Here is a 60,948-nt window from a genome sequence, read left to right on the forward strand (position 1 = left end):
ACTCAGGAAGAAGTTAAAAACAAAGATAACGATACCTGTAAAACAGGAGAACTATTTCCAAAGCTCTGTCTTGAAGGATCTCTTTCTGAATTCAGGTCATAACCATCATATCCAGTTTCATCAAATTAATTAGATAAAATTACTCATCATTACAAATTGCATTAGATTTAGTGAAAAGCATCACAATATATACTAAATTCTGTACATGATGTATACATCATGTACATGAAAATTGAATGATAATATATAAACCTGGATTGGTGATGTATTCCGAATGATTCATGATGTAGTATCATTGTATATACAGAGGCGTGGATCATATATCGTTTTGCCCACCCCCTCCTCCCCCAATAATTCCGCATGTACAAAAATAAAATAAGATGGTAATGTTACACATAAATCAGCAAGCAAGATTGAGCTACACAACTCGTTCTTTGTTTAAAATCGTGCTCAAATTGTCCGCTTTTCAGATTGCAATATAAAAATTTTCAGCTCGCGCTTCGCGCTCGCACCATTTCTGTAGCAAAACCCCATACTTTTCATGATTACATAGGTGAATAGAATGTCCCGTTCTCAGTTCTAAACCTCAAAAGAAGTCCCGCTTCGATTTGCAATAATCTTTTGTTGGATATAATCTTGTTCTTTTTTAAAAACGTCCATTAAACTCATTTTTTTCAGATCGAAATATTAAAATTTTAAGCTCGCGCTTCGCGCTCGCATCTATTGTCTTTTTTAGGTACCCATCTTAATCATTGGTACCAAAATGCATAGAATATCAAGCTTTCTGGTCAGAATATAAAGAAATTTCAGCTCGCCCTCGGCACTCGCATTATCTGTGTAGTGAGATATGTATTCTCCTCATGAGTTACTACAAACAGTCTTTAAAAGGCACCTTTTTCCTGTTTCAGGTCAGTATACAAAAAAATTTTAACCCGCGCTCAAATATATATATATATATATATACATATGAGTGTGTGTGAGTTTGTTTTGTGTGATCGAGCGCCTTTGGAAAGTTGATTCATGATTTTGCCCCCCCCCCCCAATCTGAAAAAAGGATCGACGCCCCTTTGTATATATAGTAAAAAAAACACCTTGTATCTCAATTAATATACACAAGTATTTGCCTCATCGCAATAAAAGGGTTAGTACACGAGATTTTGAAATCGCACATAACATGCATAATTTGTTTGTTTCTTTCTTTAATAAGTTTTTCAATCTCTCTCTATATATGTCTTAGAAAGATTATATGTTTATATTCATGTATATTTTCTGTTATAATGATATATGTTTAAGTGGACTTCAGGGAATGTTCGTACGCAGCAAGGGGGAAGGGGGAGGGGGGCAAATTCCCGATCAGTTGTTGTGAAAACACATTTTTTCCCTTAACATTTCATGAAAACTATGAAAAATGTGCAAATGTGAGATGTGCACCAAATACTTTTATTACACTTGTAAAAAAAATAATCGCCCCATTGAGCAGCTCGGTCCGTTTACTCTATCGTTTTTATTTTTTATTTTTTCAAAAATATGTTCGAGTTTCCCCCCCCCCCCCGGAAATATTATCTGCGTGTGGTCATGTAAAATGGCATGACTGAAAATCCTACATTTTGAAAAGAGCATTTGACAGGGTCAGACTTTACCCCTTTTTCAACATTTTCTTTTATGGCGCCGGTGAAGTGCAAAAATAATTATGTGCGCCGCTCGGCAGTGTGCCCCCCCCCTTTCGCCAAAAGCTGGATCCGCCTATGCAAACTACATGTAAAACTTACACTGCAATGGAATAGTTACTAGCAATTTAATTAACTGGCAAGTTACATGTAGATCTGAACACAATGCTCTTTCATAATGGCTGCAAAAATATATTTCATAAATACTGTACTTCAAATGTAATGAGAAAAGGTGCCTTTATTTATCGAAGAGGCTTCATGTACATCATTGGCAATATCATTTCCTGGCTACATGTAGCTAGATTATAATGTAGCTGAACAACAAAAATAATTGTACGCATTATCTAGATGTTCATGTAAAGTAAATAAATAAACTAAAAGTTCCAAGGACAACTGCAAAGATTTTCTTCCAAAATCTGATGTACTGCACGCATCAAAATCCGCATACAAAATTTTTGTGAGCCTGAGATTAATCTACTTTTAAAAATCATTAATGATTTTTATTCTGTTTTCCTTATCCCTTTCACAGCTCTGTACTAATCTGTACAAAGTACATGTACTTCTCAACCCTTTTTGTCATACTCTCTGACAGTGAAATATGTGAAGAAGACATTGAAAATGATATATTTACAAGTGCCCACAGTAAAATATGTACCGTGATGTGATCCATTCACAAGAATGAGAGTTTACATTTATGAGTCTTAATTTTCAATACCCATACTAAGACAAATTACCTCTATGTAATTACATGTGTAGATGAAGAAGAATATAAAATATATCATTCAAACTTGTATATTAATTATTCCATCTGAATAAAGTGGAAAAACTAGTCTGTATTGTTTTGAAGTTTGAAATTTGGTACATTATTAGCACCTTCTTTCATATATCATGATGGTAACATCATACCCACATATTTAACCAAAATATGCACATTGAGTGAAATAACTATAGGCCTATGCATGTTACAGTAATTTCCCAACAATGAAATGTCTATTTGTAGCCTTAAAAATAATGAACTATCTCAAACTTTCGTATGATACGTGTACATGTATTCATATCACATAGATCTACTGAGTATTACATCAATCCCATGTGTACAATGCATGCACACAGCTGATAACACGTGCAAAACGTAAACAACGTTGCACTGTTGTTCGGCGCGGCGAGATTGACAAGTACTATAACTCATGCATATTTATGAAGCACTCGTCCGTTGACCTTTGACCTCTGACGTCACCGCAGAGCAACTGGTCTAGACGATTTTTCCTCGGAGTACAGGTTCTCGGTTTTGCGCGCACACTCGGCTGGGCGTACGCACGGAATAGAACGTATTATATCGTGGTGCAATTAGATTCGTTTAAAATCGTCTAGAACTAGACTAGGCCTCCGCCGCGGGTGCGCTCTCGCTTAGGCGATGGTCGAAAAGCGCTATATGGCCGCTTTTCACCAAATTGCAGCTCCTTAATTGTAGCAAATCAATGCGACCGGAACGGCCTAACGAAAAATATGCGAAGCTTCGGAACGGATTTCTTTCTTCTTTTTTCTCGATAAGAAGGAAATGCTATGCCTTGGAGCGGCTTTCTTTGTTCTTTTTCTCAAAAAGACAAAAATGCTATGCCTTGGAACGGAAATTTGAGTGTAAAAATGGGGTTCCCCTCCGTGGCACATATACCCACTATGCATTATATACTGAGTGCCCCCCGGGAGTAAAATAGCCCTAATTCTTCCGCCAGTCAAAAAATAGTTCCAAAGTCATTGATATATCTTCCCAATTAATTTGGGCAAAGGAAGTTCAGTAGTTACCATTTCTAGAATCAGTGTTAGATTTTCAATTATAATATACACTTGTCAATCAGCAATATCAAATTGAAAAAAATTCGAATGGGTTGGGTCGAACGAATATCTTTTGCCTTAATTGGAATTAGGCTCATGGCACCTGTATGACCTATGAATTTTCTTTTAAAAAATAGCTACCTTGCTATTCTTTCACACTATCACAAAGAAATGCATTGAAAATGCCTATTTCATATGCAATGATCCATTTTAATGTGTTACTCATACATGTTATATTCACTATATGGATGTACACGTATCCTACCTGCATATAGCCCATGCAGTGAATGCAATATATATATGGCCGTTCTCCTAAATATAGTAATATACAGGTGTAGTTATGTAATTTTTACTGTACATATATCAGGATTCCGGATCTGCCCCCAACATAATTACCAGATATACATGAGATTGAATGAGGTAACAATGAAAGAAATGAGAACATAATAGTTTAGTACTTTTGCATATATTACCTTGCAGCTTCGAGAATGGACTGGACAGTTATATGTATTGGAGATGTGAACCAGTGAAGTTCACTGTTCGACGCTGACCCATGCACCAGGATATGATCACTGAACTGGAAATATTATTTCCAGTTCAGTGGATATGATCCGGCCAAAGAGGAAGAGGGATTTCGAACTGAATACAGAGTCATGGCTTCGTTCAGTATAATCGATCCCTAAGTATCCTAAGTACACACTAAGAAATCCCGGTGCAAATTATGGAGTGTACGATACATGTGTACACCTCGCAATATCATCGAGGTGCAAGTTAGCTCTTAGGCGAGAGTACGTGTCTTGTTGTACACCCCTGCACTCTTTGCGTGCACCCCACCAGTCTCGCTGATAGACGTATGGTATAGATCGAAATTACCCGAAATAACAATGCACTAACGCCACATTTTACCTAAGTAAAATAATTTTTAAAATATTTAATATTATTTTATGTGATAATTGTTACAAAAACATATTTGATTACGTTTGCATTTGGATCGAGAAACGATAAATAGAGCTACTTGAATCACAACTATAAGCACAATTTAGTAAAAAAAGAATCAGATCATATATCGCTAGAGACCTCATCTGGTTTCAGCGCTTCTCGCTGACATAGCGAGAAGAATCTTGACTACAGATAAAACAAGGTAAGTTCGAATCCTAACTAATTAAGGTAACTAAAAAAAAGCGATACAGAAAGTGAATGGACCGGAAGTCTCGACAATCTTTTTGTTATTTTAGGTGGGGTACATTATGCACCCTAAGGGGTAGACGTGTACACCCTCTAACATAGGCGGATCCAGGGGCGGGGGGGGGGGGGCGGCCCGAGGGTCCAGCCCCCCTATTATTGGCGGAGCATAAAAAAGAGAAAAAAGGAAAGAAAGAAAAAAAGGGGTAAAGGAGGGAAAAGAAAGGAGAAAAAAGAAGAGGAGGAAGATGAGTGAATAAAATAAGATGAGGGGAAGACTTGGAAAAAAAAAAAAGAATATTTCATGTCACTGTATACAATTTTTGCCCGCGCTTCGCGCTCGCATTGTCTGTTAGGTGATTTTCATATCTTGTTCAATAAGGACTTTAAATATCAAGTTTGGAAGTCGATATACAAAACATATTTCACCTCGGAAATCGAACTTTCATTGTTTTGTGTGATTTACAAATTGTTTTTAAAAAGTGCTTTGTAAAATGTAAGTTTTATGGTCTGAATATTAACATTTTCTGTTCGTGCTGCGCGCTCGCAAATTTTGATTTATCAGGTACCTATTATTTTTGTGTATATTCCATAAAGTTTTCAAAATGTCTTTTTTTAGGTCTGATTGTCAAAACGTATCAGCTAGCGCTGCACGCTCGCATTTTGATTGGCGAGTTATGTAAGTCTCAATATTGATTATACAACAAACAACTTAAAATCCCCTTATGACAGTTCATCAAAAATTTTGGTTCGTGATTTGCGCTCGCATTAATGGTAAAAATATATTAACTTGATGCATCCTATTTATAATGACAAAAGTGCTTGAAATGTCCAGTTTTCAGGCCATAATCATCAGATTTCGCGCCCTCAGTCATTGATGAATAAGATATTAATTTAATAATTAAATTGTCCATTTCGTTTCATCTCGCACTAGTGGCGTACCGTGGGTCACGGCATTGGGGGGGGGGGCACCAGCAAAAACTTTTGAGTCACTTAGTCGGCGCGCGAAGCGCGCCCAGTTGCCAGGTATATATACTGACATAATAGAGACATTTCAAGGACAGTGCCATTAAACGGATACGTCTCTCACTGGTCAAATAATGCGAGCGCGAAGCGTGAGCTTAAAATTTTTGATATTCAGACCTAAAAAGGGACATTGTAATCAATCTTTTTTAATCATGATACGTACCACTGGCGTAAATCCGTGTTGATGGGAGGGAGGGAGGGATGACTGAAATATTTTGACATTTTTTTTGCAATCATGTTTTTAGATATGCAAGTAATTGTCATTGATATGTCCGCAGTGAAGTACCGTGGGTCACGGCATTTTAAGGACAATGTCATTAAACAGATATGTATTTCACTTATCAAATAATGCGAGCGCGAGCTGAATTTTTTATATTGAGACCTAAAAAGGGACATCATAATCAAATTTGTGTAATCATGATAGGTACCTGTCTTGCTAAACAATGCGAGCGCGAAGCGCGAGCTGAAAATTTCGTATATTTTGACCCCAAACAGCGAGATTTTAAGGAATATATTTTAGAAATCCATTAAGAATATGCATATCTCACCATAGTCATCTGATGCGAGTGCCAAGCGCTTGCTGATTTTATTAGAATTACATCTGAACACATGAAACACTTTTTGTAGTCATTGCAATCATGATTATCATGCACATCTCACTAATCAAATATTGCGAGCGCGAAGCGCGAGCTGAAAATTTAGATAATTAAGACATGAAGTGGGGCTTCTAAGGTTTCTTTGTAGGAATTCACGAAGACCATGCGTAGTTTACTAACCAAATGATGCGAGCGCGTAGCGCGAGCTGAAATTTTTTGATATTCAGATTAGAAAAAGGGACATTCTAAGGACTGATTCTAGGAATTCATGGAGAGCAGACATATTTCACCAATCCACTACTGCGAACGTAAGCACGGACAGGAAATGTTTTATATATTTAAAATGGGGCAATCACTTTTAGTAGTCATGATAAAGAAGCATACTATTGTACATAAAACAATAATAACTCGAAGTGCGAGAAAATATATTTGGCAGTTTGGTGTATATTGACTTGAAAACGGGAGGTTTTAGTATAACAGGATTATATATCTCGGTAAACAGACAATGCGAGCACCAGGAACAATGAAGACATAGGCCCTGATCAAATTATGTTTCATAAAGTTATGAAAAAAAAAATTCTTATGTAATATAACATAACATAATTATGATATAATATAACAGTTTAATAAACAATAATGTCTTCTTTCCCACTACGTTTCTCTTCCTTTCTCCCTCTTTTTCTCCTTTTCCCCCTTTTTTTTTTTTTTTTTTTTTTTTTTTTTGTCAGCCGATTGGGGGGGGGGGGGGGCACGTGCCCCCCCATGCCCCCCCGTAGTTACGCCACTGTCTCGCACTTAGCAAGAGGAATTGGAAGACAGACATAATTTTCATATGCATGTCCTAAGGGTGTCCCGGTCCTATGTTAAAACTCAAAAGTAATAATAATTAAAATTATCAGCTCTTTATTAAGTGCGATCCATATCCACCTCACAATTTTCCTCCAAAATGCTTCAAATATTGAGCTGAAATTGACTTTTTTTCAGATCGGAATATCAAATAGTTTAAACTCGCGCTTCGCGCTCGCTTTGATTTTCATAATAAAAGAATGCCTATAGATTCTAGGTCTAAATATGAAACACGCGCGCGCATGTTTATCCAGATAGTCAACTTGTTTTCTATTTAAATCATTAACCAGTTTCAGATCACAATATCAAAACTTTTCCGCTCACGCTTAGTGCTCGCATTATTAATGTAGGTAGATCCCCTATTACTCATTATTTTCATGATTTACAAAGCATGAATATGAGAGTGTTCCGTTTTTAGGTCTAAATCTCGATTTCTCCGCTCGCGCTTCGCGCTCGCATCAATTGTTTAGTTATAAACCTATCCTGTTCACGATTACAAAAATTGATTAAAATTTTACATTCTTTTTGTAGAAAAGTCAAAATTTTGTTGAAATATGTAGCGTCTTCATGGCTATAAGTGCAAGCAATCCTTAACAGGTACATTTTCGATCAGTTCAAAACGTATATAAAAATTTTCTGCTCGCGCTCTGCACTTGCATTAATGTAAGGAAGATCCCCGCTTACTCATCCTTTTCATGATTTACAAAACCTGAATAGAGTGTCTCGTTCAGTAGGTCTAAATTTCAAATATTTCCGCTCGCACTTCGCGCTCGCATCATTACTGTTTAGTTGAATACCTATTCTGTTTAAGTAAAAAAAAAAAGTGCTTAGAATTTCCATTCCTTAGCTAAAATTGTCTAAAAATTTCAGCTCATGCTTCGCGCTCGCATTATTTGATTTTTAAAATATGTAACGACTTCATGGCTAACTGCAAGCAGTCTAACTTAACAATATATTTTTCATCAGTTCGTTTCTGCTCGCGCTTCACGTTCATAGTAATTTTTCATTTGCATAGGCCTACACATGTTTTTCAGGATAACAAACATTGCCCAGAATGTTCAAGATAAAAAAAATAGGCCTACATAAGATTTCCCAAAAAAATTAGCTCGCGCTTCGCGCTTGCATTATATAAATATAAGGATTATGGTATTATATATTTATGTTTATTTATAAGAATAAAGATAAGAAGTGACTATTAGGACTACGTACCCTTCAAAGAAACCAAAAATACCGGCAATAATCATCTTCGAGCGGCCGATCGGGGAAAATATTGCTGAAAAAAAATTCCGGGCCCCCCCCCCCCCTATTGGCGAAGGCTGGATCCGCCCCTGCTCTAAGGTGCAGATGGACACCCCAAATAGGGGTGCACACTGTACATCCCTATTCTGGGTTTACAAGTGCACCCTAGGGGTCGCGTATAGGGACAAGCCTGTGCACCCCTATAGGGGTGTAAAATTGAACCCGAATTTCTTAGTGTGTAAGTATCAAAATCACCTAATTATATATATTCCTAATTTCCTTTCTTGGGGGCATGTGGGGGAGATCTTTTTATACTTCACTTATATATAAGTAGTGCACATATAGTACACTATTATAAATGTTATTGCTTTCATCCATATTCTTATTTTTATTTTCATCATTATTTTCAAAATTATTATTATCATTATTAATATTATCATTATTATTATTATTATTAGTAGTAGTAGTAGTAGTTGTAATATTTTATTATTATCATTATTATTATCATTATTATTATTAGCACTATTATCGGGTTACACTTCGTAATTCCGAAGATTCGTTATTCCAAAGGTTCGTAGTTCCGAAACACGTAAATTGCCTAGACGGACCTCGATGTTCGTTAATCTGAAAACGAAAAAGGGTTCGTTAATCCAAACATTTGTGGCGTTATTCGGAAGGTTCCTTATTCGGAAGGCGTCAGTCCGAAAACGAAATAAGGCTCGTTATTCAGAAGGCCTCGAGAGAGATTACACCGTTGCTGTTCAATTGTTATGAGGATGGGGAGGCAAAAAGAAGGGCGCCGGCCGGAGCAAAGCCTTTTGAAGTGATTTCTGATTATGGTAAATATTTAGGCTTTATTTTTCGCGAGAGAGTGCGACGAGCGAGCGGTTTGGAAAAATGTTCAAAGCTGATGTTGTAAAACTCTTTTTTTGGTCAATTACTGTTTAAGGTCAAGTCCACCCCAGAAAAATGTTGATTTGAATGATGGCCCTCACTCACTATTTCTTTTGTTTTTTTATTGTTTGAATTATACAATATTTCATATTTTACAGATTTGACAATAATGACCAACTTGACTAAACCATAGTATTAAACAATGCTAATTGCACATGTTCAAAAGGAATTAATTGTCTCACTTGACATTGAGGAGAAAATCCGAATATTTCATATAATAAAATACAAAAGAAATAGTGAGTGAGTGATGTCATCAGTCTCCTCATTTGCATATCGACAAGGATGTGAATATAACTGTTTTATTTTTTTGTGAAATTGAGCGAAACTTTAAAATGTCATAACTTTTTTTATTTTACATCCGATTTTGATGAAATTTTCAGTGTTATGTTTGTTGGATTTTTGTCTTTTTATTCAAATCAACTTTTTGTTGAGGTGGACTTGTTCTTTAAAAGGGCATCTTTGAGAGGTGTTGCGAGCGTGAATCGCAAGCTCAAACTTTTTGACATTTCAATAATTCTGAGCAGTTTTTCCAATCATTAAACAGATGTAGGCCTACATCTAACTGAAGAATTAACACGAGCGAGAAGGGCAAGCTGAAATATATACTGACCAGAAAAGGAACCTGTGTACCAGTGACTCATGAATAGAATAGGCGGATTCAGGGGGGCCCGATCCCCCTATTGACGGAGCAAAAAAAGAAAAAAGGGGGAAATAAAGAAAAAAAAGGGAAAAAAGAGGAGAAAAAAGGGAAACATAAGAGGAGGAAGACGAGTGAATGAAATAAGATGAGGGGAAGACTTGGAAAATAATCTTTAAAAATCTTTCATGTCGCAATATAAAATTTTCGCTCGTGCTTCGCGCTCGCATTGCCTTTTAGGTGATTTACATATCTTGCTCAATATGGAGCTTAAAATATCAAACTTTGAAGTCAATATACAAAACATATTTCAGCTCGAAAATTGAAAAGTGAAATCAGACAGACACTCAAAAAGGTATTTGAAGTGCATAATTAGAAATGAAACTTAACTCTAGGAAAAATTAACTTTAAAAAACATATTTTTTTTTTTTTATAAAATAGAAGGGCCTGATGCACGTACACTGATACTTCACTCTCTCAGCTCATATGCACTTGATCCACTTCCATCGAGGATTCGGGCTAAATTCCGCCCGCCAGTTCCGGGGACCAACCATAGAGATATATACTAATACATCTCTATGGGACCAACCAACGTAGTATTTCGATGAAGAGCACTCCGTCGATTCACCGGTTGTCCCTACGATGGAAAAGGTGAAATACACGCGCGCCTATGGGGATTGTGAACTGTAGGAAAAATCGTATAAAATTACACTTTTTGATATTTCTACGAAGACGGATTATATAGAAAATGAAGAATATTACCATCAGACCATATCCCTAGAAAATTGCTTCAAGAAATGTCATTATGAAGAGGAAATGGACAAAAATTTGTGAAGAAAAATCACGAAAAAGGAGATCGCATCATGAATATTCATATCATGGGCGGTCCCACATTTGCATGTTATAGTCGAGTTTTCCATTATTTATAAATAATGGTTATTTGTATATAAATAATGATTGTTTGTATATAGTGGTAAACTGTAAACATTTTTATAAAGAATGATTATTAATAAATAATGCGATATTGAAACAAAATTGTTATTTATAAATAATGATACACGATGAATTTTCATTATTTATAAATAATGAGGTAGATATATTTCATTATTTAACAAATAATCTTTATTTATAAATAATGGAAAACTGGAACATTAAATAATGATTATTTATAAATAATGAGAATAATGGCGCACTCGAAAAAAATATTTATAAATAATGAAGTAGACGTTTTCATTATTTAACAAATAATCATTTATAAATAATGGGAAACTCAACAAATTATTTATAAATAAAGAAATGTGCACTGGCATTGTTAATAAATAATTATTATTTATAAATAATAGAAAACTTGACATACTTATTTATAAACAATGGAAAAACGAATTGCAATTATTTATAAATAATGAAGTATGTAGTGCCATTATTTATAAATAATGAAAAACAAATAATCATTATTTATAAATAATGAAAAACAAATAATGATTTTTTTATAAATAATGAAAAACAAATAATCATTATTTATAAATAATGAAAAACAAATAATCATTATTCATAAATAATGAAAAACAAATAATCATTATTTGTAAATAATGGAATGTCGAACTATTATTATTTACAAATAATAAAGTATTACTTAAAATTATATGTAAATAATTAGAAATGTTATTTTATATAATAGTAATTATTTACAAATAAAGTGTAAATAATATATAAATAATAGTTATATAACAAATAATTGTTCTATATAATATTGGTACAATCGGCGTCTCATAGAGATCGAGATGGAGAGCATTTTCTAATGTCAAATCATAGAGATGTAAATATCTCTATGTGTCAAATTCATTTCTTCATTCTTAATATCAAGAATTCATTCATTTTTTTATATCAAGAATTAATTTCTTGATATCACGAAATGAATTTTTGATATCGAGAGTCAAGAAATGAATTCTTGATATCAAGAAATGAATTATTGATATATGAAGAAATTTTAATTCTTGATATTAGAAAAATGTGAATAAACGGCTTGCCATACGACCGTAGACTATCTCCGCATTCCGTTCCCGACTCGACTAGACTCCGTCAGTTAACGTTATCATTTTTACGGTTAGATTGATACGATACCGCAATGAATATTCTTCCAAAGAAAAGGTAGGTTTTATTGATTTCCATCTAAATTGTATGGTACCAGTATAACAAAATGAAAATACGGATTTACGAGCAATTGCTGAGTGTAACGTTACTTTAGTCCGATAGTACCGGTACGTTTGTGGTGGTGTTGTGCATTGCCCGTCGTGGAAATCCGTGCCGAGCACACTCCTCAGTCTCTGAGCTCCGGCCCGCGCAGCGGGCCGGAGCCCAGGACCAGGGGCTTACCGTGTATTTGACCATACTCACGGGACTAGCGTGATTTATGGTCTAAATATTTCTCCAAATGAATTGTGAAAACAGAAATTATGCACTTACCACGATTATGGATGAAGTTCTAACGAGTGGCAGTTTCTGGAACTTCAAAAAAACGAAACTTTTCGTTTTTTTGAACGGGGGTAGAAGGAGAGAACTTTTCGTTTTTTTGAAGTTCCAGTCTGTGCCTTGATGTCAGCCCGTCTCGATCGGCCATTTTTGTTATGAATCGTAACAAAATGGCCGATCGAGACTGGGGTAGAAGGAGAGAACTTTTCGTTTTTTTGAAGCTCCAGTCTGTGCCTCGTTGTCAGGAAACTGCCACTCGTTAGACCTTCATCCTGACAACGTTCTCGCCAGTGTAGAACACACGCGTCGCATGCGACACACGTAAATTCCACAAGCTCTATATGCGTCACGTGCAAAACGCGAGCGACACGGGCAAAAAAAAATCATAAAAAGTGGGGAAAAGTCATCGGAAATAATTGTTGCATCATTCATCATCAATCCTCAAAAGTAAATGGTGTTTCAGAATCATTTCGGCAACAGACAAACTACGATCTTATTATTGATGACCGGAAGATATCCATGCATAGAAACTGGCGCATTTCCACTTCCAGCCGGCTAGCCAGCCAGCCAGCCAAGCCTGAGCAGCCACACTAGCGTTGCCAGCGCGCCTACCTGAGCCGGACATGCATGCTACAATGCTACAACGAACAACAACAACTACAATGTATGTTAGAACTGAATTGTCCGCGGTGCAACCCGGGTCCGACGTAGCCTTTCATTTTTACATGATACCGTTTTCCGATAGTTTTCAAGAAATTTTTATCATAAAATGAATTGTTCCTCATAATTTTCCCGCTAATCACTTTCTAAGTAATATTCTTAACGTTCATTCTCAATTTCTCATGTCATTCTGATCTGCTGTCATGTCACAAGTTACTCTACTCACAATAAGTGTTGGCTAGCTTGCTGGATATGGGGCTTAAGGCGACACGTGTGTGCATGATATTTTGTCAAAGGAGAAAAACGAGATCCCGGGCGCGGGAGCGAGATGTAAAGTTAATGTTATTTGTTTGACGGCTAATGGCTTGTTTTCTTATTTTTCATTCTTTCATCTAAAACAGACTATAATTTCTTGTATTGTTTTTTCACATGTGTATACAGTTTCTTCTATTGATTAATAATGTAGGGGCGGGGGGGTTGGCATGAGACCGCATGATCGACACATCGATTAGAAATATTTAAAAATATATTTTTAGGTATTTCTAATCGATATGTCATGCCAATGTGTATTTGGAAAATCTCTTTCTTATGTTGATATTTGACACTGGAAAAAAAAATCAATATGTTGAATTTATTGTAGAAGTTTTTATTCTTAATGCATATTATTATCATCATCAATGTTATTTATAATTATGTATTGGAACTTTTGGAAGATGTCTGACATTGTGTTTTATTGTAACACTTAAGGGGAAAAAAGGTGTTAAATCTATGAGTTGTCAAGGTATTTATCAATTTGTAAAGACATCAAACTTTTATGTATTTTATTTTGTATATGAACTGAAGTTGTCAAATAAAAACTACCATACAAAAAAAATCCCCTGCCCCTAGATCCTGCATCGTACAGATCAGAAATATCCCTAAGACTTTGCAACATCTTTCTATTTCTTAAGTGAATTTGAATTGCAAAATGATGAAAATGGTCAAAAACACTTTTTCGAAGTCTCAATTTTCTTAAAAAATAAACATGGTAGAAATAAACGATAAGTGATTTTGTATATTTCCAAATTTTCCCAACTGAAAACACGTTCATGATACGTAGGTGTCATTTTCAAGTGACCAAACATTAAAGGGGGAGTTCACCCTGACAAAAAGTTTATTGTAAAGATAGGAGAAAAAATAATGATAAATATTGGTGAAAGTTTGAGGAAAATCCATCAAAGATTTAAAAAGTTATTAAAATATGTATTATTATTTTTTATTTGTAAAGTCGCTGATTAAAAAAGAAATCAATGAAATGTCCATCACCACCCAAGGCAATCGCTCGCGTGGCTCATGTTTTAAAATCACCTCAGTAGGCGGTTTTAAACCGCCTCGATCACAAGAATCCCCGTTAAATTACGAGAACATTTTTAAGCTAAAAAATACCCATTAATTATTCCTGCATTCACACTGCCCCGAAACATACCCTTTCGGGATAAATAAAATAGGAGCATGCGCAGTATGGTCTAATAAGCAGGCAAGGTGCGAGATTCAAAACCACTAGCCCAGCAGCCACCCACTAGCCCGCGCCCAACGACACGCTGGGCTAAAAGTTCCCGTAAATTGCTTTCACATTGCCAAAATACCTGCGACCTTGGAAAAATCCCCGCGAAAGTTCTCGTAATTTCGCCAAGTACCTACTATTTAGCGGGTATTTTCTTTCGGGGAAATTACGCGTAGTTTGCTTTCACATTACCAAAATACCTGGTATTTTCTGATCAGGGTAAATTTCCCGATCAGAGAATACCTGGAACTGACGAACTTAGAGGCGGTCTGAAACCACCTAGTGGCTGCCCAAATGAGTCCCAAGAGAAACGATTTTTATCTCATGTTTACCTGATTTAATGGTTCAGCAAATCTAGACAGATTATCTCAATTTGTTGTCGAGTGTCTTGATGACAGACTTGCCCCAGCTGGGTCACCCAAGGTATTACGTAATGTACCTTATGTCGAAGGAGGTATCACTTGCTTTGGCTGTGAGCTTCATTTTGGTTTTCGAAGAATGATTTTATATCATAAATCATGTCGATATCACATCAAAACTCTTTACAAATATATTATGAATCTTCAACAATTTTATTAAAGACTATCATTTATGTCCCGGTTTATACCCTATCAAGCCGAGACGCTTCACAATTCAAGTGATCTGTTTAGTGATATGTTTGTGAATTCTGTTCTATTTTGTTAACATTTCCGCTGTTGACAGAATAAATGTGTCATTTATATTTCTTAGAGAGTTCATATAGCGAAAGGTATATAAATATATTTTAACTCGTTAGGACCTCAAAAACAATTCTAAAACATTCCCAGATCGATGGTTCATTAATCCGAAATGTTTGTGACTTCTATTCTGTTTTATTCTCTTTTCCGCCGTTGTAAGAAATTTAATAATAATGCGTGATTTACATTTCTTCTCGGAGAACGGGAGTCCGTAACGAAAGGTAAATCAAATATATTTTAACTTATTAACACCTCAAAACAATGTTAAAAATGTCCTGATAGATCGTTAATTAATCCGAGATGTTTGTGACTTCTATTCTGTTTTATTCTCTTTTCCGCCGTTGTAAGAAATTTAAGAATAATGCGTGATTTATATTTCTTCTCGGAGAACGGGAGTCCATAACGAAGGGTATATCAAATATATTTTAACTCATTAACACCTCAAAACAATGTTAAAAATGTCCTGATAGATCGTTAATTAATCCGAGATGTTTGTGACTTCTATTTTTGAACTGTTTTATTCTCTTTTCCGCCGTTGTAAGAAATTTAAGAATAATGCGTGATTTATATTTCTTCTCGGAGAACGGGAGTCCGTAACGAAAGGTGTATCAAATATATTTTAAGTCATTAACACCTCAAAACAATGTTAAAAATGTCCTGATAGATCGTTAATTAATCCGAGATGTTTGTGACTTCTATTTTTGAACTGTTTTATTCTCTTTTCCGCCGTTGTAAGAAATTTAATAATAATGCGTGATTTACATTTCTTCTCGGAGAACGGGAGTCCATAACGAAGGGTATATCAAATATATTTTAACTCATTAACACCTCAAAACAATGTTAAAAATGTCCTGATAGATCGTTAATTAAGGACGTTCCACAGTTAAAGTGAAATCCATGTCATTTTCACCAAACTTTGCACATAGATACTTTAGAACCTTAATATTCGAAATATGCAAAAATTAACATAGGTCCATGTGCTTGATTTTTTGCTATAGAGCCTCAAAGTTCACCCAAATTGATGTTCTTAAGAATTGCGCATTCAAAAGAATTTGGCGTTTTTAGACCGCCTAAGATTACTACAATGAGTTTGAACCTCTATTACTCAGTCAAAATACATGAAAAAGTAATAAAATTTCGCAAGAGAGTTAATAATTGTATCGTTAGAATGGAGAATCTATTTATAGTGCTATTTGTTTCCAATTTTAAGTTTAACAGCACAGTCAGTTCTTAAAAATGGCGTAAAAGATAACAAAATCCCAATCTTAAAAATGTAAAATTTCAGTAACAAACTACAAACGTACGATAAATGCTGCACTTTATTCAAAATCCATGTCATTTTCACCAAAATTTGCAGAGTTGTAGAAGAAGGTATACCTAAGAAGTACAAACATTAAAAAATAGGGGTTCATGTGCTTGTTTTTAAACTATCAGCATTTTTATCAGAGCAAATTAGTCTGGTAGGGAGGTAGGGTTCCCATGCACCCGAATGATATATTTTTTTAACCTACATTTTTGTAATCCTTAAGATGTCTAGTGAATGAATTTTGATGTTCCCAAAACGAAATATTGTCCCATGGGGTTCAAATTCAAGATGGCGTCCAAAATGGCCGCCATATTCATGGGATTTGGATTTTCGTACGTAGATTCTGACACAAACATTCATTTGCCACAAAATTAGTGTCATATGAAAGATAAATAAATTTTCTACAAGTTGATACTATTCATGGGTGATGAAATGGTAATTCGGCTGAGATTTCAATGAGAAAAGTACAATTTTGAGAATTTTTTCCAAAAAATTGAAAATTTGTGAAATACATGATTTACCATAAATCTAAGGAAAATAAAGGAATCGCCTCGAAAACTTTTAGAAAACTTTCCTAATATACAATTATTAAGTGGACGAAATTCCAAATTGATATCATTATTAGTCACAAACTTATTATGTCTCAAACGTGAAAATTCAATTTTCAGAAATTTAGCTTTTTTACTGCATATCAGAGACTTGGATATATTAATGTATATTGTCACATTTTCAACCCAGAAAATGGAAAAAGGCCTTTATAAAATGCAAAATTATATATTATTTTGTTGGTAGAATTTACTACAATCCCTTTATTCTTCGATTTCAAGTCGGTTGATATAGTTTTTAAAAGAATTAAGACTTTTGGCCAAAATTTGTATGTTTTTGGTAAAAAAAATTGCACATGCACTGTTATTGATCAGATTTATTATGAATATCAGTAATAAATGCACAATCTCAACATTCGATATGAAAGAGGATGTATCAACGAGAATATTTGCAGGCTTCATGCCACCATAAGTATCTTCATTTGCTTCAAATAGAAGGAAAATATGCTGAATGTATTGAGCGATTTTGCGCTAAAGTGAGACCAAAAAGCAACCTCGGTGTGGCAGTCACACCTCTGAAAACGATTGCAAAGTGATGAATGGTATGTCATTCAAATAATACAATAGCTCTGATCAGCCTTTCGCATCGATTGTGTTGGTATGACTAACACACCGTAATGTACAGTATAGAATGTGCATGGTAATAGAATGTATCTGATTCAGAAGGATGTAAAGGGAAAAAAGGTGTTTCTGTTACATCATAAAGAAATCTATTTATTGAAGTCTTTTGGAAACATTTATAAGATACACTAGCACTGCAGGTAATAGAGATGAAGTTCTGACATATCAATACATAACTGAAAGGAACATGTCAAAGCTACCCCCACCTTATCTGTATTTTGAATCTATGGCCTGTATTCCAAAATCAGGTTTATTTTCCAACACGTTCTAACTCTTTTCTAAATTTATGAAGAGCCAATATTCTGTTTATTGTATTGTTTATTGTGTTTACAACTCTGTTCCGTTTGCTTTCATAATGAAGGAAAAAACCTCAATTATCATTCTCAGATAACTATGAACCATTTGGGGGTCAATATTAATGGAATTTGCTCTCCACAGTAAAAATCATTAGGGGTAATTCTGTCGTCAGTCAAAAAGTGATCATAGTTGAAAACCATAACGTAGTTCAGATGACCGAAGATCTGACATGGTATGTGATGGTCGTTTACCAAAACAAAAGAAATCACGATCAAAATCAAAACGTCGAAAGAACTAACCAATCAGCGAAATGGACACATCACACGATACTATCACAGATCCTGATCATTATCAGTCTAAAGGCAGTCTATCCAACTTTGCATAAGTTGACATAATACATACCAATGGACCACACACAGTTGTAAATTCAGAAGGCACAGTAGCATTTGCTAACATTTACATATGCCCACAGAGCCGGGTAACATAAGCTCTACCTAAGAGTTGACTCAAGTGCAAGTAATAACACTATCATAGTCCGTACGCCAAGGAAATATAAGTTCAAAGTGGGAATCATTAGTGAAACAGTAAAACTTGAAGCTTATGGTGAGATTCCAATTAAATGTAAAGGTACACTACTTCGACATAAAATGTTACAGTCCAAAATGTTCAACATAGACATTCTATGTACCAGATGTCAAGGTTTCAGCTATCCTTGGGTTGTTAGGTTGCACTGACCTTGGAATTATCACAATGTACTCAATGTACAATTATGACACACCAACACCTAACCCTAAACCTGAACAAATACTTATCACAAGTGATGAGGATCTCAAACAAGCATTTCCAGAGCAGTTCGACGCTATTGGTAGTTTCAAAGGAAAAAACGATGCTTCATGTCAAGGACATCGCTAAACCTACCATAGACGCACCACGCAAGTGCAGCACTCCTTGGGTTGTTAGGTTGATCCTTGGGTTGTTAGGTTGCACTGACCTTGGAATTATCACAATTTACTCAATGTACAATTATGACACACCAACACCTAACCCTAAACCTGAACAAATACTTATCACAAGTGATGAGGATCTCGAACAAGCATTTCCAGAGCAGTTCGATGCTATTGGTAGTTTCAAAGGAAAAAACGATGCTTCATGTCAAGGACATCGCTAAACCTACCATAGACGCACAACGCAAGTGCAGCACATTAATTATTGAAGGACAAGATCAACACGACAAGAATCGGTACTTGTTCATGGAGACGGCAAAGCAAGAAGGCTCAGTGTTCAGCAGCTCCAAGTGCACAATCAAGAGACCTATCAACTTCTTTGGCTCCATGTGCACTAGATCAGATATCTACTCAGATCCTAGCCAGGTAGAAGCCAACACATTACCCAAGTACTATTACCCAAGGACGAAGAGGGTGATGTTCAGAAATGCCTAATATTGTTTAAATACCTAGCAGCATATATTCCTAATTTGTGGGAAAAGTCAGCACCACTTCGGTAACTTCTCCACAAGGAAGTACCGTTCATCTGGGACGATGATCATGAACATTCCTTGAACAGCCTGAAATATGCAGTATCATCAGGTGCATGCCTACAGTTCTATGACCCAGAGAGAGAGGCCTGTCGAGATGGATACATCAATGAAAGATCTAGGAGCATGCCTTGCTTCAGGATGGTAACCTGCTGCGGTTGCATCCAAAGTCTTTCCACTGCACAGTCCAACTACTCAAACATAGAGGGAAATCTTAGTCCTAATGTTTGGTATCAAACGCCTCCATACATATCTGTTCGGGAAGGAATTCACAGTGAAACAATCACAGACCACTGGAAATTATATGGAAAAAACTCTTACAAGTGCACTGCTGTATCTACAGCGATCGCTTATAATCAAAGTCCAAGGAAACAGGTTTCAAGTCAATTACCGACCTGGAAACAACATGATTCTTTCCGATTCATTGAGTTGACTTTGTTATCCCAAGAAAGCATGTACCGTTAGGTGTCAGAGTTAAATCCATCTGCTCTTAGGAAAAAGATTCGCATATGCGATCGACCTATTACTCTTCGGAAAACACAAGACGGCAGAACTTCAGAGAGAAACAGCTATTGATCCAATACCTAGAACATTATGGCAGATAGTTACTAAGAGTTGGCCTGAAACAATCCAAGAGTTATTGAAATCCCTTATGCAGTATTGGTCGTATAGAGATAACATCGGATTATCACATGGAATACTCTTCACGGGAAGTCAATTCATCGTACCGAAGTCACTGAGGAATGATATCCTTGGACAGCTTCACCTAGGACACATGGGAATCGAATGTACCAACTGACTTGCTCGTGAGACAGTGTTCTTGTCAAACATCAACGAGTACATCGACCAGTTGATAAAGCAGAGTGAAACATGCCAGAAACATCAAGCAAGTCAGCATAAAAAAAGAAGTGGAATATCAAGCACATTACTTCTTCTCCACACTATCCAAGATCAAACGGATTAGCTCAGAGGATGGTTCGTACAGTCAAGAATCTGTTGACAAAATGTTCTCAGACTGGCCAAGACAGTCAACTAGCAATGATGAACCTGAGAGCAACACCAGTCGAAAGTTACTTTAGATCACCAGCAGAAATGTTATTTGGTAGACCCATCAGAACCACATTATCAAGTCACTATTTCTCGAGAGATTCTACTGCCACTGATTTTCTCTTGAATAGGCAAGGCAAGGTGAAGGAAGTGCATTATCGACATGCAAGTTCTGATCTACCACCTCTGCATGTAGGACAGCCAGTGAGAGTTATACATCCAAGATAACACACTTGGATACCAGCTAAAGCATCCAAAGTCTGTGAGGAACCCAGGTCTTACGAAGTATCAAAGCCAAACGGAGGAATCTTGAGAAGGATCGGATCACACGTGAGGGAAATTCCATCCACCATCCCCACTCCAAAGCAGAAATCGAAATTAGCGGTCGCCCGGGTGACATTGGCAACCAAAACTGACATCATGGTTGCCCGGATGGCAACCAAGAAAATATCATCTTTTTTTTTCTCAAAGAGAATAACATTCTCTTGAATTTTGCAGCAAGCAAAATTGCTTTTCCAGTCCAAAGTTTACAACTTCTGGATCAAGAATATATCTTTCAAGATCACGTACATTGGCACAAAGTTTTAGCTCAAAAAGATCGCCCAAATGTGGCACATGAGCCTGCCAATGACTTCTAAGATTGACTGCCTGTTTGTCAAAGTCCTCCCTAAGAACCATAAAGCTTGCATTTTGACATGATATAAGTTAATTGTTGGAAGTTGTAAAATGCAATTTACAGGAGGCCTTTTCCGTGGTACTGATTCGTCACCACATTTTCTACTTTTGAAAATATTAAATAGAATAATAACACAGCCATACACATCTCAATGTTCCAAAAATGCCTTCCCCTTCTTTACATTGGTCAACAGAAAGAGGTTTTTGTCATTTTTGGCACTTTAATGTATCAGAATTGTTTGATTTAAATTGTAAATTAATTTCTCATACTCAATTAATTTCTCATACTCAGAACACCCTCAAAATATTTGTAAGAGTTCTTTTGTCAGAATCCAAGATGGCCGTCAAAGTGGCGGCCAAGGGACAATATTCAAGTTTTCAGAACATCAAAATGAATTCATTCAGTATACGACTCCAGGATTGAAAAGGTGAAGGTTAGACAAACTTATCAATGTGGTGAAAAGGGGTGGTAAAGATAATGACAATATAGTAATTTAAGTCTGTAAAATGCAGTAAAAAAATCAATTTCTTAATAATTGTATATTAGGAAAGTTTTCTAGAAAGTTTCAAGGTAATTCCTTTATTTTTCTTAGATACATGGTAAATCAAGTATTTTGCAAATTTTCATTTTTGGGGAAAACAATTTCAAAATGCACTTTTCTTATTAAGATCAGCCGAATTACCTTTTCATCACCTATGAATAATACCAACTTGTAGAAAATGTATTCATATTTCATATGACACTAATTTTGTGTTCGAAGATAAACCTGATTTAGGAATACAGGTCATAGATTCAAAATACAGATAAAGTGGGGGTAGCTTCGACATATTCCTTTGAGCTGTGTATTGATGTGTAAGAACTTCATCTTTATTACCTGCAGTGCTAGTGTATCTTATAACTGTTTCCAAGAGACAATATTTAATAAATTTCTTTATAATGTAACAGAAACACCTTTTTTGTCTTTGCATCCTTCTGAATCAGATACATTTCTATTACCATGCACATTACATACTGGACATTACGGTGTGTTAGTCATACCTACACAATCGATGCGAGAGGCTGATCCAAGCTATTGTATTATTTGAATGACATACCATTAATCACTTTGCAATCGTTTTCATGGATGTGACTGCCACACTAAGGTTGCTTTTTGGCCTCACTTTAGCGCAAAATCGCTCAATACATTCAGCATATTTTCCTTCTATTTGAAGCAAATGAAGATACTTATGGTAGCATGAAGCCTGCAAATATTCTCGTTGATACATCCTCTTTCATATCGAATGTTGAGATTGTGCATTTATTACTGATAATCATAATAAATCTGATCAATAACAGTGCATGTGCAATTTTTTTTACCAAAAACATACAAATTTTGGCCAAAAGTCTTAATTCTTTTAAAAACTATATCAACCGACTTGAAATCGAAGAATAAAGGGATTGTAGTAAATTCTACCAACAAAATAATATATAATTTTGCATTTTATAAAGGCCTTTTTCCATTTTCTGGGTTGAAAATGTGACAATATACATTAATATATCCAAGTCTCTGATATGCAGTAAAAAAGCTAAATTTCTGAAAATTGAATTTTCACGTTTGAGACATAATAAGTTTGTGACTAATAATGATATCAATTTGGAATTTCGTCCACTTAATAATTGTATATTAGGAAAGTTTTCTAAAAGTTTTCGAGGCGATTCCTTTATTTTCCTTAGATTTATGGTAAATCATGTATTTCACAAATTTTCAATTTTTTGGAAAAAATTCTCAAAATTGTACTTTTCTCATTGAAATCTCAGCCGAATTACCATTTCATCACCCATGAATAGTATCAACTTGTAGAAAATTTATTTATCTTTCATATGACACTAATTTTGTGGCAAATGAATGTTTGTGTCGGAATCTATGTACGAAAATCCAAATCCCATGAATATGGCGGCCATTTTGGACGCCATCTTGAATTTGAACCCCATGGGACAATATTTCGTTTTGGGAACATCAAAATTCATTTAATAGACATCTTAAGGATTACAAAAATGTAGGTTAAAAAAATATATCATTCGGGTGCATGGGAACCCTATCTCTCTCCCCTACTAAATGTGCTTTTTAAAACACCCAAAATGCGCCGAATGCTTTGTATCTATGTGAAGAAAAAATCAAAACCACTCTACCATTTATCCAAACTCGGGGTAATATTCGTGATTCTTGGCAGCACTGCAGAGTAAAGTATTTTGAAATTGTAGAGAATTTTTTTTTTAATGGTCCGTGGAATAATTCAATTTTTTAGTTTCATGAAATAACGCATCGGATCTGCAGTTAAAGTTCAGAAGATGAGAAAAATCAGCTCATACCCGCAGCTAATTAATCACATGTTCGTCCATTGTGACGTCAGCGCGCAGAGTGTAAACTATGCGCAGATCATAATGCGCACAAACATAACTGTGGAACGTCCTTAATCCGAGATGTTTGTGACTTCTATTTTTGAACTGTTTTATTCTCTTTTCCGCCGTTGTAAGAAATTTAAGAATAATGCGTGATTTATATTTCTTCTCGGAGAACGGGAGTCCGTAACGAAAGGTGTATCAAATATATTTTAAGTCATTAACACCTCAAAACAATGTTAAAAATGTCCTGATAGATCGTTAATTAATCCGAGATGTTGGTGACTTCTATTCTGTTTTATAATCCTTTCCACCGTTGTCAGAATAGTGCATTTCTTAGAGAGTTCATAGTAAAAGGTATATGAATATATTTTAACTCGTTAGGACCTCAAAAATAATTTTAAAACATTCCCAAATCGATCGTTCATTAATCTGAAATGTTTGTGACTTCTATTTTGTTTTAATTTCTTTTACGCCGTTTTAAGAAATTTAAGAATAATGCGTGATTTATATTTCTTCTCGGAGAACGGGAGTCCGTAACGAAAGGTATTTATATCAAATATATTTTAACTCATTAACACCTCAAAACAATGTTAAAAATGTCCTGATAGATCGTTAATTAATCCGAGATGTTTGTGACTTCTATTCTGTTTTATTTTCTTTTCCGCCGTTGTAAGAAATTTAAGAATAATGCGTGATTTATATTTCTTCTCGGAGAACGGGAGTCCATAACGAAAGGTATATCAAATATATTTTAACTCATTAACACCTCAAAACAATGTTAAAAATGTCCTGATAGATCGTTAATTAATCCGAGATGTTTGTGACTTCTATTCTGTTTTATTTTCTTTTCCGCCGTTGTAAGAAATTTAAGAATAATGCGTGATTTATATTTCTTCTCGGAGAACGGGAGTCCGTAACGAAAGGTGTATCAAATACATTTTAACTCATTAGCACCTCAAAACAATGTTAAAAATGTCCTGATAGAACGTTAATTATTCTGAGATGTTTGTGACTTCTATTCTGTTTTATAATCCTTTCCACCGTTGTCAGAATAGTGCATTTCTTAGAGAGTTCATAGCAAAAGGTATATGAATATATTTTAACTCGTTAGGACCTCAAAAACAATTTTAAAACATTCCCAAATCGATCGTTCATTAATCTGAGATGTTTGTGACTTCTATTTTGTTTTAATTTCTTTTACGCCGTTGTAAGAAATTTAATAATAATGGGTGATTTACATTTCTTCTCGGAGAACGGGAGTCCATAACGAAAGGTATATCAAATATATTTTAACTCATTAACACCTCAAAACAATGTTAAAAATGTCCTGATAGATCGTTAATTAATCCGAGATGTTTGTGACTTCTATTTTTTTAATTTTCTTTTCCGCCGTTGTAAGAAATTTAAGAATAATGCGTGATTTATATTTCTTCCCGGAGAACGGGAGTCCGTAACGAAAGGTATATCAAATATATTTTAACTCATTTACACTTCAAAACAATGTTAAAATGTCCTGATATATTGTTCATTAATCTGAGATGTTTGTGACTTCTATTCTGTTTTATAACCCTTCCCGCCGTTGTCAGAATAGTGCATCATTAATATTTCTTAGAGAGTTCATAGCAAAAGGTATATAAATATATTTCAAGTCGTTAGGACCTCAAAAAACAATTTTAAAACATTCCTAAATCGATCGCTCATTAATCTGAGATGTTTGTGACTTCTATTTTGTTTTATTTTTCTTTTCCGCCGTTGTAAGAAATTTACGAATAATGCGTGATTTATATTTCTTCTCGGAGAACGGGAGTCCATAACGAAAGGTATATGAAATATATTTTAACTCATTAACACCTCAAAATAGTTTAAAACGTATCCTGACAAAAAAAAGACCCCTAAATTTTGAGATAAATAACAACTTAACATTCCAATATTTTCGCCGATATCAGTTATAGGTTGGTGTTCGCCGCCGATTAAAACAGCATTACATCATCTATTGAACTTCGCGGATTGGCAATGAAACTTGACTTTGGATCGGATCAAAGCGCAGCGCATGTGAAAATCAAAACATCACATGCAAATTTGGCCACCGCCGAATCGGCGGGTTTCCGACACGCGTAAGAAAAATCCTGGCGAGAACGCTGTTCATCCATATAATCGTTGGTAAGTGCATAATTTCTGTTTTCACAATTCATTTGGAGAAATATTTAGACCATAAATCACGCTAGTCCCGTGAGTATGGTCAAATACACGGTAAGCTCCCTGGGTTACCTCGGGCGATGTTCGTGCAGGCTCCACTCCACTTCACTTAGCCTGGAGGCGTCTGGGGAGTAAAAATCATAGTACTATCGTACGCTTACTCCCCACTGACGCCCACTCACACTATTGCGAGGTTAGTATATGCTATACGATCCTCGCACAACCAACGTGTTTTTGTAGTGGATTTTAGAGTTGTCGTTAACATCGCTTCATAACGTGAATGATGTTAGCCGAAACCCATTTCGCTACTCACCAGGGCTTTTTCTGGTAGAAAGCGTTTCATTATCAATTTTTAACATGTTTTTTAAATTTAAAAAGGACACAAAAAAGAGCAAAATCGCTTACCTCTGCCTGGAAAGTGGCTTCGCACGTCTCTTCCACGGAAATAAAAGGAAGGTCGTTGGTGGCGCTAATACAGTTCGCAACCTTAATTCAGCTTGGTGGTATTTTTAAAACTAGATTCATGATTCATTGTATGGGCATTTTCACCACAGATGGACACAGAGGCAAAAAAATCAAGTTGATATTCATGTTTTTTAATAAAACACGACCTGAAGTTTCTGAGACAATTTTTTTTTTTCGACTCTGGCAGCCATTTTTTATTTCAAAATGGCTGCCAAAGTATGGATACAAATTAGTGTTGAAAGTAGTATATTGATACATATTTTGTTTTGACAGATTTTTAAAGAACAGGTTTGATCATGTTGTTTTCGCCTGTGATTTAGCTTGCTATTATAACACTTTTTAAAATCCCACAGAAAGAAACACCAGTAATTCATTCATCTGATAAAAAAACATTGATGAAGTATGTGATATGGTATGTAATGTCAGTTACCGAAAACATGAACTTTTTTTTCTCATTTCCTGGAAAAGAGGATATATTATATGAAACTTGGTAGATTTCCTCTCTAGGTAACACCCCTCCCTTCTACACCAAAATTAAAGATAACCAATTAACAATGAAGCCATAGGGTACCATTAAATATATGTAATGTCAGTTACCAAGTGGAAAATGTAATTTCAGTTACCGAGATGTAATGTCAGTTACCATGATAAAACGTTTGTTACCAATATTGAAATGCAAATATGTGGTCAATTTTATGATTAAGAAATATTGTATACTTCTTTCACTTTAAAAGTCACACCAGAAGGAGCTTGCTATTGACTTTTAAAAGGTATAGTTCACAAGGAATACTATATGAAATTATGAAGGAAGTTGCATTCCCATCGTGCAAAAAAAAATTACTATGAAATTGTTTTGTACATGCACTTACCAAGTACCTACAGTAATTGTTTGTAGTTTTGTATCAGACAATTTTTTGTTTGGTTTTCGAGGGGGGGGGGGGTAGGGGGTACTTTTCCCAACCTATTGCCTAAATCTGCAACATTTTTTAAGCTTAACATTGTGATGAAGGGGATTTCCAGGGTCCCTTTTTTAGTTTCTAGGATTCTTTTGAGCATTGCCTTGCTAAAAGTAAATTCCTGGTTTTTATACCTGTTAGTAGTGTGGATGTGTGATATAATTTTGTTTTTGGTTTACAAGTATAGATGAAAAGTGAAATTTGACGGTTCTGATCAATGTTGCATGGATCTACTAAAACTTTTTTTTTTTTCTAATTTACAAATAGTTCAGTTTCAGTTTAGAAGCTGGAGTTTATTTTTTGTTGACAGCTTAAAAAAGAAATTAGCAAAGAAAATGATTTAAAAAATTATGAAGAGAATTGAAATCCGACAGATATGAACAAGCATTGCTTGCACTGACCAGAATAAAAATCAATAAAACTACATGGCTGCATGAGATTCGGGGGAGGGGTACGTGTAGCATAGGGTAGGAGACCCTTATTCATTTTGCCTTTTTTGAGGGGAGGGGGAGTTTGGAGAAGGATAAGGTTTAAAAAGTCATTATAAAACTGATGAATATATTATGGGTGTATAGTCAGAAAAATCCATGTGTACAGTCAATGCAATATTAAATTACTATAGGAAAACAGGTAGCTGCTATGACCCCCCCCCCCCCCCGAGTAAGTAAAACATACATTTCTTATCTTTTGATAATTAAAAATGTTAAGTATTATGAAACTTTTATGATTTTAAAAAGCCTTACATATATTTAAGTACCAAGAAAATTATGCCTTTGAAAATCATATAGCACTGGTAAATGTTAATGTGTATTGTCAGTTACCGACAAGTAATGATACAAATGTTCAAATCAAAGAAAGGAATTAAGAAAAAGAAAAAGTTTTTTCATAGAAATGTTCCTAGAAACTCGGGTATACTTCCACATCAAGCTCACTTTCATGTGAAGCCCTGCACAGAAGATACAATGCAATGATTCCACACATTTGACTTCCATGTGTTATCTCTATGGCAAATTAAGTGTAATGTCAGTTACCGTAATGTCAGTTACCAGCATGGTTGTGGAAAAATTATCATAGCCCCCAAAATAAAAAAGCGAATTGTTTGATATTTTGACACATCTTAACCTAGTAACGGAGGTATATTTACATATTCAAATTATTACTCTATCTACTCAGGGACATGAGATATTTCAATTTTAATGAACACCCTGAAATTGCATGTCCTTTTGCGTAATGTCAGTTACCGACATATTTTTGCTTGCTGATGCGTAAAAAAATGTGGTTACATAGGAAAACTTAGTATCAGAGTATACAGCAAGGTTCACTTTATTAACTCTATCAAACGCAAACTCCCATTATTTCTTGTTTTAGAGATACACACAATGAAAGGTGTGAAAACATTGTGCCGTGTAATGTCAGTTACCGTGAAAATGCCCGTATGCGCAATTCCAATAATTATAATTGTTTGATAAAATAGAGACCCCAATAAATGCAATAACTTAAAAAACATACTTTTTTATTATTTTTGCTGACGATAATACTTTTTGGAAAATATTTAAAACGATGACAAATTAAACAAAAAATATAGAAAATTCTATGTACCTTGAACAAAGCCCCGCAAGTGCTACCGTTCGTTTGTCAATTAACGTTCCACCAAAGTCTTTACTGTAAAAAGATTGAACACTTTGCCGACTTCGCGTAACGCTTTGCATCGATTTACGTGTAAGATAATTTCTGTGTCTAGTCTTTCAATTGTAGTGTCTTTGATATGAAGATAAATCGCTAAAAATAACCCGAAGAGGAGGTGGGGGGGGGGGGGTTATTCAGAAGGCTATATATATACGGCAATCGTCTTCAAAAGTTCGTCACTTTTATCTTTCTTAAAGCCAGAGAAGCAGACTGGAATAAAGAGCTGCTTAATTGAGAGAAAGTTATCAGTTTAACTAGACATCATGTCTAAGATTGCTTTCATCCGAAAACAATCTTTTGAAACATGGGGCCAACTCCATAGGAGGATTCATGAATTAGATCCAGTTTTGTGTGAAACACTTCTTCCACCCAGAGTAGCATCGTACATCAAGAAACAAGCTACTGCTCTATGTAGTAGTGAAGGATATTTATGTACATCGTTGATAGCGGCTGCCGCATATCTCATCGGTGAAACATCGTGGATACAAAAACCAGTTGGAAATACGAAGAAAAAACCAAACATGTTTGTGATCATGATAGGACCACCTGGTACAGGCAAATCACAGGCAATAAATACTGGAGCAACGGAGCCCTTGATAATACTAGCTGAAGAAAGAGGAGATAAACAAATCATAATCGGGAGAAGTACATCGGCTGGACTTCTTAAACTAATTGCAGCTAATGGCAAGGCAATGATAGTATCAGGAGAGATATATGACATCTTGTTCAAGCTTATTAAGAATGACAACGATTCAGGATCTGGGGATACAACATTACTTTGTGAACTCTTTAGTGGAGAAGTTTCAAGCATGAACTATGCTACCCAAAACAATAAAACAATTCAAGCAAATACACCTTTCTGTATCTTAGGTGGATCACAACCAAGACCAGCATTTGAATTATTGAGCATGATGGCAGATAAGAGCAATGGTTTACATCATCGCTTTTTATTATATGCTCCACAATGTTTTAGACCAACTTATACCAACGTAACAAGAGCCAACGAAGAAATAAAAGAGCTTCCTACTGTAATGCAATTCGTTAAAGCAATCGAGAGGCTTCATGAAAAAGAAGTCACATATTCGTTTTCTGAAGAAAGCAAAATATGGCTGCGATCTATGCACGATGAACACGCTAAACAACTGAATGAAAATATTCGGGAAGGAAAGCCAACTTGTGAAAGTAAGATGGGGGACCATATAGAACGTGTAGCTGTCAGCCTGCACGTCTTAACTACTATCGGTGAGAAATTGCTTAATCCTGATTCAGATGGGGAACACAGTCATACCGTGCCTCAACATACTGTAGAAGCTGCTGCTAAATTTGTGGAGCATTGTGAGGCACAGAAGGAAATCATTATGAAGGTGAATATATAAACATATCATTTAATACTTTAATTCTTACGATTTATTCAAAACAGTAAAATGTAGTAATCATAATAAAACACATTATAGAAATCAAAACAATAGAATATATAGAAATGTTAAGCTTCTATACATTGAACTCATTTATCAAAATGAAAATACAAATACGTTAAGTGTATTATAATTTATATTTATTTTCGGTAAATGGTGATGATAAAAAGAATATAGTTTTTGTCTCACCTGCATAGCAGAGTGAGACTATAGGCGCCGCTTTTACGGCGGCGGCGGCGTCAACACCAAATCTTAACCTGAGGTTAAGTTTTTGAAATGACAGCATAACTTAGAAAGTGTATGGACCTAGTTTTTGAAACTCGGCCATAAGGTTAGTCAAGTATTACTGAACATCCTGCCTGAGTTTCATGTCACATGACCAAGGTCAAAGGTCATTTAGGGTCAATGAACTTAGACCATGTTGGGGGAATCAACATCAAAATCTTAACCTAAGGTTAAGTTTTTGAAATGTTTTTGAAATGTCATCATAACTTAGAAAATATATGGACCTAGTTCATGAAACTTTTACATAAGGTTAATCAAGTATCACTGAACATCCTGCATGAGTTTCACGTCACATGACCAAGGTCAAAGGTCATTTAGGGTCAATGAACTTTGGCCGAATTGGGGGTATCTGTTGAATTACCATCATAACTTTGAAAGTTTATGGATCTGATTCATGAAACTTGGACATAATAGTAATCAAGTATTACTGAACATCCTGTGCAAGTTTCAGGTCACATGATCAAGGTCAAAGGTCATTTAGGGTCAATGAACTTTGGCCAAATTGGGGTATTTGTTGAATTACAGCCATAAATTTGAAAGTGTGTTGGTCTAGTTCATAAAACTTGGACATAATAGTAATCAAGTATCACTGAAAATCCTGTGCGAGTTTCAGGTCACATGATCAAGGTCAAAGGTCATGTAAGGTCAAAGAACTTTGGCCACGTTGGGGGTATTTGTTGAATTGCCATCATATCTCTATAAGTGTATTGGTCTAGTTCATAAAACGTGGAAATAAGAGTAACCAAGTATCACTGAACATCTTGTGCGAGTTATAGTAGTTTTCAAAATCAGCACTGCTGCTATATTGAATCGCGTGATGCAGGTGAGACGGCCAGAGGCATTCCACTTGTTTGTTATTGAATATACTGCAATTAATTGAATAATGAAAACTTATATACATACTTAAAAAAAAAAATTTGGTATACATCTGTACGAACATTAAATATAATGATAATTCATATACGCCAGTGTAAAAAAAATGCTGTAATTATTTTAAAGTTATATATTACTATATTTTATTTTTCTCATGTTACAGGAGCTCGAAGAAATTCTCAAACCAATCATTGCTGGCTGTAAAGTACAACCCAAACCTGATGACTTAAAACCGGCTATCCTCCGCTTTCCAGGAAAAGCAATAACATATAGAGCATTCAGACAAAGTGGTCCTCGACGTTTCAGATCTACAATCAAAAAAGAGTTCGAAACATGTGTACAATCGCTTTCTGAATACGGAACATACGTGGAACTGAGACTTGGAGGGAAGACTAGTGTGTTCGTCAAAAAACGACCGGATAACATCAATTGGAGACAAAGCACTGAAGTGAAAGAGGAAGAATACATTCAAGCATTCTCTCATAAATTGCATAGTGCAATATCAAGGAACATTTGCGATTCGTTAGAAGAGCGTGGTGTTACTACAGTTGAATTTCTAATGAGTGACAATTAATGTTATCACAACCATATTATACAATATTGACTTCAAAGAGTTTTATTTGTGGTTAATTTACGTTACATCTGAATATTCTAAGTATTTGTTTATCTTGTATTGAGAAGAAGTTACACTTATTACGCTTATTTGAAGTATACTCTCTGCAGTATTGAATGATATTTATGAACATCGTTGATATTAACTGCCACATATCTTATTAGTGAAACATGGTGGATACAAAAACCAGTTGGAAATACGAAGAAAAAATACAAACATGTTTGTGATCATGATAGAACCACCTGGGACCGGCAAATCACAGGCAATAAATACTGGAGCAACGGAGCCCTTGATAAAACTAGCTGAAGAAAGAGGAGATAAACAAATCATAATCGGGAGAAGTACATCGGCTGGACTTCTTAAACTAATTGCAGCTAATGGCAAGGCAATGATAGTTTCAGGAGAGATATATGATATCTCGTTCAAGCTTAGTAAGAATGACAATGATTCAGGATCTGGGAATACAACATTACTTTGTGAACTCTTTAGTGGAGAAGTTTCCAAATTCTACTCAAAATAATAAAACGATTCAAGCAAATACACCTTTCTGCATCTTAGATGGATCACAACCAAGACCAGCATTTAAATTATTAAGCTTGATAAGAGCATATTACATCATCGCTTTGGCACTTAATGTTTTCAGAACCTTATACACAGTAAAAACGCTGTTTAAGATAAAAATATAACGCTGTTTCCTATGTACCTTCAATAATTGTTTAACATTTCAAACAAAAAAGTTTAATTTATTGAAAATTAAATGTTGAAAATTTAACTCTGTTCTTTAAGATTTTAAACACTTGTTTCAACTGTTTAAACAATTACTGTAAGTTATAGTAAACAGCGTTGTATAAATTTCTTAAAGAGCGTCTTTATTGTGTACAATACTGACTTTAAAAAGTTTGATTTTTGGTAAATATACGTATTCATCCGAATATTCTAAATATTTGTTAATGTTATGTTGAGAAGAAGTTATAATTATGCTTATTCAAAGTATGAAATAACGTATCGAACATTTGATGAAGGGGTCCTCGATGTTTCAGATGATCAATAAGTAAAGAGTTTGTAATATGACTACAGACGCTATCCAAAAATACACTTGAACGGAAGACTGGTGTGTCCATCCAAAACGGTCAGATAACAAATGAATAGGGCTAATTATTTGACCATTGTAAATAGTTGTATGTAATATTTATTGTTGAGTGAAAGGAATTAAATTAGGTTTATTACAGGTATGACGACATAACCTCTAGAACATTTAGAGAAATACATTACAAAACAAAATATATATGCTCTTTCGATTTTAGTAAAATATAATAAGAATTTCTATGTTAACTGGTTTTAGAATATCATAACATTTCTTGATTTTAGAAAGTGGAATAATTTAAAAGAAAAAAGAAAGCAATATGTACATTCGAATGCTTTCTCATAAATGACACAATCTGATAAACTTGATATATTTAGTTTTTCTAAGAAATTAAGTTCATTTTTATGCAGTTTCTCAGTAAATAATAGAACTTAGATTAATGATATTTTTCGAAAAAAAAAATAAAGTAATGAATATTATATGAAATAACAACCTCTCTCCATTTCTTACGTCGACTTTCTTTGACAATGTTATTAGGTTATTAAGTTTATCTCTATACCATAATGTTTATACATATTTGTATTATGTAATAGATGCAATTAATGTTTAAATGTTGTGTGATGAGGTTGTAATAAGAAAGATTGTTAATAACGTATTTGGAAAAAAATAATTAATATTTTTCGATAAATTAAAACTATGTTGAGGACGTATGTCACCATCGAAGTACGGAACAAAGAAAGATGTTCGGTAAATAGCCAGAAGACTGTTAGTCAATATCTTTTCCCTATAAGCTGAGGAAGTCAATGCATAGTTTTAATTTCTCAGAGTCAATGGTAACAGCGCTTTCTTTGTTCTTAAAGAAACATGTTTCATCTATAATAGCGGAGAGTTAGTCGTTCTCAACCGTATTATACGTTATATTAAATTAGAAATTAGTATTGTTTTATATTTTTATGTGATATGAAAACTATTAATGTAATAAATGAAATAGGTCTATCAACAAAATTATCGTATCATTGACATAATGCTCAAATGTTTTGAAATGTCATTACCAAACTGTATTAATTTCTTTTGATTTTATATATTAACATTACCCCATTCAACTTTTTAAGATGTAAAATTAGCCTTTTTGTTCAAGTTATGAAATGATAATTTTCATAGTGTGAATCCAATTGTTAACAGAATGCTTAATTGAAAGATACAATTTCCAAAGTTAACTCTGATGTAATGCATAGAATATTTTATCTGGTATAGTCGATAGTCTTCCGAAGTATACATATAGCCTGAGTTTATATGTATATTATGCAGCCTTAAAAAATGTTCATGTACAATGAAAGAATGTCTTGGCAAAAAAAAAGATATTATCAATTGATAATATTTATTATTATTGTGGATATATAATAAAATACAATGTACACGCTTTTAAATTATATTTTTGTTGTATTGATACTTTCTTTGGCTCTCCCTTTCTTTTTTTTCATAGTGTTTAATTTGCCCACCCCCAAACAAAATAATAACAAAAAACCGAGAAAAAACCAATTAAAAAACACATACATCTTAAAATAAAAAAAGATGTATAGACATAAACCAAAGAAATAAAAAGAAATAGAGAGAACAAAAGATGAAGTGAATGAAAGTGAGGAGAGTGAAAGAAATTAAATGTTAACAAATTACAATAACAAGAAAACCGTCAAGAAAAATTCATTTATCTTTTCTTTAATCCTTCCTTCTTTTTTTGTTTCTAATCTCAGTGCTCCTCCTATTTTCTCTGAGTTTCTTTTTCTCTCTCTTTTTCAATATCAAACTCCTTTTATTTTGTATTGAAATCTTATAGATCTCTGTCTGCCATTTTCCACTTTCTCTATGTTTACATATTTACATTATAAAAATGAATTACTAATTTAGCACCAAAAAAGCTTATAGGTGACAGCAAATCTGAGTATTTAATAAATTAAAATACAAATAAAAACACAGCACTTAGAAATGCAGTCATTATACAAGCTGTGCGAGTCCTAATTTAGCACTTTATTTATTTACCGAGTATAATATAAGTTAAAGTTATGATAATATATGAATAATTATATTGTAAAAAGAAAGAGGAAAGAGAGGAGAGATATAGAAAGAAAGAGAAAGAGAGAGAGAGGGAGAGAGGCAAAGAGAGAAATGGGGTGGGGGAGTATGTAAAAATCTTTAAAAAAAAAATCAAGATTACAGAAAAAGGAAAAGCTTTAGAATTGTTTGGGTTTTTAATGTTTTTTTTTTAATCCTTCTTTGATTTATATTTCCTGTTTTACTAGGTGGTTTCAGACCGCCTCGAAGTTGGTCAGTTCCAGGTATTCTCTGATCGGGAAATTTACCCCGATCAGAAAATACCAGGTATTTTGGTAATGTGAAAGCAAACTACGCGTAATTTCACCGAAAGAAAATACCCGCTAAATAGTAGGTACTTGGCGAAATTACGAGAACTTTCGCGGGGATTTTTCCAAGGTCGCAGGTATTTTGGCGATGTGAAAGCAAATTACGGGAACTTTTAGCCCAGCGTGTCGTTGGGCGCGGGCGCCGTGGGTGGCTGCTGGGCAAGTGGTTTTGAATCTCGCGCCTTGCCTGCTTATTAGACCATACTGCGCATGCTCCTAACTTCAGGAATTTATCCCGAAAGGGTATGTTTCGGGGCAGTGTGAATGCAGGAATAATTAATGGGTATTTTTTAGCCTAAAAATGTTCTCGTAATTTAACGGGGATTCTTGTGATCGAGGCGGTTCGAAACCACCTATAGTTGCTCTTTTATTTGTCTCTCCCTCATAAACCCATTTTATCTCGTAATGAAAGCTTCATTATGTCCTTTCTCCATTTTTTCTTCTCTCTTTTCACAGACATACAGTCTACAAAACGAATTAAAAATTTAGCACTCAAATTAAAGGGATGGCCCGGGCTGAAAATACTTATAGCTTAATACATAGAGTAGAATTCACTAAGAAAATGCTGAAAAAATAATCGAAATCGGATAAGAAATAATAAAGTTATTGAAGTTTAAAGTTTAGCAATATTTCGTGAAACAGTTGTCATGAATATTAATTAGGTGGGCTGATGATGTCACATCTCCACTTTCCGTTTTCTTATATTAATACATAAAATCCTTATTTCTTCATTATTTCATACTTGTGTGAATAATATGTCTCCCTTATAATTAAATAAGTTGCAGCAATAAATAACTATCGCACTATATCAGTTGTCAATCCAATTTTTCAGGTTCCTGGAGAAAAAATTTGAATAAACCTAATTTCATAAAATATACAAAAGAACAAGTGGAGATCATAACATCATCAGTCCACCTAACCCATATTCATGCAGCTGTTTTCACAAAATATTGCTTAACTTCAAAATTCAATAACTTCGTTATTTGTTATCCGATTTTGATGTAATTTTCGGCATTTTGCTCAATGAATTCTACTCTATTTATTAAGCTATTAATACTTTCAGCCTGGACCATCCCTTTAAATACATGTATAAACTGACAGCAGTTCGGATTAGGAAAGAAAAAAGGAGGGCATACATTGGAAACGAATTATTCAAATGAGAAGAGAAAAAGATTAATCAAGAAGTAAAGCATTTTTAAAGGCGTATGCAATAATTTGATCCCTATAAGGAAACCGACCTGAGTTAGGCGCCCCTGTGTCCTTTTCGAAAAAAGCGCTCCCCACCCACCCCACCCAGCAAACGAGTTTAAATCATCTTCACTCTGTCCATACCGTATATTAAACTTCATCAATCTTTCCGAATTTGTAACAAGGTGCCTATGGGCAATTCCACAGGTTGGTGGACATGAGCTTAAAAATTCAAATTCAATATTTTCTTGAATTTTTTAATACTTTAAGTCCTTCATGCATGATAGTTTCAGGAACAAGAAATAAAAAGTTTATTTTCATATGTATACTTTGGAAAAAAATGGTCAAAAGTTGTGTCTTCCATTCTGTACCAAAATACAAGAAAAATAGTGAAAATGAAATATGCCTTATTACCATTTTGTTATTGCAACAACATACCACTTTATATATTTCTGAAGTTTAGAAGAGTCAAATTACCTAAAATACACAACAGCTTTTCAAGTAAATTTGTAGTACTCATTCAAAAATAAATATTGCAACCTGCTCAGGTGATGTAACGTGAGTAACCGAAAAAACTGACTTTGTTTTCTAAGAGAAAAATTCTTCACAGTTAATTGGTGGGATTTTAAATTCTCTTCCTTCAAACAATCTTTGACACAGTGATGACTATCAAAATCATTAAAAAGTACAATTTTTTATAAAAATGATGAAGAAAAACTGTAACGTGAGTAACTTTGTAACGTGAGTAACCATCATGTAATGTGAGTAACCAGTAAAAATTATGCAGTTAGGTAACATTTTCTGTGGGATGTCGAGTTTTAAGTCTCATGGTGAGTTGTAAAGTTATTTTTGATTAATTATAAGCAAAATGAGGGTACACCTCTTTGATGTGACTCTTTGTTCATCAAAATATCAGTGGTCATACAATCACGCCGAAAATTTGCATGCAGGTTGTCTTGGACATAATCTACAATACTATACAGTAATTTATTTCATGCAAATTGGTATTAAGCAATTATGCTAATTTATGCATAATTAGTAAGCAAAATCATACTTTTCCCTCTTACTCCCTAATAAAGCTCCAATTGTTCAAATTTTTTGAATAAAATCTCTTTTTGATGTTCCTAGCAATGAATTTTACACACATTATTGAATTTTTAATGACATTTGTGTTGTTAACCATACATGGACAAAATGTAACGTGAGTAACCGTAACGTGAGTAACCATATTATCTGCACCCCAAGTAAAAACCATGTGTTCTTTATATTTTTAATTATGTACAAAGTTTGTCTCCCTAATATACTTCTTTGAAATGGATATAATCAACTTTCATAAAAGCCTTGTATGAGGAGACTTTTCACTTATGTCGACTTTTCATTTTATGCATGTCCAAATCATGTAACGTGAGTAACCGACACATTCCAAAGATTTGCCAGCAGCATCATAAAATTTCCCAAGTTTTGTTTTTATACAAAGGATAGTCAGACTGTGTACTTTGTTGTGATAAGGAGATGTTTAGTTCCTATCAATAATAATGGAGTTACAGCTCCAAGTATGAGTCAAGGTGTCTCCAAATGTAACGTGAGTAACCGTGGAATAGCCCCTATACTGAATAGGGTAAAACTAAATTATTATACCTGTTTTGGAACAAGCGCGCCCTCAGTAGACAACAATGGTGTATAAAGTGACAAAAACAATTGTTACAAACATGGAATATACCAGAAAATAATACAAGTACATTTTGTGCTGCGCTTTAAAAAAAAATCCATGTCATTTTCACAAAAGAAATGTGAAATTGTAGACGAATGCATATCTAAAGAGTAAACAAAATTAAAATAAGGGTCCATGTGCTCATTTTAAAGGTATCAGCTAGTGTTAAAAACTTGCGAATTGGCTTAAAACCACACAAAATGGGCCAAAAAATCGCAAAAGTCTAAAATCTCGTCTAAAATAATTTTCTGAATGGCTCCGTATTTATTTCCCCAAAGATTCAAAATCCTCGCCATATTCAGCAAAATCTCTAGATTAGAAGAGGAATTATACGGAAGAGAATAAAACATAAAAAATATAGGGATCATGTACTCATTGTCAAACTCATTGTCCAAACAGTTGCGAATTGACTTAAAACCACACGTAATGCGCCACAAAATTGCAAAATCTGGAAATGCCGTCTAAAACACGATCAGTTTCATATTTATCATCCCAATATTCAAAATCCATGTTTATTCATCATAATCTCTAGATTTATAGAGGAAAACCAGAAAAAATGAAAAAAGAAACAAAATTAGAAGGTACAAGAAAAGAAGAATAAAAAAGAGAAAAGAAAAACAAAACAACGTAAGAAAAAAGAAGAAGAATATATAATTTTTTTAAATTAACAAACCACAACTCCACTTTATCTCTTAAAGTTTACTGTGAAAATCACCAGAATTTAATTAATACAAAAATACAATAGGTAAGCCTATACAAAAGAACAAAAGAAAAAAATATGGAAAAAAGGAAACAAAAAAAGAAGTGAAAAGAAAAGAAAAATAAAAAGAGAAAAGAAAAGAAAAGAAAAACATAAAAAAGGAAAGTATTTAAACATTACAAGGACAGAAAATGAGCTATGCCTATATTATACGAATTGCTTCATATTTATCCTCCCAAACATTCAAAATCCAAGTCATATTCATTATAATGTCTAAATTTATAGAGGAAAAACCAGCAATACATTAGTGTACAATAAAAAAAAAAGGGTATATATATTTTTTAATTAACAAACCGCAACTCCAGTTTTCTCTCTTATAGTTTACTGTGAAAATCACAAGAATTTAATTAATAAATAATTCAATAGGTAAGCCTATACAAAAAATAAAAGAATAAAAATGAAAAGAAACACCGCAGCCCGTATACTCGTATCCGTTATCCTCGTATCCATGTATCCACTTATCAGTACGTATCCAAGTGTCCAATAGTATCCACGTATCCGCGTATCCATGTATCCACGTATCTAGTATCCAAGTATCCAATAGTATCCACGTATCCACGTATCCACGTATCTACGTATCCATGTATCCACTTCTATCGCAAGGACCTAAGTTAAAAAAAAGCATCCAATAGTATCCACGTATCCATGTATCCACGTATCTAGTATCCAAGTATCCAATAGTATCCACGTATCCGCGTATCCATTTATCCACTTCTTTCGCTAGGACATAAGTTTAAAAAAAATGGTTAGTAAAACAAGGACGTCGTATCCGTTGTTTTCTCATTTTAAAATCTAGAGATTTTTGTAATCGATTCATGACATTGGATTTTAAAGGTAAGCCGAAATCTTTAACTTAGTTTTTGTTTCTTCGTACCTCAAATATAATGTTATTTAGTCCAAAGTTGGGGGTGCGGTTAATCCACGGGTGCGGTTTATAGTCCGTTACTTACGGTAGGTGTAATGGAAACTGTCAGTGTAAAAAAATCAAGCATTTGTCCCAAAGAAAAAGAGAAAAAAACATTGCCATCCTTATTTTGCCACACATGGAGATATAAATGAGAACAAGGTTATATCATAACCTTGTTCATTGAATGAGTGCTTGATGGTGACCGGACCGACTGCCAAGAAAAGATCGAAAAAGGACTCAAATGTAAGTTTCCCTTTATTTTATTTCATTGAAAGTAGGACTAGGATTATATTTCATGGGCAATGTTTTAATCAATCATAAACAAACCAGCATATAACTCGTATTTAGTGAGTAATATCATAAAAATACTTGGGTGCAGGAAACATTAACGGTTCTAACCTGTTTTTAAGCCATTGTCGCCTATGAGGTCCATACATGTTAATGTTTGGACCTCATTGGTACTAGGAGTGGCACACTCAAGTTGTCATGTCGTGTCTTTCCCTTGATGCCTACAATCAAAGTGTTGAGTATTATGGCAAAGTTGAAAAAAGTTGACTTGACCTTGTCTGCGATATCCTACTGTACTGTTGAAACATTAGATTTTGTTTTCTTTAAAGGAGAATGAAACCCAAAATTTAATGCCACGTGATAAAGTATATATATACCGTAAGTAACGGACTATAAACCGCACCCGTGGATTAACCGCACCCCCAACTTTGGACTAAAAAAAAAAAAAAAAAAATCCTTCTCACATTATATTTGAGGTATGAAGAAACAAAAACTAAGTTAAAGATTTCAAAGTATCCAAAGAGATTACCGGTATGCGGAATCTGCTGTTCTTGATCAATTCATCTACAAATGTTTGCAAAAAAGAAAGGTCCCGACAATATTGGCCACTTACACACTCACTCACCTCACAGTCACAGTGTACACACACACAGCACTGCCGTTCATGTACATTGCAAACTACGATACGGTACCAGTACATCTTATCAAATAATGATCTGTGTCTTTCCCGGCGTAGGAGGAAGAAACATTCACATTTCTTGCATCACAAACTCACAATCACTTTCAGAATTTGTCTAGCATTCGATGTCTTAGCATGAATTTTGGATATGGGATTACAGGAAGGTTCAAGAAACAAAGAAATTGGCATTTAAAAAATTTTGTTTGACGGCTTCGTGCCGTCTGTCTCGTGCGTGGTGTACATGGTATCTTATGAAAAGGAAACAGGAAAGAAAAAATAAGCTGGTGCGAAACGGGACTTTGGAGGGGATCGAGGGTTTAAATGAAAAGCGCCAGCTTAAGTCGCACTATAACCACAATACAACGCAAGCTAGCTCAGCTAACTCAACTCTCGCGCTCGCTCAGCTGTGACAAAATATTACCGAGTATGCTTGGCTTCTCTTTGAACTTAGCCAGGGAACTTCGCTGCTTTGAACCGAGAATAAAGTGTCATGAAGGTGGGCGCGTTTGTTATGGACAATATTTGATAAGATCGTAATAATCGCTTCTCGTTACCTGCGGCTCATACCCCTCTAAACGACATTGCCCTGGGCGGCTACGCCCAGCCACTCGATGTGTTGTGAACTGGCAGACGTCTTACATGTTCGGGAGGGGTTATGACGGGCTGGCTCAGACCCGTCACCGTGGATAAACCGCACCCCCGACTTTTGCTTCTATCCCGCCGAGAAAAAGGTGCGGTTAATAGACTGTTACTTACGGTACATGAGTCCAGTCTGCGTTTGGCAGTGGATTTCTAACTAGTGGGTCGGGCGTGCTGCGATCCCACTTCAGGTGTCCACAACACACGACTTCTATTCAAAATGTCTTGATTTTTCTGTGCGCGGCGGCATGTAATGAACCCTTGAGTGGTCTAGTCTTGAGGACTTCATAATGTTTTTTTTTATATTTTGATTCTTCATCATGGAGTCTTGAACCGCCGGCCATTATGTATAAGAGACACATGTACACAAAGATGGATTTCCCTAGGAAATCCATAGTTATAGTTAGAGGGTGAAATCGGTTTGTAGGGATGAATTTTATTTATCTATGAACCTTCATGCGCCTAATGCATATAAAGGGATAAAAATTATTTCACTATAAATGGTAAAAATGAGACGTTTCGTACCAGACCCGATCTCCCGTAGATCCCTCGATCCATTATTCAACAAAGCAAAGACAATAGACCTGACCCTCGAACCGCTTCGTCATGACGTACATCCGATCAGCGATGCCGTTTTGAAGAACAATTTATAGATAAAAATTATTATTTCACAAATATTAAAATTTAATACGTGATTATAAATAATTAGTAGTATATACTAATTATTTATAATCACGTATTAAATTTTACCAAAATCTAATACATGATTATAAATGCTCTCGTTGAATGTCCATTTGTAATAGATCCATGGTAGAGGGGACTTCGGATAGGGAAGGGGGAGGGGGTGGAGAATGTTGCCTATTACAAAATATTCTGGAATTAAATGTTGATCATTCTGGAAATGTCTATACTTTACATAGCTATATATGGTTGACTGCCTGAGTCACATCTAATGTTTGATTCATAATATATGGAGCTCTGCCGCAAATCAGCAAAGCCAGGCACATGACAAAATCAAGAATCATGGGGCTAACCCTTGTTAAATAATAATAATTTTTGTCTTGCCTGCATATTTTTTTTTTAAATTTTGATTTTCCACTCGTATCTTCCTCGATTCTTCAAATATTTATTTACATGTTCACTACAATTTAACTGTGATTGTAAGTTATCCCCCCCAAAAAAACCCCATACATCCGCATCCAGTCTATTCACAATAGGGAAATTAGATTTGTAATGAGCGCCCTGGTGAGAAACAAAGTTTTTGTTTGTATTGTATATGATGCAATCCTTTCAGTAGTGTATGTGAACAGGGGTCAGTAAATTTAAGAGTGGTCTGTTTTCTTCCTTTTAACGTTTATCTTGTGGGTAAAGACTGATATTGTTAAAACTCATAGCGTGTTCACGTACTGCAAAATAATGTTGAATGTTTTGCAGATAAATAATACTTACACATTTCCTTTGTGATGTAGATGAAAGATGTTTTTGCCTTTTGGGGAAATTTTAAGCATTAACAGGATACATTGCAGCATTCTGACTAACCACGTGTATTCATTTTGCCATAATATTGTTGTATTATGAAGCATACTGTAGGAATTTAGAAAATGCTTATCGATGTGTAATATTACTGTAATATTGTGGTATTAGCATAAGAACAGGCCAGATACATTTACAGATGTATATGAAATATGAATACTTTTGACTTCTTGATGTAATGTGTGCATCTTTTGGTTCCGAATACTTTTCTTGAAGATTACATTATAATAATTTTATGAATAGATTCTTAAGTGGCACCCTGACTGAAAGTGAAATACATTTTCATAATTTACAGTATAATCAGGTGAAAAGAAAAGGATTGTTTAGATTTACAAGGAAAAAAGTAAAATGTTTTTTTTTTATTTCCAGGGCTGCCAAGTCTCCCTGATTGTCAGAGAGACTTCTGAATATTCATATTTTCAAGTGAAAAACTGCAGATTTTTCAACATCACCCTGATTCATACATTTGATTGTGTGTAATAGAGAAAGACCCCCTCTTCCTCAGTAAATTCTCCCTGAAGTTTGAATATTGAAGATTGCAGCTCAATTATTCATATTATCAGTTATACATGTACATATATATTTCATATTGACATATTGACCCATGTCTCCTGTGCACTTTATTTGTTTGACTAGTTGGCATGTTCGAACCAGAGATAATATTGCCAGAGTCAAGAGGGACGAAGCTCGAGCAGCAGAGGAAGAGAAAGAGAAAGAAACCAGGATTGCTTTGGCTGTAAGTAATCTACTGATTAAATCACTACATACACTTATGTGCTTTATCTAATATGAGCTAGAAAGTTCTGAAATCCTACAGTTTACATGTAAGTTTGTTTGTTTATTGTCTCGCCTGAACGAATTCCGGCAAAGTCCTAGGTCCGAATTCACAAAGGTTTTTAAAACCATCAGTTGAACCAATGGTTTATGCATATTTCCTGTATAAATTACAGAGTATATTAACAAATGTCCAATGCTGATGCACACTTTTGTTACAGTGCGCCAAAGTGATGCCTGTTGCCGTGGTTATCCACGCTTTTTTATTCATGAATCCACTGTTATGAATTAATGAGTCCACTCTCAAACAGTGGACTCATGAATAAAATAGTGTATTTAACCATGGCAACAGGCGTCGGTTTGGCCCACTATGACAAAAGCATGCATCAGCATTGCACATTTTTTAATATACGTGGTAAATAAGCGTAATGTACATGTATACAGGAAATTTGCATGAACCATGGGTTCAATTGATGGTTTTAATTAAACCACCTTTGTGAATTCGGGCCCTAGTGATCAATAATCCAGCTGGTCTGTTTTGTGTTAGTCTGTTGGTCTGTTACGAAAAATGTTAAAGTTTATCTTCATGATCAACTTGCTCTCATAACTTTATTTCTGCATCAATTATGTTCATACTTGGTACATATGATCCTTGGGTAAATGGGTAATACCACATGAGTGTCCATGATTATGATGAGGTCAAAGTTCATCCAGGGGTTAAAAGATCAAATGATATGAGGTCATGTCCATCCTTTTTTTTGTTGAAGTTTCTGTTCAACTTGCTCTCATTTCTTCTTCATCAATTTTGATCACAATTTGGTCAAATGATCCTTGGCTATTATGTGTGTTGTTGAGGATGATGGGGTCAAAGGTCATCTAATGTTCAAAAGATAAAATTTGTGTTGAACTTGCTCTTATGTCTTTATTTCGGCATCAATTGTGTTTACACTTGGTACAAATGATCCTTGGGTATTACATGCGTGTTGTCGAGGATAATGTGTCAAAGGTCATCTAGGGGCCAAAAAGTCAAGCTTTGTTCAACTTACTCTCATTTCTTTATTTCTGTATCAATTGTGTTTACACTTGGTACAAATGATCCTTGGGTATTATCACATGCGTGTTCATGAGAATGATAAACTCAAAGGTCATCTAGGGGTCAAAAATCATATTGCCATTTTTAGTGATTTAGAAATCAGGTGAGACTCATGGTTTGTGAACCATCTTACTTATCTTTCTTTTATATTTTCCATTACAATCATTACATGCCAATATAATAAGAAAGTTTAATGTGAAATATTATTTTAAAAAAAAGGTGAAGAGACCTGTGGAATAAGGTCTCCCTTGTTATGAAACACAAAATACTGTAAGGCACATAGTGAATATAATGTACTTTTAGGCTGTTATAGTGCTCAGTAAATTGCCAATTCGTCCACTCATCACATGGTCTACCTTTTAGTCTAATGCCATTCCGTTTATCAACATTTCATGTAACAACCATTTGGTCCAGTCATCACTTCTTCTAATCACCAGTTGGTCTATGACCATTTTGTCTCATAAAAAATACTCTTTTTATTTTCATTCATTTTGCCCAATTAACACTAAGTCTAATTAGACCAAATGTTATATGGACTAAATGGCTATTGGACCAACTGGTTATTAGACGAAATGGCAATTAGACCATGTGGATATTGGACCAACTTTTGACTTTTTCCACTTAGAAGCCCCATGCCAAAAAAAAAAATGAGTTAGAGAATAACTATCATTGTTGTTAGTTACATACCAATAGGTCAAAGGTCATCTAATGTTCAAAAGATAAAATTTGTGTTGAACTTGCTCTTATGTCTTTATTTCGGCATCAATTGTGTTTACACTTGGTACAAATGATCCTTGGGTATTACATGCGTGTTGTCGAGGATAATGTGTCAAAGGTCATCTAGGGGATGACCTCCATTAGCTTAACCGGATTCATTCTTTGTTTCCTTTGGGTGGAAAAATATTCAAACGCGGCCAGCCAGCCAAAGCGAGCGTGTATGGTGTCAACCTCAAAAATTGAATTTAATGTTTAAAGCTGCCAAATTAATAGCCCATCAGTTTCAGTTGGTTCTTTTTGTTGAGTGTATGAGTTGTACTTAAATATCATGTATATTTCATATAAAACAGGAACCTCGTACATTGTAAGTATGAATTTTACGCCAATAAAAATTAGTGGCAGGACGTGACATTTTGCGTTCACATTTGAGTCTTATCAAGTCTCTGAGGATTTAGAAAAAATTGAAACTGAATTGTTTCATTAGCCATGCGAAAATGTTACATAGAAGTAGAACATAGAGATTTTACATGTATGTACCGAAAATCATTGCCCAATCATTAACAGTGAAGAAGCTGTGCAGGACTTAATCTTTTTTTTTCACAGTTTTGCGTTAACAATTTTTTCATGTCCTGCAATTTTTGCTCAGAGCCTGTAGTGATAATGCTCAACAATGAATCCATCTGTTATTGTTTATGATAAGCACAATTCTTTAGGCTACACAGTCAGGAGTAACTTTATAGGAAAAAAACAAATTCGCAGTGTTAGATCTAATTTTTGCATTCACATGTGTCACGTTCTTCCCATCTTATGCCTGTATCTACTAGAAAATATCAGTCTGTTGTTGCATTTGTAATATGTTTGCAGTTATTGGTAAATTTCTGATCCACCAAATTATCCCGATCTGAACAATCTTGAGGCTATTTGTAATGGAGACGCAATCATTGGTATAGTTCGCTGGATTAATCTTGAGATTGTTATCCCAAGTCAACTTAGGATTATTTGCAAAATAACGCGCTACTTACGGATTATCCCGCTAATTCGCAGGTGCAGACACACTCGGGATTATTTATTGATGGCGTCAGACCATAATGCATCGATGCCCAGCTCGAGCACAAATTGCTCTTCTTGCGCTGGTGGAGATGGGGTTTCTTGTATCTCGAGATTAATCACTTCTGCAGCCCTGCAGAAGAAATTTTTACCAGCAACGACTTGTTGCAAAAAGTCGACATGCACCCTAGTATCATCAAGCTCTCGTACTATTATATACCAGTATGAATATTGTTCACTGCAAATCAGTATACTTCCATTGTGTAATACACATCAGAGAACATCAGGAACATCGGATCAGGCTCGGACAAAGAAAGTGGAGGGGAACCTTTTGTCTGCCAAACATTAGGTGCCCCTCCACTTTCATTGTATGAGCCTTACGTTCCGCTGTCTCTGATACACATGTTGTCCCACATGTTTACTAAAATGTCCCACGCTTACCAAATCTAAATTAAAAATTGTGTTAATTACAGTAATCAGACAAACACCTTTTCTGGTTATGATGGGGCCTATTGTAGATTGAATCTTTTGAAAGTTTGAAGAAAATTCACCCATTAGTTCTGATGCAAATAAGAAAAAAATACCTAAAAAAATATTGCATGGGACATGCCCATTCGTACCATGCGGTCCATGCCTCATATGCATATTTAATTAGTTGAGAAACTGGAAATCACTGTCTTGATAACTTGTCTTCCAGACTTTAGGGTCCCACTACTAATGGAATAAAAAAGGGGAAAACTTTTAAGATACTGTATCTTAAAAAGTGTATAAAAAAAAATATGTCCCACGCGTTACCCTAATTTTTGATTTATGCAAATGTATTCATTCATCACTGGTCACACAGGAGCAACTTCCTTTCTTATCAAAATTCAGTTACTTTAACATCTTGGCATTAGATTGACACCAAAATTGTCTTATAAATCATTTTCAATTTTCAGTCATGAGTGATCAAATAGCTTGGACCTGCCCAGAAGCGATCAACTTGAGGGCACAAGAAGCAAATATATCTTGGCAGGATCCGATGGAATATTTCCCAAGAAAAACAACAAGTAGGAAAAGGTTGAATGCCCAAAGCTTCTATACAAAAATTCACCAAATAAATTTACTGATTGGAAAAGGGGCCAGAAGAAACTGCATGTACCATAAACCTAAAGCATAACACCAGAGAGAAGAGCACCAGCCTCTCATGAGATGAAAGGCGATAATCGGGAGAAAGGATTCATACGAGCCAAAAAGCTGATTGCTGTGAAAGTGCACTTTAACCCTCACCAGGTAACACATAAGCTACCACACCAGGCAAGAGACCATGTCTTAAAATCGGTCCATGGGTGAATGACAGGGCTTGGAGAAAACTTCAACCATGACCAGAAGCAGTTTCTACCGGAAGAGCACTTAAGGATCAAGTGGTAAAGAAAACAGTTAGATATGATTTTAAAGGGCCTTTTCCCTCGCACTCGTGGAACCTAAGAAGGGTTTCAGAAGAAGCAAGCTTAAATATAGGCTAACTCGCAGCAAGAAGATCAACCCCAGCAGACTAGAAAGCAGTTAGGGGTTGGATAGCCCCAAAAAGTCAGTGACACCTTTCCGTATAGTGGCAAAACTGAGCAATAGCCCCAAATAGTTGGAAGGTGTGATCCACCAGATTGCAAAGACCTCAAGTCTGGAGCCATTAAGAGACCTAATAGACCCCATATGGTCCTGGGTAATGAACTGATAAATGCATTCTGAGATATCTGGAATTTACTCCTTTGCATCCAATTGGGGCCAAGCAATCAAGAGAAGATTTGTGAGCGATGAAGGATCCCTAAAGAAAGTTTGGACACAATGTGCAACCTCATTGGAGAGAGAAAGAGCTAGAGGTTGAGGCTTCCCATCCAAAAAGAGATAAGGTGGAGACTGAAACTAGAGAAACTACATGTATGCTCTTGCCTGCATCAACCACCATCACATGCATGCAGGAGGATGGCTCTAGTTTAAAAAAGAACAAGGACTGTGAACAAGATAGGCCACAACAGAGAACAGATGCTGGGCAGAAACCTACATGTAGTGCAGTGTCATCACTCTGGGTCAGGATGGAGCTGGTAGCGAATGGTGGTTTGTGTCAGGGTGAATAACTGGGAGCAAGATGCCGTGTTCCTTAGAAAGTTTCAGAGAAGACCAAAAAAATGACTCCCATCATCGACCACTGAGAAAAGGAAGGAAAAAAAAGTGGGTCCTTCATTCTCATCTCCCACTTTTTGTACTGTACAGTCACAAACAACTCTTGATCAACCCAGGGATGGGAGAGCACGGGACTGAACCAAAATCTCTTTCCCAAGAGCGTTTGGGCCAGAATAGCACAGAGAAAATGTTGAGCTTTGCGTGACCAAGGCCCTGAGAGGGTGTGACTGAGAAGGTGGGGCCTTCAAGAGAGTAGGTAAGAACCTGGAGCAAAACGTATGAGCATAGTGAACATCTTAAGCCTTACTGTACCAAGCACATCTAGCTAGCCGAGAGCGGTACATGTAGGTCAGTCTAGTGACATTGGCATACACACTCAACTAAAAATACCTTAAATACATACATGTATTTCTATCTCGAGCAATCAGGTTACAGAATGAGCATGCTGCCTGTACAAAAGTGAATGGGAAATGAGGGTGTCAGAAAATCAGGGTCAAGGTTGTCAGAACAAGTTAAGTCATGATGAGGGAACACCCAGAAAAACCTAAACCTTACAGTATCACAATAGGGAAAAGTTAATAAAGAGCATAAAACTGTCCCTAAACCTAAAAGAACTTGGCTTATTTCTGCATCTGACAGAGAAAAAGAACAAAGCCAGTATGGTGTCTCACACTGTCAATATTGTGACTGATGAAAGCGCATGTATATGCCAAAGTTTTGAGTGTTTTTATTTGGGCAGGGAAGTTTCGAACAAAACTATAACAGGTAGTTTACATAATCATTACCATAATTATATTTATATTTTGATATACATGTACCCTTCTTAATTTAACCAGCTATGTTTCTCGCTCTTCAGTTTCCCATTTGGTTTGAATCAGAATTACATCTGTGTATTACTACTCATACTCCTCTCTTCTGTCCTCATCTTCCCCCACCCTCTTCCCCATACTCTATTGTATCTCCTTTTCCCTACACTCTGGTCATCCTTTCCTTAATCTGCCAAGTTACCCAAAGTGTTTGTATTTTTATTTGTAATGTTTGATTGCTACATGTATATCATGTTATCATTTTATTGTTATGTTTTGTAAATCCAATGCAATTCAGCCTAAATGGCTGCGATAGGTCGATATTTTAATAAAACCTAACCTTCAATGATATATTATAGTCTTTTCGTCTGGTGTAATAAGTATAAACAAAACTTTGCAACTCACATTCACATTTTTTACTGAAAATGCGGCATAAAAGCACTGCAAAATTGGTAAATCTCCACAAAAACCATTCATATTTGGATCATGTGTAGCAAAAATTATGTGCTTTTAAGTACTCAAAGAAGAATTGGCATGTATGTAAGTCCATTCCTTCATTAAAAAATTTAAAATCTTAGAATTAGTACCACTTTTGTGAAAAATATTGCTGCAAGTTCAGGAGATTGGGTATAGTATGAGGCATAGCAGATGGAATTAAGGTCCAGAAGGAATTTTTCATAAAATATATATTAGTTTCAAGAAAAAGAACATTTATGTTTAAATGTGTTTGAAAATTTGACACCTAGAGGTTGACCAAAAGTTGACCCTATCCGTGAACAGGACATGTTGATGAAAAATGCCATCTTACATGCATTGCTTTCTATGTAAAAAATCCCAAATTTTTAAAGTCAAACTTATTTCTAAATTAGACGTATGTCATGATCCAGTTAAATGTGCGTATTGTATATTAGCACTTGTCTCGGGCATTCATCATCAAATAACATTCAGAGACATTCCCTAAAACCATTTGGTTTGTGAAGGTAGACATCTTCAAGCTGCATTCTCAGACAAATTGGGGCTGAATGAGTGCAAAATCCGTAAACCTGATTATTAAATTAAAAATATAAAGCAGGAAGGCCTTTTCATATTAATTATGAATTTTTTTGTGGTTAGTTAAAAATTAATGTAAGTACTAGTAAATTCATATGACAATTTTAGCACACATAATTAAAAATTATTTGACTTATTTTTATTGGTATATTATTTCATCTCCATGTATGTTTACATTGCTTTGAATTATCTTTTTCAGGAGCAAGAGGCAAGAACTGAAAAGCTTAGGATTAAAGCCAGAGACAAGAATTTGGGCAATACCCACTATGATTTAGATCAGGAAGTGTTTGAACCGCAGCCAAAGCCTGATGGAATTCGTACAGGAACTCAACTTATTCCGAGAACTCACATCAACTTCTTCTCTGAAATAGAGTCAAGGGTAAGATGACTGTCATGACGAATCTCCTCATGTAAGAGTCTTTTATCACAAAATATTTGGTATTATGTTCCTTTAAAAAATTGCCAAATCTAAAGCAGAATATATTATGTTTCAGAGCTACATTATTTCTCAAAAAACTATTTTCACATACCTAGTCAAATATGTTGGACAAAAGAGAAAACATATCCATAAAAATGAACTTGAAATTTCTTTCTTGATTGTAATGGATGAAGTATAATGGTTTCTAGTGGAGTTGCATATTCAGTATTGAAATCTCAATTTGTACCTTGACAGAGCAACACCAATAAAAGTAACAAGGACCATGAGGCTGATAAGAAAGAGGAGCAGGAAGCATATGAAAAGAAGATTGGGTTACTGGTAGGTCTTGGGCAGAGTGCTGTAGAATCACAGAGTGTCAAACCTTGGTATCAGCAAAATAGGGAAGAGAAGGACAAGGAAAGGGTGGATGCTTATAACACAGAGTAAGTTTGATATTAACAGGGATGCCAGTTTTCCGGCAATTGCCGGAATTCCGGCTTTTTGCTTTTTTGTCTCGCCCACCAGAGGTGAAGGCGAGACTTAGGGATTCAAATGTTGTCCGTCACAAACCTTATGACACATAGCTCCACAACAGTAAGTCACTTTTCAACCAAACTTGGTTGGTAGATGGACTAGCGTCAAACAGTATTATAAACGATTTTACTACGATATTTCTGTTTATTTCTGAGTCTTAAAATTGAAAAATATTTGTCCTTTGCAACCTTCATTTTATTTAGGGATGGGGTGGGGGTCCTGCACTGCACTCTCACTCCTCCCACCCATGATAATTATCATCCTTTTGATAGGCTGTTTTATTTAATTATATTTAATGTGATTTGAGCCTAGTATAATTTACATATTTAAAAATCGTGCAAAGAAATTTTCAAAAGAAAAAAAAAGAAAAACATATAATTTTACCTATGCTATAAGAGGTCAATTATTGATATGAATATGTATCAAATATGTTTTAGGGCTCAACATGAAAAATGTTAACCATAATTTTCTGTATTTCGTATTTACATTTATTTATAATTGATTTGTAACTTTGTGTCTCACTGTAAACTGTATAAGTGTTTGTAAAATTGAGAATGATCCAATATGTGTGGATTTTTATCAATAAATTTTGAAACTTGATTGGGCGATTGACGGCCTAGATCATAAGAGGGGGGGGGGCTGAATCAGCTCCCCCCAACGTCTTCTTGGGCGTGGAAATAGCCCAGTCTATTTAGGGTTAAACCTGTTGTAGATATTCTTGTGAATTACATATTAGTGCTTTTTAGAAATGTCATAACCTTGCTAAACTTCTTTATTTTCCTTGGACTTCAATTCTTAGCACCAGTGATATGAAAAGGAAAGCATCAATGGACCCTATGAATGATATGATGAGGTACCTTGGAAAGAAACCAAAGATTGTGACTGATACAAAGAAAACCAGTCAAGAGCATCCTTCTAAAGACACAGAAACTTTACCGAAAGAGGTACGAATGAAAGAAATTATATTAGATTTAAACCCAACAAGCTGCTATGATGGCATGTATAACAAGAGAAGAATCTTACTTATAGGAAATCATATGGTAACACTGATGCCAAAGATATGGTAAACGTTGCAGTGAATACCACGCCTGATTGAAAATGGTCTGAAGTAAATCAATTATCACATCTGTTGTTAAAGGACAAGTCCACCCTAACAAAAAGCTGATTTGAATAGAAAGAGAAAAATCAAACAAGCATAACACTGAAAATTTCATCAAAATCGGATGTAAAATAAGAAAGTTACAACATTTTAAAGTTTCGCTTAATTTCTCAAAACAGTTATATGCACATCCTGTTCGGTATGCAAATGAGATGACCGATGACATCACCCACTCACTATTTCTTTTGTATTTTATTATATGAAATATGAAATATTTTGATTTTCCTGTCATTGTCATGTGAAACAAAGTTTCATTCCTCCCTGAACATTATTCATTCCATTATTTCAAGATTTTGTGGGTCAAGCAAGAGGGTCCTAATTGTCGAATTCATAAAAATTGAAATATTGTATACCGGTAATTCAAACAGAACAAAAGAAAAGTGAGTGAGTGACATCATCAACTCTCTTATTTACATATCACTGAATTGAGCATAGAACTGTTTTGTGAAAAATAAGCGAAACTTTAAAATGTCATAACTTTCTTTTTTACATCCGATTTTGATGAAGTTTTTCTTTCATCTGTCCAAAATAAAGAAGTCATTTATTGTTGAACTCACAGATCCCTTCGAACAAAACATTGATTCACTTCATGTGAGCAAATGCAATAAGTATGCACCTCTGACCTAATGTCGACTAGGGATATTCATGTAACTTTTCTTTATAAAAGTAGGCTCAAGAGGTTATGGTTTCAAGCGAAATAAAGTTAGCATCAAATCATTGCTCAAAACAATGAAACTGGGGAAGAAGACCAAGCTGAGCATTATGTCTACCATTTGTTCTTGAAAGACCAGCATACTTGGACTAAGCCTAAATTGCTCACTGTTCCGGAAAACAACGTTTGATGTTTTGTGATCCTCATAAAGATGTAGTAATATGTATCTTTCAGGGTAGCACTAATTAAGTTATGTCTCAAGATATGTTTTGATCCATGAATTATTATAATCCATATTGAGATGCTGATGAAATAATTATGCAATTTGTGCAATTTATACTGTATATATCTAGTGACAAATTTACTGTTTATTAACATACACAGACTGAATCATTCAAATTATATTTAAATTCAAAGCAATGAATTATCTCTAGTATTATATCATGAACTGAGGAACACAACCTGAATTAGATAAGGCAAATTTATAATGATACATTATTCATTCAGATTTAGTGGTATATCATACTTTAAAATAACAGAATTGACTTAACACAAAGGAAATTGTTTCTCATAACAAAAATATATTGAGTATAAATGAACCTAAACAATAATTTATAGACTCTTTTGTTGTGGCTACGCTCACCATGTATATACATGTACATTTATCTCTAGATCACAAAGTGGTGGTTTCTCTTTTGCATTTTCTGACTTTCGAACTCCTGACATACTCTTTTGATCTCTCTTTCATTCGTATGTCACCTTCCCTCTTTCACTTGTCATGCTTGTCTCTTTCTGAATAATTAATTCGATGTAGTTCAAGCATATCGTAACATGCTCTGTTTTCTTATGTGATATAAGTTATGTGTTGAATTATACTTGTTTTTATCAATATATTATATATGTGTATGATATATAAACTGCCTATTGTCGGTGAAGGGGAGTTTGTCTCATTGTCACTGGCAAAGGACCTGGGTAAATTGTATATTCACTATTTGAATATGAAATAATGATGATATATACTGTACTTTACTGTCAGTATATAGTCTCTAAATGTTTTTTGCCACAAAAATGAACCTTTTCTAATTGAAGTATGAATTTTAGTTTTCTGTTTCCCTTGTTCTCTCTCATGTTGTCCTCAATTTTTGTTTGCTTACCTGATTATAATTTTATGTGTGTTTAGAGCGGTACATTGTAATAATTTTGTTTATTTGGGTTTATGAATTTAGGATTAGTTGATGACCCATGTAAATTGCAACAAATATGCATTTATAACATTGAAAAACAGATAATTTGTCCAAAGAAATGTACCTGTACATATATGTGATATTTCTCAACAGATTTTATTGTAATGTATTCCATCATTCATCAGTAAATTGAAAAGTTGACAACATTTTACTGTACACCATTTCTTCTCTTCACATAGGGTCTACCAGGCACAATAAGTTTGATGACAATGTTCAGCAAGTACAAGAAATCAAAGGAGGAGGGAAATGGAAAGGAAAGTTACAGAAAATATAAAGAAAAGAAGAGGAATAAGAAACATCGTAGGCTCAAAGAAAGCAGAAGAGATATCAGAAAACATAGTCATAAGAAATCTGGCAGAAAGAACAGAAAACAGTCAAGACCCCTCAGTGATAGCACAAGCTCAGAGGGCAAGGACTCAAGGCAAGAGATTAGAATGTCTAGGAGACATCAGAAATTACACAAAAGAGATAAGAAAAACAGACACAAATCAAGCAGGAGTGAGAGTGATAGTCTGAGCACCTCTGGCAGTAGCAAAAGTGAGATGGACAATCAAAAACCAAAAGTGTCTTCTAAACCTACTCCAACAATTGAACAGCTGAGAGCAGACAGAATCAAGAGAGAGGCAGCAGAAAGGACTAAGACTGAGAGATTCTTGGCTGGAAAGCCACTGGTAGAGCAGCCTGCTACTGAGCAAGTGATTACAGATAAACTAGATGGAAAATATAATTCTCAATTCAATCCACATCTAGCAAGGAAGCATCAACCAAAAGCACCCCTGTTTTAACCTTAATCTCATGCAATTTTTTTGCAATGTGAAAAGCTCTCACTGTGATTTTTGTAACTTTTTTCCTGTGAGTCTCCCTTATCTTTTAAGACCCAAATTTCTACGCCCAGTTCCAAAGATACGCATAACTGCATACATGTATGTCAGACCAAAAATTGCTCAAAGAGCTGTTTGCTCATACATCACTCTCTTGGTTCCCGTCCCCCAAAACATGTCATTTGATCTTTCATCTATCAAACCAAAAAAAAAAAAATCTCGCAAGAATTCCACTTCTGCTCCCGTCCCAGATGGCAGTATGTATGGGATTGTGCATTAACCCTTCCGGTGCGACAGGCCCATATATGGCCCACATGCATCCTACTTGCTCAGACAGCAGGCCCATATATGGTCCACAAAAGGAAATTATTTTCAGTTTAGCATTTACCCATTATTTCAAACTGCTTCGAGCTAGAAAAGTGCTGGAATTCTTCCGCAGATGACCAAATAATACTTGTGCAAAAAAATCACATGCTTCCAATTTGAAAATTCTGAGAAAAACCTCTTTTTCCAAAGTTGGTGACAAAGTTCTGTGTGTATTTTTCTTGTCAAAATTTGTGCTTAGATTTGCACATGTACGGGTTAAGAGCGGACACACATAATCCTTTGCGTGTATAATGACACACAACGGCAATATTAGTGCCCCACCAATCAACGATAATATCCCAACAATCACTTTTTATTGTAGTACTTCAATCTCGATCTCAATTTAAAATGTTATACAATATCATCTTTCTGAATCATCACTTATACAGGTTTCATTTTATAGCAAGTGATAAATGTTCTTTCTGTAGCAAATATGAAGAAACGTATAAGCATTTATTTTTTGAATGTGAAAAAGTAGGAGATTTGTGGGAATGGAGTAGTAATTAGTTCAGCCTTCCAGTTCTAAAAAAACTAGAGTTCAATCAACTATTTCAATAACGTCAGGGAATTTAAGTAAATAGGTTGTTAACCTGATTGTGGCATGTAGGTATAGTGATTCTGATGGGAAAAAGACTGGCCTGTGGGGAAAATGAACACAAAACTAATATAGTTGAATCCTTGATCAATGATGATATCAAAATATACAAGTTTGAGGTGAAATTGAGATCAAATAACACTTAATTGTAATGCATTTCCAAAAGTGTTAAAAAATTATGTGTGATATAATTTGAAATGGTGAAGTTGTCTAAAGTAGCAGCATTTAGATATGCATTTTATAAATCTAAATCAAGGTACTAATTTCTCTGTAGTAGTAGTAGTAGGTCACTAACCTCAAATGCTACAATCAATACTATAAACTGAGGCGCAATAGCCCAGTCGGTAGAGCGGGGGACTCGTATTCCGGTGACCCGGGTTCGATTCTCACTTGGTGCGCTAGTTCCCTTTGGTAAGGCATTAATCCTCAGTACCAGGTCCTTCGGAGAGGACCTTAAGCCGTCGGTCCTCTGGTTGCTTGCTACAAGCATTCATGCTTTCTTAGCAATCAGGTAAAAAATCACCACCACCAACTACAACTTAATCTGTAAATGGATAGGATAGGCCTAACTCTCATGACAAGCATCATCCGTGAACATTTTCAAATAGCCAGAGACAATGATGAAGAATTAAAATAAGGCAATCATTAGAGCTGCAGCTTTTGTCATAGTAAATGAAGTTAGTGTCTCAAATTTAGCAAAGAGTAATTAAACTCTTGAAAACCTTCTGACATTTTCAGGACTCTGATTTGGCCCTTTCCGTGAAAGCCTAACGTTCTGTCAAGGGCTATCAAACCAGGATCTGTTATTAATGATATGTTCCACAGCTTGATTCTCAAGAACTGGAAGTGGTGATGTAGGAGTTTTGTAAGTTAGGTCGATGGGTGTGTACTTGTAAGCTATTATCTCCTTTTGAATTTCATTATTATATGCCTGATTTGTGCATAAAATAATCAGTTGTTCTGGACCAAATACATGATCCTTGTACAAACTGATACTAGTAGAAATAGCATCATGGGTGATGTAAGGCAGAGAGCAGATATGAAGTTTTGTCCTGCAGCATTAGCATCTCAAGAGATTCTGGCAGCTCACAATGAGAGGTAATTAATAATAATAAGGGAATTCATCTTTTTTGAAGTTGAGATACGTAATGTCAGACATTTAATGCCATTTACTATGACAGAAGCTGCAGCTCTAATGATGGCCTTCTTTTCATCTTCATCATCATACCTCTGCTGTTTGGAAATGCTCTCAGATGATGCTAGCTGTGACATGAGAGAGACCTATCCTATCCATTTTCAGAAGATTAAGCCAATAGTATTTATTATAGCATTGAGGTGAGTGGCCTATCACTGGAGAGAAAAAGACGCGACAACATTGATTTACATATTATGATGCATTTAATGATGCTACTTAAGATAAAATCATTTCAAATTGTATACTTAATTTCATTTACTTTTTCATTGCTTTTGGCAACGCATCGCAATATATGAAGAAGTGTTATTTGGTTATCAACTTTTTTTTTCTTAATTTCCACTGATATTTTGGAAAGAGTTCATTGACCTCTGTCTATGTCTGACCCCTAAATACATTCTCCATGACCTTCATTATTTCAGACTGAAATTATGAAACCTCCATGTTTTCATTACAAATTAGCCATCTTTATTTACATTATTCATAAATGAAATATGAACATACAGGATAAATTTTTGGTTATTTTTATGTCATTTTTATTTCCTCTGATCTTGGATTTCAAGGGTGAAAGTTTATTCTTTATACTTATTTTTGTGTTGATTTATCTTCTTGTACAAATCTGTGCATTTTGGCACCAAGATCACCAACCTGCGGTGTTTTTATCTCAGAGATACCATTATATGGTATCTAATGTTAAAAAGGACATTGAGTTTTGACCTTGAATTTTATGGGTGAATGTGCATTCTCGATGCTTAATTTTATTTTATTTAATCTTCCTGTAAGAATCTGTGTATTTTGACACCATGAACACCAACCTGCGCCGTTTTATCTTAGAGATACCATTATATAATGGTATATAATGTAAAAAGGTCATTGACCTTTGAAAAGCTTTGACCTTAAATTTTATTGGTGATTGTGCATTCTAGGTACTTAATCTAATTTCATTTGGTCTTCTGGTAAGAATTTGTGCATTTTGACACCATGATCACCAACCTGCGCCTTTCCATCTCAGAGATACCATTATACAGTATATATTAAAAGGTCATTGACCTTTGACCTTGAAAAAACCTTTTTTGGTAAATGTTGACACCCATACCTACTCAAATCAGTTGAAAAACCATTTCCAATAATTTTATTCCATATTGGCTATTTTGGGGTCTAAATTTAGAGATACTAATACATTAGTTGTTGAAATGTTATTTTTGCATGATTTCGGATTATTTCTCTGTTCTGATACAATTTGTCTGCTATGTTTATTACAGTGTAATTTAATTTGTGTATTCACAGCTGCAATAATCATTTTTTTGATATTTTCTTTATTATGTATCAATGAATTTTAATTGAATGAATAATGAAGATTCCTACAATTTTTTTTTTTACCTTTTGTGCTATTCAGAATTCGTAGTTTTGCTTTTATACAGTGTGTATCAAAAAAAAAAGTTTACACTTAGAAAAAATCCTGTAAAATTATACATTTTTAATATCCTGAAGATTTTTCGACATTTTAACATTGGTAAAGATCCATTTAAGCAAATGACGATATAACTGTTGAAAAATATTTCCGCTTGAGTGAGCACCACTTACTTTTGAAAAGTTAGTGAAAAATTATTTGCGCAGAACTTTAAAGTAGTTATGCGAAAAGTAGACCTTAATCAAGGAGAACACGGAATTTAGCTAGTAAAATTGATTTGAAGATAGCTTTTACCTTTTTAACTCGTTTCCTTGCCCAAAACACTTCGAAGAGTGCATTGCACCCCACCCCACTCCCCCACACACCGAGGTCATCGTGACAATATTTGCTTTACACTGAGCTGTGATTTACATGAAATGGCTTAGGCTTGATTTTCATTTTGTTAATCGTTATCTAGCTTGGGAAAAGTGTGGAGAAACAAGACAGTATTAAATGAAAAATGAAATGTAAACCCACTTTATATGATAAAAACCTAGTGAAAAAATGCTGGAGATGTCTGATATAAACTTTTGTTTAGATTCAGTAAGGTTGTGCTTACTAAGTGTTGAAATTTCAATTTGGGTGGCAAAATTGTTACAAAATGCTTGAATGTATCCGTTTGATTTCAATTGACTAAAAGTACAAGGGAAATGTATGAGAAATGTTTCGCAGGGTAAGTTTGATTTTTCCCTTTCCCCTTGACACAGCGTGAAAATGAGTGTTTCTGCGCAAACAGATTTCTGTGAGCTTTACAAAAATGGACAGTGTTCACTAAAGTGTAGAATTCTGTCAAAACTTTTACTTTCATTGAATAGATGAGACCCAAACCTAAGAATATATGTGAAAATTTTACCCACATGTATATTTGTTAGTTCCCAGGGCTTTTTCAAAGTGTAAACGCTTTTTTGATACGCACTGTACTACAATTGCACAGAAATTTCATTTTGTTTTGAACCCACAAGCGAAAGGAATTTGATGTGAGAAATAGGAAAAGGAATTTTCCCTCTGAGTGGTGACAGAGCAAGAAAGGGCTGGATGCGGAAGGGGCTTATGAGATGAGGAATATTGAGAACGAGAAAGAAAACTTTAACAAAAAATATAAAGATGGTGATTGAAAATGATTAGAAAACGGATCGGGGAAAAAGAGGACCAAAGAAAAGGGAAAGAGGTAGATTGAGGTGATCGAATAAGAAGGATGAATGTATATAATTACAAAGATATGGAGGCACAAGGTCACAGATGAGAACGAGAATAGGAGGGTGAGAAAGAACAATATAAGGATCGGGCAAAAAATATGAAAATGAAAAGAAAAGGTAGGAAGAAGTGAAGGGATAAGGGA

At 34.9% G+C, this 60,948-nt stretch overlaps 2 protein-coding genes across 2 annotated transcripts; both read left to right on the forward strand.

The window, feature by feature from the left end:
• The first annotated feature begins 29,326 nt into the window (after positions 1-29,326).
• Positions 29,327-34,837, forward strand: LOC129271795 (uncharacterized). Its single transcript, XM_054909062.2, has 2 exons — positions 29,327-30,503; positions 31,876-34,837. Exons 1-2 carry the CDS (start codon positions 29,403-29,405, stop codon positions 32,284-32,286), a joined length of 1,512 nt encoding a protein of 503 aa, XP_054765037.2. The 5' UTR covers positions 29,327-29,402; the 3' UTR covers positions 32,287-34,837.
• On the forward strand, positions 34,119-59,524 carry LOC129279758 (leukocyte receptor cluster member 1 homolog). The gene is made up of 6 exons (XM_054915826.2): positions 34,119-34,156; positions 44,168-44,267; positions 51,378-51,557; positions 51,852-52,039; positions 52,930-53,074; positions 55,365-59,524. Exons 1-6 carry the CDS (start codon positions 34,119-34,121, stop codon positions 55,968-55,970), a joined length of 1,257 nt encoding a protein of 418 aa, XP_054771801.2. The 3' UTR covers positions 55,971-59,524.
• Positions 59,525-60,948: the final 1,424 nt, after the last annotated feature.

This window comes from Lytechinus pictus, chromosome 2 (genome assembly GCF_037042905.1).
Source record: "Lytechinus pictus isolate F3 Inbred chromosome 2, Lp3.0, whole genome shotgun sequence".
Lineage (NCBI taxonomy): Eukaryota > Metazoa > Echinodermata > Echinoidea > Temnopleuroida > Toxopneustidae > Lytechinus > Lytechinus pictus.

Excerpts from the sequence above, each read along its gene's own strand:
- LOC129271795 (XM_054909062.2), top strand. The coding sequence starts at position 29,403 with ATGTCTAAGATTGCTTTCATCCGAAAACAATCTTTTGAAACATGGGGC. Across the intron at positions 30,504-31,875 it reads AGAAGGAAATCATTATGAAG|GAGCTCGAAGAAATTCTCAA; the intron begins GTGAATATATAA and ends CTCATGTTACAG.
- LOC129279758 (XM_054915826.2), top strand. The coding sequence starts at position 34,119 with ATGTCACCATCGAAGTACGGAACAAAGAAAGATGTTCG. Across the intron at positions 44,268-51,377 it reads AAACCAGGATTGCTTTGGCT|GAGCAAGAGGCAAGAACTGA; the intron begins GTAAGTAATCTA and ends TATCTTTTTCAG. Across the intron at positions 52,040-52,929 it reads GTGGATGCTTATAACACAGA|CACCAGTGATATGAAAAGGA; the intron begins GTAAGTTTGATA and ends TTCAATTCTTAG.